Genomic DNA, 70,319 nt, shown 5'->3' on the forward strand with positions numbered 1-70,319 from the left:
AGTGTTGTGTAGGATTGTTGTGACCTAGCATAGCTGGGCCTTTGGGTGCAGATGTATGAAGAAGTGGTTCACAAGCAGACATCTGAAAGAGCACTGAGCACAGGGCAGGAGACACCTCTGAGCCCATATTCAGCTTTCAGGCAGCTCTATCCTGTGGCATCCGACCTTCCTGTGAGCTTAGGCAAGTGTGGAGACAGCAGTGGTGCGCACACTGTGTGACGGCTTTGTGGAAGTGGGGCTGTGAAACGGATGCTCTGCAGCCGCCGTGACCTTAAAACCTATTGCTGGGTCATCCAGCAGAGAATCAGAATTCCTTCCCAACAGCTGAGTGTGGGTGCCCTTCAGGAACTGCTTTTCCGCTTTGGCTAGCCAGAGCTCCTGCCTGCCAGGACTGTCTCACCACACTGTCAGATGAGATTCAGGAATGTGTCTAAGCTACACCTAATACCTCAACCTGTATTTCTCACAGCCTGACACAGTTCTAAACTCCTCTCCATCAGCTACGGCCAGCAGCCCTCAGAGATGAGCAGTGGTTGTAATTGATTCACCAACACTCCTGCTAAGTTGTTTTTGCTCAATTGTTGGGATATATTTCATTCCAAACGATTATGCTCTGGAGTCAAGCTTCTTTCAGGTAATTTACAGTGTAGCCTACGTATGTGTAAAAAATTTATCATGATCATGGTTTTAATTAAAATGCATACAATAATACCAAAAGGAGAGAGGGGGAGGAAGGGAGGGAACCCAGATTAAGTTTTTAATTGTTTTAATAGTGAGATTTGTTTCCGTGAGAACAGGGCATACTGGTTTCCTTGGAAACATCGGCGATGTATTAGCTGTATAAAATCTAGCATAAAAGATATGCGAAAGTGAAGCCTTTAGGTTTTAACTGATATTGTAACTCTCTTCATTTGGAAAATCAGATTCACACGTGGCCCCTAGAGTCCCCAAAAGGTGTCTTTTTTTTGTGGTTTTCTCTTAAGCCTTAGAATTAATGATTTCACAGATAACCAGAATCATTAGAAATCTAAAATTGCAATAACAACAACAAAAAAGCCTTCAACAATTCAATATCCCTCCCTGATTCATATGATTTAATTAGATGTGCCTGTAAGTTCTCTTTGTGGCAAGCAGTACCAGGCTCAGGCAAGACTCCACATGGTTTGAGAAAGAAGTACAAAAATTTGGCGTTTAAACATTCCAATAAAAGTAGAGATTATTGGTAATGGAGCAGTAGGTGATGTTTTATGTACATCCCACGTTATCTTACTGTATGCACCACCACTACCTGGATGTACAATACATAATGCACTCCAGGCAGCTTCAAGTTCAGAGTATTGCTGTAGCTGCTGGTCATGGTCTGACCTCGCACAAAGTCTCTGCTGCCTCTGTTTTTCCTGGCGTCGGTCTTAGGAAAGAGAGAAACCCCTGAGAGCATCATCCCCAGAGCCAGCACGTCAGGTTTGGAGCTCCAACACCCCACGGCACCACAGGAGGTCAAATGTACATTTTAGGGTGGTTCTCATCCGAACTTAAAATTCTTTCTTGTCATTCTCTTTGAAAATCAGGCTCTCAAATTATCAATTTTGTCTCTTTTGTGTTCAAAAAGCCTCGTGAGGGAGGATTCAGCTTTCTGCAGTCAAGTGGGATTGAAACAACCGATTTTAATATCTGTGATTCACCTCTAAGCCCAAACTGTGATGATATAGTGCATCTGGGGATCAAATATTGCAAACACTCTCTTTTAAACCAAAGGGGGGGGGGGGAAGACTGCAGATAAAGTACCAGATGTAGGATTTTGGACTATCAGAGAAAAGAATGGATGGCTTGGTTTTAGCGTGTAAGACTAATCACTCAGTTGAAATCATTTCAGCAGCTGAGTAAATAGACTCACGGAAAGGCATTTATGGGATCGTTTGTGTTCCAGGATCCTCCCTCTTTCCTAGTCCTCCTGTTTGTTTGTTTTTCTGTCTCTTTGGTGTTGAAGCTTCCCAGTTAACAGGTTTATTAGGTAGTGATGACGATGTCAAATGCGCAGCTAGGCAATGCACATCGCCCCGCGGCTGCACCGCGCCTATAGGGCCGAGCAAATGGAGTGCAAGTTCAACAGCCCGTCCATGAACAATGGGCCTCTCTGCAGCACGGGCCTGTTCAGCTGCGTGCTTGGCTCGCTGCCACCCAGAGCCATGGCCACTCGAGCCCGAGCTCAGCTCCACCACGCACGTCTTGTCGCCTTTCCCTTCTGCTCCGGTGTGATCCCCACCAGCAGCACCCTGCTTGCTGCTTTCAAGTCTCCCAGCCCATCCCGGGTGATTTCCTGAGCGTTGTTTCTCAAAGTGTCACTTTGCGGGACATAAAATAACCGGAGTCCAACGGGAGGCGTAGTTCAGGGCACGGCTGGGGCAGCGGGACCCTGCAGGCCGCGCCACTGATGTATGTGCACAGAATGGGCTCGGGCACCGGCGCCTACACATGCAGCGCGACCCCGATGGGCACGGCGGGCGCAGGCCGAGCCCTGGCTGCCGGCCCTCGGCGGGGCTCCTCCGCGGTGCTGGAGCTCCGGCATCCACCGGCGGGCCAGGGCCGCCCTGGGCGGGAGCGCTGCGGGTGCAGCGGACCCGGAGCCGCGTTCCGCCGAGCACCGTGCACTGCCTCTTTAAGGCGGCGGCGCGGGAAGGAGCGAGCCGCGCCTTTGCCACGGCCCCGGGTCACCGCGCGGTCACGGCCCCGCCCCACGTGGAGTTATTGCCCACATGGCCAGGCGCGCCCCGCCCCTCTCCGCTAATTGGTTACCGTGCCCCCCGGCCGCCGGCTGCCTAGCTTCTGATTGGCTGAGCGCGGGCGTCATTTACAGGCGAGGGGCGGAATAACGCGTGTCCGTGACACCGGGCGCCGTCTGGGGCCGCCCCCGCGGCGTCTGGGGGCGATTTAAAAGGGCAGAGCCCCGCCGGCTGCACGGGACGGGGCTCGGATGGGAGCCGTCGGGCGGCCGGTCTGATCCGGGAGGGCAAGGGCTGGGGGGCAAGGGCTGGGGGGCCGCCACCGGCTACAGTCCCTCTGCCCTGCGGCCCTGGCCCCGCAGCCGGCGCGGCGGCAACGATGTGAGCCCGTGGTTGTAATGGTCGGGGCAGAGGCGCCCGGCCCGACCCGTGTTCGCCCGGCGGGGCTGCGCTGCCATAGCCCGAGTGTAGGCAGAGCCGGGGCCGCCTGGTCTCACTTTTCGCGCAAGACACAAAAGGAGCTAAACCCAGAGCAGATGGGTGTTGGCAAACACGAGTATGTTGTGTGTGTGTGTACGTATCTAACCACGTATGTGAGTGCACGAGGGTATGTGGGCATCCTGTGAGGACAGGGCAACCCATGAACTGTTGGCAGCTACTCCTAGGCGACTGCACACGGATTCTGGCAGCAAAGCTGCTGTGAGTGGTTCTGCGCTGGCTTTCAGCGTGACTCAAGTGCTTCCTCCGATGAGCCCAAGTCTTTGCGTGGTTATGTCAGCACTCAGCCAGGGAGTTCAGGGTCACCTTTGCTCTCCAAAGACCCATTCCTCTCTCCAAAATGCCTGTTGTTCCATCAAGAGAAGTCATGGGTTATTTTATGTTTGTGCATCTGAAGCACTTTCCCTAGCGCTAGCACAAGAAACTGAAATGTTGCCAGCTGGGGAGCTGTGAATTCTTAGGGCAATTATTTTTTGTTAGTGAAGTGATACATTTCCTACCAGTGCCTCCAATAGAATGTAAAGGTAGGGTGGAGTCTTTCCAGTGACATCAGCTGGAGTTGTATCAGGCCCCAGATGAGACAGAATGGGTTGGAATAACATTCTGGTGGCTTCAGTGCAAATTTTCATTACAAACAAATACTCATTGACATTTTAGCCCTCCCGGCTGGGAACAAAACCTCCTAAATGGGATCCAACCCAGCGCTGTGCAGAACTGGGAAACAAACACTTGGGAAGAGGCAGCTGCGAACTGTCTGAGTTGGTGACAGCAGCTCCTGTCCCAGGATCATCGTCCTGAGTTAGCTGATGCCGCAGTGGGAAGGAAGGGGAGAAGAGGGCGACTGGGTTCCCAGAGAGGGGTGAGGATTTTGGAGCCTTTTAAGGTGAAATATTGTTTGAGGTTGGTTATTGACACTTTGCAAATGGGTTGAAGTCTCAGAAGGAGAATGCTTCTGCTGTTCGAAACAAGGATGAGGGCTTGTCTAATGAAGACTTAATTCGCAGCATGTGAATTTTTGTACACTTCAGATCATACCTGAGATGTAGCTGTACTGCCTTTCAAAAGCAAACAAGCCTGTAGCTAAAACTGGCGAGCATCTGTGTCCCTGCCCAGCATTGTTCTCCTGTCACAGCAGAGGGCCTGTTCTAGTTGTTCAAGAGAATACTTGAGTTTCTGGTACTGAACAGTTAAAAAAAATAAATTAAGAGGTTAGTCACCGAAAGTGGAAACCATGTCTGGAATTGTTAGAAATAAGGCTTGCTTGAAAATAAATATAGAATTATTCACCATGGTAACTATTGCCCTATTGCGTTAGTGCATATTGATTTAACATTAATCCAAAGACTAATGCTGTGAAGTATTTGGTCTCTTTAATGGACAACTGTTTAGTTAACAAAGCTTTAGGGAGTTGTGGAGTTTTTTGCTTTGTTTTCCCTTAGATCACCTCACCCACTTTCGGAAGAACATGATTTGACTCTAAGGTTACATATTTCTCACATGGATCTCTCTTTCCAATAACATTTTAGGCATTTACCCTTAGTGCTGCACTGTAATGATTATGCGGCATTGCTAATTTAACTAATGCTGAAGTGTTGCAGTGAGGAATAAAGGGACAGATTTAAATGTGACTGCACAGGCAAACGCCTGACTTCTGGTCCGGCAATGAGTGAGATTATATTGTTGTCCAGAGCTAGCCCCTGCAGACTGATGTGTCTGCCCCAGGACCTCAGATACCATTGAAGCTCCCGTGTGTCCCTTTCCATGGCTGAAGAGCCCAGTGAGCAGCTCGGCTCACCCTGAAATTCCCACAACAGTGGGAAGTGAAAGGAGGTCTTGTAGTGCCAGCCTCATCCTGGAGCCGTCAGAAGTGTCTCTAGGGTTAGCACAAAAAGAAACTGAAGAAAACTTATCAGTGACAGAATAGAGAGGCCAAAACCAACAGAAGTGTATTCCAGGAGAGCAGCACTTGCTCTGACAAACAGCAGTGGGCTGGAGGGTGGATAGAGTTATTACAAAGTACAGGGCGAAGCATTTAAATTAGCTGATGTACTTTTAATTTTTACAAGCCCATCTGGGATGACTTGGATTATTTGTTCTTAAATCATGGTGGAAAAACGCTGATTGTTCTTAAAGCCACATTCAGTCGTGCAGATGAAGTCGGGATGGTGGTAAACAGTGCATTTTTAAACCAGCATTGACTTGCAAACAGTTATTTTCTCTGTATTTTTCAAGAAGGTTAGGAAGACGTGTGAACTTGCAGCAGCCTGCATCTGAAACTGGAGCCTTGATCCACCAGAGCCCTGCAAACTTGTAACAACACCCCCTGGAACAAGGCAGCTGATTCACGGGGTGTGGGCAGGCGCCTTTCCCCCTGCAGAGCCGGCTCTTCCACCTCTCATCCAAGCCCGGGCACCGGGTCTTCCCGCCTGCACCGCCTCGGACACTGGTGCTGGTTTGGATCTTGTGAGATGCCTCCACCAAGGCTCCTCTGCCACAGCGCCCATCCCCAGCACATCCTGCCTGGAAACAGGCCTCCGGCCAGGCCCTTCCATGTACCACCCTGTCTCCCATTCCCTGGGCCCATAGGTGATGCTGTGCTGGGTTGTGAAAGGCAAAGCTGTGCTTGAAAAGCAGAGAACGCAGAGGACTCTGTAACCCACCAGGCAAGGATCTGACCTGCCACAGGAGAACAGTCTATTTCTTAAAGCTGCATTTACTTCCTTAAGACCATTTAAGGATATGTCTGGGTCTTAAAATACAATAATTCTGAATCAAACACAAACTATGGCCACATCTACACATCTGGGAGGGCTGGTGCTGGCAGGCTGCTGCTGGCTGGTATCTCACACAACATAAGGAAGCATGTAGTGTTCACCTTGACTTAATTTATGGTGGTGCTACGTATTTTAAGTGTGAAGGACTGTTAGTTGCAAGCTCATGGGCTCAACTTAGTTTACAGCCACCTTTTATGGCCTGTCTAGCAAGGTCCATTGGGAAAGGGTCTCTAATATCCAGCTGCCGAGTGTTTTCAGAAGGAAAAGATGTATTTCCAACTAAATAATAATAGAAGTGGGTTGATCAGTAAAGCTGTCTTAACTGGCATTTGTCTTCAGAGTTTTGACCACGTGTGCATTGCTTTAAGCATTTTTAGACATTTCCCTGGCACAAAAGGAATGGAGACTCCAGGACCTGAAGGAATTTAGCCAAAAGGCAGGTAAGAATTCTCCCTCCTGCATGAGGAGGGAGATGAGGAAACTGAGGCTGGGAACAAAATACAGAAATAGAATTGGAAATGCTTTATTCCCTGTTGGAGCATAGTTTGGGGGGGGGGAGGTAATTGTCCCTCTCTGCCAGGCCTGCACTGAGCCCCATGCTGCTGCACTGCGCTGGGGAACAGCACTCGTATGGTTGTTCATGTCTGCTCAGCATGGGAAAGCACAAACTGCTCACAGCTCGTTTCTATCCGAGCCACAAGATCCCCTTCCGTGTTTCCTTTGGATTAGTAATTGTTGGGAGTTACCATCTGTCGAGTGGCAAAGAGTAAAAGATTAAACAGCCTGGCAATTCCTTGTTCCTTCTCTTCAGGCGTTTTCACAGGACTGGATGGGGAGTGAAGCACCGGCGTGTATTTAGCATTAGTTTGTAAGCAGTCACGTAGGAATGAATTCCATTTTTTTTTGGGGGGGGGGGAATAAAGGTTAAACTGTACTGGTGAGCAGCACCGTGCCTGAAGTGACTGGACACCATCTGCCCTGTACAATCTGCGTAGCTCTGTACTGGGGCTGGGAGCCTGTCCCTTCCTTATTGCATCCCTCGGGAGCACGGGCCCCGTAAGGGCCTCTCCAGGTATTATGAGAAATACTTTCTTACAGAATACCTGAAGCTGTCTTGATCTCCAGTAACAGCATTCACAGAGTATTATAGCAGCTACTTTGCACCACTGTAGTTAAGCTTGGTTCAGCATTTTCATCATAAACCTCTTTTACAGCTTTATTTCCCAGAAAATTAATGACAATCTGTCTTGGTTAAGACTCTGCACACCGAGCCCTCAGGAAAAGGTGATGCTTTTAAGTTTTACCTGTCAAAAAAGTGAATCGGGTCCCTCCATTTTGAAGTGTGAAACAAAAATGGGAGTTTCTGCCTGAAACAGTTTGGTAGAAGGAAGTGAGCGTTATTTCCACACTGGAGCTAACGGCAGAATTTACACCAAGTTCAGATGCTTACAGGTGCCACCCCCCCATTTCTTTTCCTGCCTCTCCCATTTTCTCTTGGAAATGCTGCATGCGGGAGCTGTCTGCGCAAGCCGAGCCCAGGGCTCCGCGCCTCCCGTTCTTGCGTGCGCGCCGTGGGGCCGAGCCTGCCCCGCGGGTGGATGTCCCGCAGCCCGGGTGCTTCTGGGACCCGGCTGCGAAATCCCGGCCCGGCCCGGCCCCAGCGCCGCGGGGAGCTGACGGTGCGGGCGAGAAACGAAACCGACACCCGCGGGCGGCCGCTAACCCCGGACCCCGCGGACACCCCGGGAGCTCCCCGGCCGTCCCTCCGCTGGCTGCCCCTCGGCAGCGCGGGGCCGCGCGCGGCAGCCCGGGGCGCGCTCCCGCCGAGGCGCCCCCCCCTCCCCCCGGCGGCAGCGGCGGCGGCGCGGGGGAAAGGGCAGTCCCCGTCTGGCGCTGACGTCACAGAGCCCGCCCGCGGCTGGCGGCGGCGCGCGGCCGCGTCCCCGTGGCCGTGAATGAGCGCGGGGGGCGGGAGCGGAGCGGGAGCGGGCGGGCAGCGCTCCCACCGCGTCCCAGCGCGTCCCAGCGCGCCGCGGCCACAAAACTGCGGGGCTGCCGCGCACCGGGCCCAGCGCAGCCGCTCCCCGCCGCCGAGGGGGCGCGGAGCAGCCGCCTCTTAGCCCTGTAGAGCCGAGCCGTACCGAGCCGTACCGAGCCGAGCCGAGCCCGGCCGCACAGAGCCGCTGCGGGGGGCGCTGCTCGCTCCGCGCCGCGCCGGGTTTTTCATTTCCAATTTTTGATCGCAGCTGCATTTCCCTCCCCCCGCCCCCCCGCGCCGAGGAGGAGCCCCGGCTTTATGTGGCGCTGCCCGGGGAGCGCTCGGCGGCCGCCAAGTTCTTTGTGTCGCCGTCGCCGTCTTTTTTTTTTTTTTTCCCTTTTTTTTTTTTTTTTGAATTTTAAATGTACAACTTCATGGGGCTGAACAGCACGGCCGTAGCTATTCAGCCCAATGTGTCCTGCACATGCAACTGCAAAAGGTCTTTGTTCCAGAGCATGGAGATCAGTAAGTACTTGTCCTGCTGCGGCTGCCGCGGGGCCGGCCCCGGTTTCCCGTGGGTGCGAGGGGGGGTGCGGTGCGGGTGCGCGTGGGGAAGTTTCCGCTGGGGCTTCCAGCGCTGCGCTTCCGCGGAGTGGTTATTATTATTATTATACACACACCCCCCCCAGTGCTCTCATCTGTTGCGGTGTGCGCGGTGCGGGTGTGACAGGGCGCGGGTGAGCGCTCACACGGGGGCCGGGCTGGCGGGGCACCTCCCGGCTCTTCCCCATCTCCCGCACCTCGCGCGTTGCCCCTCGCCGCAGCCCCGCGATGCTCCGACCGGTGCTTCCGCCTGCCTGCTGGGCAACGGGGGTGCTGCTGACCGGCCCCGAGCCTGCGCCGGGGGTCCTCGCCAGCCCCGGTGTTCATCACCTTCCTCTGGTTACGAGGGGAGCGCTGCGGTCCAGACACCCGAGTGGGGCTTACTTATATTTGGGAACCTGCTCCCCCGCCTCCAGCCCCTGGGGGCTTTTTGTTACGAGGGGCTATTTGCAGGTTTTATTAGTGTTTTGAACCCTCGCAGAGTGGCGGTGAGGACAGTGCCTGACCTAAATACCCACTACTTTTCTGCTTGCTCTTTCCCTCTTGGAGATGAAGTGCACGGAGGTGAGAGAGAAAGAACATTATTGCTGAGGAAGGAGAAGTGAGTTGGTTTCTCTGGCAGTTTAATGCAGACGGTATTTTCTGTGAAGGGAAGGGTTTTGAGGCATCCCAGGCTGGGCGGGTTGTCAGAGTTGTGCCTGCTTAACACCTTGTTCTGTGTTGTGAAATCTAAATCCGACACAGACTAATGCAAAATGGCCCAAAATGAAAACTTGGGAAAGAGTCTTGGTTTTGCATATATTCCTGGCACTGCGATGGGGCAGGCTCACGCTCGGTGCATGCAGGGGAAAGTCAGCTGAGCTCTGCCTGTTTCTTCTAGCACAGGGTTTGCCCCGTTACCTCCAGCGGGGTTGCAGAGCAGTATTTTAGAGCCAGCATCTGTCCCTTGGTATTCTGGGTGGCTTTTGTCCAGTGTCATCTGCCTTTGCCTTCTCCGGTTTCATCGTTGTTTAATTCAGGTGTCTGAGTCCTGGAGAAGGTCTGTAGGCATTTGTATGCTGGGTACTAAAATGTGTTCCTTCTGAATTTTAGCATAAACCATACCCTTTGTACTGTATGCACATTTAATCTTGATTTAATCTCATTCGTGTTCAGACAAAACTAAGCTGGATTTGCCTGATTTTATTAACACTACGGGTACTGAATAGGCCATTATTCTTCCCTGACTTTAACAGGCCGGGCTAGATGTGCATACCAATAGCAGTGTATAAATAATGAAGATACAGTTCTTTTTTGTGTCAGCCAGTTGGTGAACATAAACTGTGTCCCACAGAATTGCAAGGATGAGAGACTTTACTTTGTGTCAGATCAAGGCTCGTAGTTATGATAAAAGTTGTGAATTAAAATATGTAATGTCTTTTGAAGAAAAGGCTTCTCTTCCAGCCTAACTCTTGGTATGAGGCTATGTTGAAACAACTCTGGCTTTGTAATTCCATTCCTTGGCGTTTTAGAAACAGCGTATTTTATATTTTTTTCCTCATTTTTTTCAGCGTGTGCAAGGCTTGGGAGGGGGCAGGTGCCCATTATGGATGTGGGGTGAGAGGCTGGGGACAGTGGAGCGTATGCTGGAGGACACCTTGCCTGGATTTGATGTGTGTCACGGAGCCTGGTGCTGTGCAGCTCTGAGATCCTTCCCACACCCGCGCCTGGTGTCAGCCACTCGGCTCTGGGATCCTGGCACTTGGGCACCGAGTTCCCGTCAGCTCCCGGGAGCCTTGGATTGAGCTCCCTTAATGCTGCCACCCTTACCTCATTTTCGGGTAGGTTTCTGTATCGCCAGTGTTCTTTATTTCTTTCCTGCCGATGGCGGGCAGCATTAGCTCACCTCTGTGCTACAGGAGGGCTTTGGTTGCACTGCAGAGGCTGTTACCTGATCACTCCCTCCACCTGCGATCACTGGAAAGAACAAGGTTGAGCCTCCCTGAGATAAATTCATTATATAGTTTTCCCCCACCTCCAATCACTTGCTTTTATTTCTCTTTCTCATAAGACTTTGAGCAGCTACCACCAGATGCTATTTAATTTTCTAGCCAAAAGTTGCCACGAAGGAATGCTTCAGGAAGGTGGCATAACTGTAAACTCTTTTAATTTACCTCTCTAATTAGGTTAACTGTACAACTGATCCCCAAAACCATTTCTTTGCAGGCTTTATTCCATCTGGCAGGCTGCGGCGCTGCGGTGGAGGAAGCAGCTGGGTTCTGTGTGTGGCGCTCCCAGATTAGGATTAGAAAAGGGCTTTCTGGGGGGCGGGGAGCAGAGTCTCGCCCGCTGGGGCTGTAGTGCCAATACGCCAGGCGGCCTTAAGCAGCCAGACGTCTGTGCCCGTGGTCTCTAATCGCTCTGGCTGGGTGAAAGAGGTCAGGGGTGATAGTCGTGGCGGAAGAGCCTGTAAATAACTAATTATTTGGCACAGGGAACATGCTGCCTTCCCGCCGGCTTCCCCGCTCGCTCCTCCAGGGCAGCTCAGCTCCAGTGCTGTGGCCCTGCAGGGACTTAGCCTGGAGGATAAGGGGATGCTGCCTCCGCGGGCACCGGGGCAGCCGTGTGAAGGGATGACTCGAGGCGCAGGGCATGAGGGCAGGTGGAGGCTTTGCTCGTGCAGTGCCATTCGGGAGGTTAAGGTGTGGTGTTGATCTTCCCAGGAGATGAGGCTGTTCCCCTCGCCTTCCCAAGGTCAGAGCAGTGTGCCTGGCCCGTGGTGGGCTGGGGCAAGCGGGCCGAGAGAGCTGGTTTGTGTTCAAGCAAGGACTTCCAGTTTTTCGCATTCTTTGGTTTAATAACAAACCAAAGGCAGATGGCTCAGCTAGAGATCGCGTCTCCTTTCCACTTCAGACTGCTTTTCTGGCAAATAGGTTTCTTTCCTGATGCTATGTCAGTGGCAGTTACAGCTTCTTCCAGGGCAGAGTGGAAAATAGCCATGTACTTCTTTCTTGCCCCCAAGTTTTGCTTCAGGAGGAGGGATGGGAGAGCTTCTACCAGTGTGTCAGCAAGCCAGAGAGCATTTGCACAGAGTGTGCTCAGCTTGTGGCATCTCAGTTTGACTCCAGCCAACCCGGTCTGTTCCCTGTGTCTGGCTCTGGCCCTGTGTCTGTCTGTGGCAGGCGCTGCTTTTTGCCGAGATCAGCGTCCCCAGGTACAATGCAGGAGGAGTGGAGCAGGGTGGCTTTTGCTTATGGTGGCCTAAGCACTGCCTGTAGTGCCCTTGGCCGTCCCCAGGGACCCTGTCAGTCCGCAGCCCCAGCGCTGCAGGTCCCACCTTTTGTACCCATGGCAGGAGGGAAAGTCCTAATTCCTTGCGCCTGGAGAGCACAGGGGTCTCAAAATTACAGTTAATTTTGTGCCTTCAGGCAGTGATTCTAATCTTAGTGTTTTATAATTGGTGTTGAATGGGGGAGTGAAAATACACAGGGGAGGAAAAGGGGGGAAAATAGTCAAAACTTTTGATTTTCTCCTCTGGGTGAGCACCTGGGCTGTGTGGTACTGCACAGCAGGGCCAGCACACACAGCATCAGAAGTGATCCTGTGTAATCAGAGGTGATGGTATATAATGCAAACTAGAGACAAGACATGGGTAATTCTTCCTTTTCAGTCAGTATCAGGGTATATTCCGAAGAGGATGCTTGATACCAAGCCCTGATGAAGGCATCCTCTACCCCATGAATAAGCCTTTGGCTTGCCTTGGTTTTATTTAGGAGTATGTTTTCAGATCTTGGTTGTGAGAGGAGCGGCACTGAAGGGTGTGTGGGAAACAGCAACCATATTCTGTTCCTTAGAACCTGGAATTCCCAAGGTAAGGTCTGGGATCAGCTCTAAATTTTCAGGGTATTTAATTAGCTAAAGTACCACTGCTTCCTTTGCAGATGAAGAGTACCTACAAATGTTTGTTCTAATTCAGTTTTGCTGTTGCTCACCAAATGCACTAATATTTTTAGATTTCCCAGGCTGAGAGTTGGTGGCATGATAAATCCAGTTTTAGAAAGAATTTGTAAACCTGAATTATAAATGGATAGACGTGAGGAGACCTTTCCAAGGGAAGTACCAAAATATATGGTGTCACTAATAGACAGTAATTACCATCCAGCTTCTTTCCTGAATAACTCACTGTACAGTCATGTCTGTTGGTCTTGTTTCAGGTAATAGCAACCGTCAGAATTTGGTAACCCTAATTAGCTAAAAAAGGACATTTATTTGCAGTGGTGGTTCATGTAAAAGCTGACTGCCTGTTTGCTCCTTGGAAGGAGATCTGGCGTGCGGTTTGTCTTATCAGATCCCTCCAGTTCTCTGATGCACGGTGCATCTGATGTTGGTGTGTTCCATCAAAGTAATAAAGCCTGGCTGGAAGGCTGGTGAGGAGAGAGAGGTACAAGGGCCACTTTGCTGCAGTTAGGTGGAATCTTGGTTCACACCATGAGCACACTCCCAGACGTCCATAAAGCAAAGGAATCATTAATGTTGACAGGGATGTTTTATGCGGTGTTTTCTGTCTGTGGGGCTGAATTGCTGGGTGATTATTTTGCTTTGGCTGGTAGAAGGTAGGTCACTTGGGCAGATCCCCTTTGAGGAGATCCCATGAGGAGACATCAGGAACCTGCTGTGGCTGTGGGCAGCACAGCCAAGTCTGGTCCTGGACCTGCAGCGCAAGGCTCCCATCCGTGCAAGCAGGATATGACCCATCATCTCCATCTGTCAGAGCTGGTTATGTGGCTGCTGCATTGCCACTTCCTTGCTGCACTAAACGTAGTAGTGGTGTTGAGGCTCCTTGAGGAGTGCTGGGCGTAGTAGAGCCGCGTCACAGCAATATTGATGTTAAGCTGGACTGGCTACCTGAGCTGTGAGGACTCAGGTTTGCAGGGTGAGACTGTGCACGTACACACCTCAGAGCTGACAAGTTTTCAATGCTTGAAAAGGTGCCGGGGTACTGCTGGTGTGCGTACACAGGCATAAACACTTCTGTGAAAGTGAATTGGTTTTGTAATACAGGAGAGAACGAACTGGTTGAGAACGAACTGGTAATAGCTGAGAACAAACTGGTTAATGAAGTAGTTGGTAACCAGAGAAAGGAGTTGGGGGTTCAGGTTTTTGTTTGCTTTTTTTTATAAAAGCAGATAAATTTCAGCTGTAGGAGTTTATCATCCAAATCAGAGGATTTGGGGAGCTGTTGAGAGTAAAGAGAGCTTTGATGATTTGGCAAGGAATACAGCTTCTAAGGCAGCACTTTGATCTGCATTTTAAATGCTTCTTTGTAATGACAGTTTCACAATTTCTTTTCTCATTTTAAGTCAGTTTTGCAGAGGTATGTTTTGAGAGAAAATAGTAACAGCACACATTATTCTTGTTGGCTTTGGAGCCAGCTAGAACTTGTAGTTCATCCCAGATCTTTTGGCTACTATGGTAAATTTATGATTACACCAGAAAGGAAATTAGCAGAGATGTTAAATATTATCAAAGCTTTGCAGATCTTTTGAAATAGCTCCAGTGTGAAACCTAAACTTGCATTAGCATTTTTGCTGCGGTTATGTCGTACAGTATTCAAGCATCCACCTAACATTTCAGGTTCCTGATGTAGCTTGCTTTTTTTTTCCCTTCTAAAGGACATCGCTGTTTAGCACGTGCGCCCTTGTAGTCTTGCGTTGCACCTGAAGACCTTGATTCTAGTGACTCAAGCTTTTTAAAGACAACCCGGTGCTTCTGTAGTGGTGCTATCAGGAACCTTTTTGTTCTCCTATCTACAGCACATCCTCAGATAAACTCGTCATTGGAGGAAGAAGGTTGTTGTCGCCTACGTATTCTTATACAAGAGAGCTTGTTGCATTAATTTATGTAGTATGGGTAGAGTGGGAGCAAGGGTAGGAATTTGGAATGTTTATTAAGGTTTTCATTTAGATGTTGCAGAGCATCTCCTCTTCTTGTAGCTGTTTGGGGTGGGGTTTATACCTCTCTTGGGAAAACGGCAACCTTAAGGGTGAGGACAAATAAGCAAATTTTCCCAAATTGATTTAGAGCTCTGTGGTAGCTCCTCTGGTGCTGTTTCTGGCCTCTCCTGAGCTGCGACTCTAGGGTGTACCAGGCCGGCAGTTCTCTGCTTGTGGATCAAATTCAGGCGGCTTGTAAAACAGAGCATACTTTTCATTTGCAAGCTAAGTCAGCCCCTGAAGTTGGGTCTTCAGTTACATGTAAATGGCAGTAAGGCCTTAGACAAAAAGCACTGTCTATACATTTACATCCTTTTCCAAACTGTCAGTACTTTGTTCAGTTGCACGTTACCCTTGTTATTCGTCGTATCTCTCTGGTACAGGATGCGTATTTGGAGCATGTGATGCTGCGTGGTCCTGAAATGTGTAAATTCAGCCGTCACGCTCAGAGATGCTGCAGCCAGTGCACTGGTGCCTGTTGCAGGCTCAGGTTGGCATCAAGTCCACCATCACTTCCAGATTTTTTTTAATACTGTGACACTGCATGCAGCACCTTTCCCCTTTTTCTCCAAGTAGTCTCACTGATACAAGCCCAGTCTTATGCTCTGATGTAGAAGATGGTGTGTTTTCCTGTGTGTGGTGCATGTTAGCATTGTCACAGGCTGGGACATTACATAAAGATCCCTTACACATCTTTTGAAGGTCGTCTCACAAGTTGTCAGTGTTGGTGGAGGTCCACAGCGCTTTCCAGTGGTTCGCACATTAGTGTTCAGTGTAACCAGTCTCGCACACATCTTTAATAAAATGCCTCGGACTGGCTGATTTTTCACTACCAGTATACATTCGAAAACATGCGTTTAGAAAGGCAAGTGCTTTTGCATGTGGCAGTTCTCTGGTCATTCATGAGACCCTGCTCATGCCCGTGGTGCTGAGGAATCGTGCCTGTGGTGCTTTGCTGGTCTGAGGCTTCTGCGCTTCAGCATGTGCAACAGGATTTCCCACATCTGCAAACTTGGCCCAAGCAACCCAGCAGAGCAGAATTTAGCCTTGGAGAATGAAAGCTGATTAACCCCCAGGCTTGGAGCATAGCAAGAATGAAGAGGTTCTTGCACACACATCAGTACTACTTTTCAAGAATACATGCAGGACGTGGTTTGGGGATTTTTTTTTTTCCCCCATCTCTTCATTCTGTCCAATATGTTAAGTAGCTGGTTTGTTACTCTAACCCCCTACAAATGATTGTCAGTAATAGTTCTGTAAAACTATGAATCAACTCTGCATGACTTTGTGCAAATAGACTGAGTAATTTCTTTGTTCTTTTCTTCTTACTTTGTAATTGGAGTCTGTAAAAGCCCAAAGGTTTGGTCTTGTGGAAAGCATGATTCATTTATTGGTGTCTGTGCCGACTAGTTATCTTTCAGTAATTCCAGAGTGCTGCTACAAGCCAAGAGTGATTCATACATGGCTAAGTGCACAAACAAATGGGGTCATGGCCATCTGCAGAAACTTTTCTAATCTATTTATGGTATCAGAGAAAGAAGTGGGTGTATTAAGGATGATGGAATAGGTGTCAATTACATTAGTGAATATAACCGGTTAAGTAATGCTAACCATTACTCAAAGCCACATCTGCTCATTGCTGGAGATCACAACAGTAAGTCCTATTTAAATGTTAACGTAGGTCTGATAGGAGAGATGGATTGAGTGTCTAGCTTGCCTCCTAAGGAGCTCACCATCCTGTGCTGTGATAGTCTCTTTCACCTTGAGGTGTAGACATTAACGTAACAACTTGAGTAGTTGTAGTAGCAAAGTTGGCTCTTTGCTGTTGCAGATCTCGGTCATTATATGCTTTATGTGCAGAATTTGGGCTAATAATTCATTAACTTACTGTCTGTGGTCAGCAGCAGGGTTTCTCTTTTGCACACCAGGCAGAATGGTTGTGCAACATCTTAGCAGAGACAGTGGTGGTCAGGTGAATAGGTTTTCCTTCCAGATGCCTCTTCAGTGCTTTAAAATCTTAGCAGGGAGACAAGCTGCATCTCTACGAGGTAGCCTGCCTCTACTTCTGTCCCATTTCATTGATTGTGAGAATTAACTTTCCCCTTTGTAACGCTGATAACAAAGCAGCCCTGGCTGCAGCCACGTGGGGATTGCTGTGTTCAGTCTGCTCCCACCGTGCTCAGGAGTGGAGGAGCTGGGTGCCAGGGCTGGCACTTGGGTTGATCGTGTGGATGGAGTTAGAGAGTAGTGATAGAAAATACTGGGGGTAAGAAGCACTCCTGTGGTGTATGGATGAGGGCAGCTGGCGGGCTCACTGCAGAGCCCTTCCTGCCAGTGCCTGCCTGCTCCTCAGTCCTGTGCGCGACTGCTGGTTTTGCACCTGAAACACATGTATTCAACAGCATCTTGTGCTTGCAGAGCATGTGGTGGTCTCACAGTGCTTTACAAACATCCTACATCCACAGAATGGATGAGCCTCACTCCAAAGGAGAGCTGGAGGCATGGGTGGACCAGTGCCATGAGGTTTGAAAGCTGCTGTGGCCCTATTTGCTGAGCCCTGGGAGAGCTGTGTGGTCGCTGCTTGGTTGTGTTTGATTTCAGAGGACTTGACTGGAGCACAGAGCTCATGGAGTCAAATTTCTGTAAATTGAATTTAAGCTTCGGCGCTCACCAAAAATCCGGGACGATTTGGCAATGTTGCTGTTGTCCTTTTACTGACGTTTTGAACACGGTGACCATTTCTGCTGCACCCTCACTGCACGTGCCCTCACGGAAGGAGACGGGGCCCTGGCTGACACACCGAGTATGCTGTGGAGGGGGAAGTGACCCAGACTTTTGCCCAAAGGACTAATGAGCCTCTCCTGATGTCTGAGCAGCTTTCGTCTTCTGCCCTTGCTTTATTTAAGTCAACAGATTGTGTAAGCCACATGCTAGATTTACCTGCAGGGCAAGTGGGGATGGAAGCAGTGCCATTTGGATGGGTTCCCAAAAGACATCTAACCGCTCAGCGTTAAGGCTAACATTTCCAAGCCTGAGTCCTTACAACAGTCCTCTGGATTCTGCTCACCGCCTCCTCCATCCGTGTGCTGAGGACTAGTCCTGGGGAAGCTGCGTGCTGCAGGTTGGGCTCTGTGCTGAGCGAGCTTTGAAATCCTCCCCTTTAGTGGTTTCTGTTTAATATTGTCATTAATATTGTTATCAAAAATGCCTCCCAAAGTGAAGCTGTGCCCTGAGCCTCCCGTACCCTCCCATTTCCCACAGTGGTGAGGGGACTGGCTAGCTGTTAGAGCACAGGGATGAAACCCACAGCTCAGCAGCATCGGTGACCCAGCGTTGAGCTTGTTCTTGGTGCCACTTCACACTTGAAACCAGGCTGGATTTCCTTGTGCTCTTCACAAATATCAGTGCAGTGAGACTCAGTTCCTCAAGAGCGGGAGAGTTTCCTCTGTGCTGGCCTGGCTGCAAGGGCTTGGCTCCATTAAGGCGGATGTCTCTGCTGCTTTCCTGGAGCGCAGGTCCTGCTCCTTCCATGTTTGTTTTCATTCTTTCCACCATTATTCCATCTTACCAAGGGTGGACACTTCAGTAACTTAGAACAGCATATATAGGTTAGGCTAATCCCTGAGCTTTGAAGGTTCCTTGGCCTCCTAGATGCTGCTTTTAGGGCATGTAAGGAACAACATGATTTATGGATACTTACTTCACACAATTCTGAGTAAAATTACCTTAAATTGTAATAATTCCCCATATAATAAAAGGGAATCTCAGTTACAGTCATATTATTGCAGTCAGACTCTGCTTGAATTGAAAGATGCATTTTTGAGTTCAGCGTCTCCCCCTCCAGCATGCACAGACACACACACGAGGTGTATAACACTTAATGATGCTGATCCACCAGTGTGTAATGCAAGGAATGTTTTATGTTTCCCTAGCGTGGCTGACTTGTAGCAGCGTATACAAATTGCACCTTTTCCAGCTTTTGCTGTCAATGCAGGGTCTGTCTTGTCAACTGATGTGCCAGAGATGGGTTTAAGAGCAAGGAGAGGGCGCATAGCTCTCAGATGGGGTCCTGCATGCTCTGAGCAAGGCACAGAGCAAACTACAAGGTTACAGACATTTTCTGGCTTGCTGATAGCTTTTACTCCTCATCATTCTCATAGGTTTTCTTGATAAATACTTCTCAACATCCGCTGACTTGCCATCCAGGCCTAAATTTTAAGGAACAATAAATAAAATGGACAGCCTCAATTGAATAGATTTACTGTGAGCTTTTTATTAGTGCAGCTTTATTTTTAAATAAAAAAGGAAGAAAAATGATGACTGCGTTTATTGAATTTAAGTTCAGAAAGCATCACTGTAATCTGGCAGCAGCCTGGCTGAGTGGGCTCAGTTCAGCTCGCTTGGTTCTGCAGCTAGGAAGGATCTGTGCAGCCTGCAGAGCGCTGCCTGATCTCGAGTGAGTTAACAGCCACGTGCAGATGTTGAGGAATTTCTCTTCTGACTTGACCGTGGGGTTTTGCTGCTCTTCAGACCACAAGTGCACTCCAGTCGCAGCAGGTTCATGGGTTTGGAGATGCTTTTCATCCTCTCCTGTTCTTTTGCCTCGGGAAGGGATCACGCTGTATCTTGTAGCCATGTGTCTTCCTTGGTTACGCTTCTAGAGATTTGCAGACCCACATTAAGCATCTATTAAATTAAGCAAAATGGCCTTTAGAAGGCTGCATTTCAAGTGGAAGAAATGCTTTATGTAACTTAGGGGTATGTGAGGGGACTTAAATACAAGCTTAAATTGGCTGTTACGAAAATAGGTATAATTGGTTTTTTGCACAGTGATTTTACGGGTTCTGAGTTTAATGTCCTGATGAAATCCTGCGTCCAGTCCTCACACAGCCGAGGAGATGGGGGTTGAGGAGCCTGAGTAATGGGGCTGGTTTGGGGAACAGCCTTGCCCTCGTTTGCAAAATGGGGCATACCTGTCATTTGCTGAGGCTCTGCTTGGTTGGAAAGGCATCCGGAGCAGTGGTTCCCTCTCGTGTGTTTGCCCTTCGGTGTCCCCCTGCAGCACTCCACTACCCAGTGTCAGGGCTGGGCAGGGGAAGGAGGATCTCTTGCTGTGATTGTAACTACCTGAAGGTGAAAAATGAAGAACGCTTGCAGCTGTGTCCTCCTCGCTGTGCGCGTGCCAAGAGCTCTGCAGCGTGGTTTTCCAGCCTGATCAATGCAGTTACTTTAAGTCATCGGGTAATTTAGTAGCTGGAGGCACTTCTGTGGGCTTGGCTGAGAGTGACTGCTTTGCTTCCTGCCTCGGGGATGGCTGGGGAGGGTTTTCCTCTGAGCTTGGGCTTCCCTGATCGCTTCTGGGGCCAGGAGATGCTGTGGGGCTGTCACAAGCCGTTCTGGGATCAGGAGCCTGAGGAAGTGGAGGATATCACATTTTGACCTCGCATCCTCATATTAATCCAGATAGTCTTTCCTGTTTCTATATTTAAAGCCATTCTGTTGTTCTGTCTGGTGAGACAGAGCGTCAGCTCTCTTGGGTAAAGACTGACCCATCCTCTTCTGAAAAGCTGGTCACCAAGGAGCATTTCTCCATAGAAAACAAGGGTCCTCCAAATCCTATTGTCAGGAATTGGAAGAATATTTTAGTTCCTTTCTCTTAACCAGTTAGGACTTCGGGCTGGTTTCCTTTCTAGCTCACTGAAGGTCTTGCAAGGATGAAAAGAACTGTTGCTTTCCTAAGAGTGTTTTAGCCAACACATGGGAGGAAAGCCTGGCACTGTGAGACAGGGCGGAAAATGCTGAGAGAGATTTGCTGCCTCTTTGAAACTATCCCTTTTTAATTGTCCAAACAGCGTTTTAGAGAAAATCTCTGCTCTTCTCTGTCTTCTTCCAGCATCATAATTGTACATAATCACATTTCTTTCTCAGAAAGAATAAGGCGTGATTTATTTATTTATTTTTTTGCAGAAGGGGGAAGGGATAAATTCCAGATGTTGCTGGGATACACTTTTTGCCTCTGTTTAATGTTTAGTGGCTCTCAGTGAACAGGCTATGAGAGGTGGGGCTGATGTTTTTATTCCAGGACGAATCATCTACAATAAATCCCATCTGCTGATGGGGGACCATATCTTGGGTGTGACTTGGTGCAGTTAGGAGCTAATCCTGGCTTTCTTGCTTTGCCAAAAGGCAGCGAAGGCTGAGGTTGGCCCAAGTCCTCCTTTGGGGTCTTTACCCTTGTCCTTCATGGTATTCACCCTCTTCTCCCCACCTTGCTGCTGAGCTCTGGCTCTCTGAGTGAGGAATGGTGTGGAGGGGTCTGATCCCCTCTCTTGTGTGGACCCTGGCATGGGAATGAGCACCTCTGCTTTGAACTGACTTGCTGCTGTTTGGGAGGGCAGCCCCGGTCAGGCGAGGGCTGCTGTGTCCTGTGTGCTGTCCACATGGGATGCCCAGTTTAGCAGGAGCCTTCAGGCCATGCTGCCATCAAGCCGGGTTTGCTGGGGCTGGGGTTACAGCCCAGCAAAGAGCATCCGTGTGCCCTGCACCACAGTGTGAGGCCGGATGTAGGAGTTGGGCTCTGGGCACAGGCAGACCTCTTCCCCCTCCCACAGTGAATACGTCTCAGTGCATGTGATGCTTTTACCTGCTTTTGGAGCCTTCTTGCAGACAAAACCAAAAATAATGTCCCAGCATGCGTTGCACTTGGGCGTCGTGGAACAACCGCAGCGGCTCCGTTCCCTGTTTTGTGTTTTCACCTGTTTAGACCGAGTCCATCTTTGTTTTGTTGGCAGCCTATTTGGTTGCACAAACAGTGTAAGACAAAACCACCAGCAGGTGTTAGTCCAGCCAGTGTAATTACTGGTTCCTTGCTGCTGCTGCTGGTAGGCAGACAGCGTGAGCCACCCTTCACATGGAGCCGTCTGGCAGGACTGTGGCTGCAGAAGGGCTCCGGGCACTGATCCACAGGGAATACACTCCGACTGTTCAGCCTCTCTGGTATCCCCTTCCCTGCTGCTGACTGCATAAAAGAAAAGTTATGCATGTATGGAGGAAGGGAGGAGAGGTGAGGGTGGCTCTGGTTGAGTTTAAAGTGATGAGTTTAAGCAAAGTTGGCACAATGGCTGAACCTAAAGGCCAAATGAGAGCATGGGAGAGCAGGGCAGGGCGAGCTCAGAGGGTGGTGAGAAGCTGCATCCTCAAATCCCGCCTGACTTGAGAGGGTTCAGGCTCGCTTCTCCCCCACATCCCTGTCATGGCCAAAACACCTTGGGACCAGGCAACAGCCCTGATGTGTGCTCAGAGGGTCAAGGCGCCCTGGGCATTGCTGGAGCCCTGGAGCAGGGAGAGGGGCAGAGCTGCTGCTGGCTGCACCTTTGGGAATTCACCCTGAGAACAGCAGATCCTGATCCAGGCACGGAGCCTCCTCTCAACCTCCAGCTTTCCCATGGAAGCACACACATTTGGGCATCCCGTCCCTTTTTGGCCATCACTTTTTCCGGGCCTCTGCGTACGCTTGGCTGCCCACCCCATTTTAGCCTTGAACCTGGTTTTTGCCTCCACTTATCCATAGAGTCCTGCCCCTGTTTGGCTTTCGGACCCTTTTTGATCTCCATTATTTTTGCCCTCTACTTTTCTACTGACCCTCCACACACTTTCAGTCCAGACTTTTTCTCACCCTCTCCTTTGGCCTCCTGCCTCTTTTTGGCCTCCACTTTTTCCCAGTCTCTGACTTACTTTTGGCCTTGCTCTGCCTTTTCAGCCCTTGTCTTTTCCCAGGCTCCACTTTTCCCCGCCTCTGTTTTTGCTTTGGCTTCCCATGCATTTTTGGCGTCTACAACCTTTGTGGCCTCTGCTTTTCTCTCAGCCTCTAATTTACTTCAGCCTCCCACCCCTCTTTGGTTTCCCATTCCTTTTGGCCTCAACTTATTTTCAGCCTCTCCTTCACCTTTGGCTTCCTGAACCTTTTGAGCCTCATGCTTCTTTTTGGCCTCCACTTCTCAGTGTCTGTTTTTCCCTTTTGTCCTCCTACCCCTTTTTTGTGCTGGTTTTGTTCCATCTCTTCGAGCTCTGTGCATTAAGGTGAGGAAGGAGCAGGGGGAGGAGGAGGTCACACCTTGTTTCCACACGTTGCTGTCTGGCTTGGCTGAGTTCCTTTGTTTCCTATCCCAGCAGGAGCAGTGCAGGTGCCCCTTCCAGCAGGGCAGTGATTACCCGTGTCAGAGGCTCTGTGCTCCCCGTGCGCGCTGCTCCTGCAGCTCTTAGTCTCTTCATCTTTACCAGGGTGAAGAAATCGCTTATCTCCATCCTCCCGGGTTCATGGAAGGCCCCTTTTTAAAGCTGTATTTGGGAGGGATGCTGTGTTAATACAAGCCCTTGACCCTCCCAGCCTGCTCTCCTGCTCTCGTACCGCAGCGATCATGGTGGGAGCAAGAGACAGCAGCAGCGTGAGGTATGCAAGGACCCACGGCGCAGCAGCCTTGGTGTGTCTGGCGGCTGGAGCCTCCCTTGCTCTTGGGTTAGAGAACGCTTTTGTAGGCCAGTAGGACTCCTTTGGCATCAGACTGTGGCAGGCAGTAATTAGTAGCAATTAACCATTACCAGTGACAGTTCTTAAGGGCTTCATAAAAAGGCCCCGTGTACAGGTTTGGTCTGGGGACTGCAGAGCAGCTCCTCAGGCGCTGGGGATGTGCTGGCAGTGCTGGGGGGGGATCCATATCCCATCAGGTTTGCATGCACTGCTCACTGACAGGCCAAAGGGAAGTCATGGGTTGTCTTTTATGCCAAACTTTTTGTTCCTAACTTGAAAATACATCTGCTGGGCGTTGTATCTGGGGTTTTGTGCAGTAATTTGCTGTAGTTCTTCATCTTTAGCACCCCTCCGTGTCTGCAGGCAGCACATGACAATTAGACCTTAGGCAGAAGCTCTTCCCTGTGAGGGTGCTGAGGCGCTGGCACAGGGTGCCCAGAGAAGCTGTGGCTGCCCCATCCCTGGCAGTGTTCAAGGCCAGGTTGGACACAGGGGCTTGGAGCAAGCTGCTCCAGTGGAAGGTGTCCCTGCCTGTGGCAGGGGTTGGAACTGGATGAGCTTAAGGTCCCTTCCAACTGAAACCATTCCATGAATTAGCCAACTGGTGCCTTGGTGTGCACGCTGCTGCCTGAGGCCATGGACCGGTGGTGAGGTGCTGTTGCACATGGTGGGAAGGTCTCTGGGGTGGGCTGAGCGATCCCAAAACCTTTGCAAACCTTTGTAAGGCTCTGGCATATCATCAGGCGAGCTAGCTGCAAACGGTGCTGGGGAAGCCCATGCAATGGCGTGGCTGGAGAGGAGCAGGACCTGGTGCTGCAACTTCTGGTGTGGGAAAAGCATGTGGGGTCATTGCCAGGAGTGGTGGCACCCGGCTTCTAGTGCTGTGGTACTCCTGGCTACCACAGAGGTGGTAGGCTTGGGTGCAGACGCCAACCATGGTTGGCTGTGGGGGAGCTCTTCCAGAATGAGTCCCCAGGAGGGGAGCTGGGGTGTGTGTTGCAGCCGGTCGGAGGTGGCTCCCATCACTGACAGATGCTTTCTGTTTTTCTTTCAAATGTCTCCAGGCACTGAATGTTTAGGTCGCACCTTTCCAGGTAAACTGGGTAAGTGAAGTATTTCAAGAGTTGCCAAGATCTAATTATGAAGGCTGATTGCATGATTGCAGCTGCTGTACTATAAACACCCTGGTTACTCGCTTGACAAAACGGGTGGTACATTGCCTTGCCCTGAGAGCAGCAGGTACCTGCTGTTGGGGTGCAGAGGGGGATGCAGCGGTGTCTTCAAGGCTGAATGCACAAGCTTGCTGTTCATCTATCAATAAGTGCCTGCACTTTGGTAATCCTGGATGTGATTATTTTATTTCTCCTGTTAAATGCAGAAACATCTTCAAAAGCTGAATGAATGTCTTTTTAAGCACGAGTAATGAGGAGCATTACATTGAAGGAAGAAACTTTCACTGTGTTTTGTGAAAGTAATTTGACAGCCTCAATCTGTTTAAGTCATGGCATGCTGGACTTCAGTTGAGTGCGGCAGGAGCTGCCTGTGCTCAGGATAGACAAAACCAGATGCTGGGAGACCTGTTGAGCCAGGCTGCTGGATCTGAGCTGAACCTGTTTGCAAAAGAACCTTTGCTGGTTTAAAAAGACATCATTGAAATCATTTATGGGTCTGTCTCTCAGTTTAGAATTGAGTTTCTGAGAGTACCTCAAAAGTAAGGTGTCTTTGCTCAAATGTGGTGTTCGAAGCCTGCTGGGGAAGAATTGATTAAACAAACAGTTTACAAGTAGATTTTAATAAATGGCTAATCAATTGTTATAGAGCCTGGAAAGTCAATAGAACTTACGACCTTGGCTTATTATCAAGCTCAGATCTTTAACGTGCTTATAATACAAATCATTCATTAGGCTTTTATCAAGCATTATTAAAAGTCATGGTCTAAAATACGACAAAAAGATTGTTGTTTCAGTTTGCTTGATTTCAAGCCTGATGGCACAATTTGGTTGCACAGCAAAATAGTCCTTGCTTACACAAAAAAGCCATAAGACACCACTGGGTCCCACCAGCGGTGTTATCATGGTGCAGACATCAGGCAGGGGAACAGCAAGAGCCTGAGGCTGGGAGCAGCTGGTGCATGGCGGGCAGACAGCCCCAGTGCTGGGACATTCGCACCAGCCCATAGGGGAACTGTCCTGCAGCAGTCAGTGATTCGTTTATATTTGTTTTATATTAATGCCTTGAAGGACAGATTTCAGCAGATAAAGCGGGCGGGTGGAGGGAGCCTGTGTCGTGCTGTGCTCAGCAGCATAGCTCGGGGTGTTTTCAATCTCGCAAAAGGTGTTTGCTGTTGCTTGACTGTTGTAAAACTTGCACCCATTTTCTTGTCCTGTGATTGAGGAAAGTGTGTGAGCAGGGAGCTGTTCTACCTGTGCTGCTCTTCCTGCTTTCCCTGGTCTTCCCTGTCCCATTTTGTGTGGATGTTTGTGCCTCAGGGAGGGAGGCAAAGATGCGAGTGAGAACATGCGGTTTTCTTAGATTATAAATAACAGAAAATTAAATGTATTTTGTTGTTGCTGTAGAGTTGTTCCCTGTAGTTTCCAGTTGCTTGCTCCTTTGACACACTCTTGTATTCTTTGGGGGTTTTTAATCTTACTAAATGGATGCTATTTGGAGTATGGTGTCCGACACTTCAGTGATCTTGCCGCTAGTGTGGTTGCGGGCCAAGCACAGAGCTGTGTTTGCAGACATCAGTTCATGCCCAGAAAGTCTCCCCAGGCTTCTGAAAGCCACAGTCTGCCAGGCATGGCTGCCTCTGCTGCATGGCTTTTTGCCTTGCCTTTGTTGTCTGGGTCCTTGTCTGCAGCTACAACCCGGGCCGGTAGTGTCAGGTGTCCCACCTCCTCCCGGAGCACCCTGGTGCTGTCTGTGGAGCTGGGACCCCCTGGGAGAGATGCCCATCCCTGTGCTTCCTGGGCTAAGACCCTGCACATGGAGGGTCAAAACACAAACCCTGAGCAGGGAGCACCACCTGAGACTGACTCAAGGGAGGTTTGACTTCCATTTGGTGTCTTTTTTGCTGGGTTTTTAAACTGTTCCATCATCTTACGGTAAGATGATGGATGTCATCATCTCACGGATGTCTCTGGTATGGATGCCAGGCTGGAATTTCTATAAATGACTTGTGGAACTCTGTCACCTGCTGAGAGGGGACCCAGTTCCTGAGCCACAGCCAGAGCTGGGTCATGGTCAGTCTCTGCTGTCCTCCCCCTGGGGAGCAAAAAGTGCTGCAATTCCTGCTGGGTTTTGGGGTTGGCTCTCCTGCTTCTCAGAGGATGGCTGGGAATGTGTACAGAGGGTGAAGAGGAGATATGTGCACCAAGGAACCGCTCATCTGATTCTGGAGGAGATGCAGCCCTTGAGCCCTTTAAAATCAAAGGGCAGGGTGGAGAGTTTGCACAGAACAAAATTCATGAGGGAAAATACGTAACGAGATGGAAACGCATGGCCTGCTGCTTTCTGAGAGGTCCGAGTGAATTCTGTCCAAGTGGACATTCAGACTCCCCTGTTTCCCAGCAGCTGGGTCATGCTCTGTGTTCACTGCACTGCTCCCCTGCGAAAACGCCCCTATGCATCGTTCTTCATTTTATTGTTGTGGGTTTGGGAATTTTGTTATATTAATCTAAATGGGTTTGTTTCCATAGCTGCACAGCGCTGCTGAAATCCCCGTGTAGGATCTCGCAGTCTCCCTGTGCATGCGTACCAAAAATAACCCACACGCGGCTGTCAGAATATGAGCTGCTGCCATGGCAGGGGCCGAGCTGCAAACAGGTTTGGGCAGGACCTCCCTGAGGCTGCAGTTATGTGGCATCTCACCCCAATGCATCCTGCTGCAGCTCCCTGCTCTGCAGGCAGCAGTGGTGCCTGGGTGGCTCCAGTGACCTGGAGAAGGAGCTGATGCAGAAGGAGTGATGTTTTGGAAGTAGAATAGGAAGTGGTGGAGATGGAGGGAGAAGAAACTCCCTGTCCCTCACCTATTTGTCAGGTAGAAAGGTAAGGATGGGTAGGGTGTGTTGGTGAAGGATATGCATCAGGTGGCTACCAGGTGCTCTCTTGCTCTGAATTCAGTGTATTCACCAGCAGGTGTTTGTATTCCACTTTTCATCAGGAGGGAGTGGGCTTTTCATGGCTTTATAAACTATCTCAGCTCCTGGGCCTGATTTTGCTTGGCTTCAAGCTGTAACTCCAAGGGTCCAGCCTGGGGTGACAGGATGGAGGGTCTTCTGCAGATGTCTGAAGTGGCTGGTGGTTGCACCCAGGGTTGCAGGTCCTATGTGGGAATGGTGCTTCTGGGCCAGTGAGTGCTGCTGATGCCTAGGGTGGTATCACACTGGTGTCACCATCTCTACACAAGTGGGTCCCTCTGGCTTCACTGTACAGCTGGGTTTGAAGCACATCTTCTGGCAGAAAACCTGGATTCAAAGAAGTCATTATCTTTCCTTTTGCAAGAGCGAAACTGAAGACTTCTGTTTTGCCAGGACTTCTGGTGTGAAGGTTGGCACACTCCAGTGTGGGAGCAGCCCCGTGCTCTGCTGGGAGCACTTGGTGCCCACAGCGGTGTGGCCAGGCCATGGCCAAGGGCATGGCTGGGGCGTGGGAGCACCGCAGGGAACACCTTGTTATGGGAAAACCAGAGGGTGCAGGAGGGCGGCTGGCCGGGAGCGCTTCCCTCGCGGCTCTGCCAGGGGTGTCCTCAAACCCCTGGCTGCTGCTTTCTCTTAATGCATCTTTTGAAGTACCGGGTAATAGGGTTTTCTTTCTGGCAGGGATGAACGAGGGCTTTTAATAGGTTTTTTGTTTTCTCTGTGCAGTTCCCTGGCAGTAACCTGCCATTAGCTCTAGCATTTATTTAGGGTATTTGTATTTTTATATGTGGGGACCTACAATGCTGAGAAGCTGGAGCAGGGAGGGCTTGTCCAGGGTGACACAAGGAGTATGTGGTAGAGCCAGGTTTCGGCTTCAGCTTTTCTGAATGTTGAGTTGGTCTCCAGGCTTGGCAAAGAGGGAACATCTTGGTTTGTCCCCTTTTAACTGGGACAGGCAGGAAAACAGAAAATAAAGGCTCTGTGGAAGGAAGTGTATTTTTTTTCTCTGTCCTGCTGGTGACCCATATGGACCTGGAATTGTGGGATGATTGCATTTGGGAGGGTGGTATGTGTGAAATACATGGAGGCAAAGGGAGACCCAGGCCGAGAGCTGCTGCAGACCCTGTGCTGGTGAGGAAGGGTGTGCTGCTCATGGCCTCCCTCCCTCAGTGAGCTGGAGGGTTTCGGGGCGATGCCTGCAGCTGGGGTTTGCAGCGCTGCTCCCGTCCCGCAGCGCCTGTGTGCCGGCCTTGTCTGAGGCAGCCCCTGTGCACTGGCAGCACAATGCCCGCCTTCATTCCCCGTCAGACTGGAGGTCTAGACGCTCTCCCTGCCTTTTGTTATCAGGGTCACAGGTTAGGGAGCATTCCCAGCTCCTGTTCCTCGCCGGTCAGGAATCCTTCCCAAGAGCCGGGCGCTCCACTCGGTTCTGCGGCAGGGACCCCTCCGGAGGGAGTCGCTTCGCTAACACGCTTGGATTTAAAATGACTGTGGCAGCTCCCAAAAGGAAATGTGCTTTTGAAATGCAGTTGGGATCACCCCCACTCCAGCTCTTGCAGGCACAGATGCTCAGCTGACACCAGCTAAATAGAAACCTTTTAGCCCTTGCCAATAAGTCTAGAGCAAACTGCCAAAAAGCATCAAGGACCAAGGTATAAACGGAGTCAGGCCTCAGCGAAGTACTTAGAAATGAAGGATGGAACCGATGTGCTCTGTCTCTTGGTTTTAGCACATGAGATGTTTCAGTTTCAGGGAGCTGTTAAATACAGTGGTGGAATTTTTAAGGTTTTCAGCAGATACAAAGCAAATAAGTCCCCTAGCAACAAAGGAGAGATTTTTTTTCCCCTTAATGCAGACTTTTTTTGACATGAAGCATTTGTGAAATTTCCTCCCACCCCTTTAAATCAAAGACAAGTTTTTCTGAAGGAGACATTTTTAATGGCTTTTAAACATATTCAGAGATGAGACTTGAGCCCTCAGTGTGCATCTGCTTGTTCCCCAGCCCACCCTCCCTGGCTGAGTGCTCCTCAGCTTCAGCCCTCTCCTGCCCTGGAGGTGCATTTGGGCTGCAGCCCCTTGCATGGGGATAATAAGGGGAAGCAAATACGGGTAAATAAGTTGGTAGCAAGTTTCTTGCATGGTTTCTTAATTCCTGGTTGGGTTTCTTTTCTTCCTGGCAAGAAGACGTAACAAAAAATTGGCACGTTCGTACCTTTTATGATTGAATTAAAATCTATTAAATAATACCAGTGAGCCAAAACCTGAAATCGCTATTAGGCAGTGCTCTTGAAGTGAAATGCTTCTGGATCTGGCTCACTTCTGCATTTTCTGTGTATGTGCATGTGTATTATGTGTGAGGAATGAGTGTATGAAGCTCAAATAGAGGTTTTAAATAGAAATAACACTGGCAGCTCTTTCTCTGTGAGTCCAAGGCTATTATGTGTCCGGCTCTTGCCAACATGAATTTCAGAGGAAGTTCATGTAAACTCCATGGCTGATTTGGCAGCTGCACAGCCGTGGCGGGCTCAAAGCTGGATGCTGTTAAGCAGAAGCGATGACATTTTCCTGTGTCTGGTGACTTACATCTTTGCAGAGGGTGAGGGGCACTGAGGAGCCTGTTTCTCACCTCAGTGCTGGTGTGGGAATGGGCACGAGCTGTTGGGTGGTGGTTGCATTGCCTCCTGCCCCACTGTGGTTTGGTGCTTCCACATCTCACCAAGGGCTTGTGGTTTTGAGTTGCTGAAAGCTGTGACAACAAAAGCATTCAGGGTGGCTGCAGTGTTCATTTGGGACCTTGTTTTATCCTTATGGAAAACCCACCAACTTGTAGTCAAGTCAAGGCTTGAGCTTCCCTATAGCTTTAATGGTGGTCTTGGATGCTTCACTCCTTGGGGAAGAGCATCACTGACTTGCACTGCCTGGGGACCACAGGGGGGACATGGGTCTGGTGGGTTGGGTGGTGTCAGCCCCCTCCAGCACCACGGCTGCAGCCCCTGGAGGCAAACTGTGCGCTGTGTCCCTGTGGAAATCCTGCATGGGGAGCAGAACGCACCTGTACGCACCATTTGGGGTTAATCCCTCTGTGAACCCGCAGTGCACCCAATGATGCTGCTTGTATGGGGCGTGGAGGGAAATAATGCTAAATTAAACCCTCCATAAGGGAGGAAAAGCATCCAGCCCCATTCTTTACTGCTCATTTTAGTAATTTCTTCCAGATAACCTACACATCTGTGTCAGTGCAATTAAAGCAGAAATTCTGTCTAATGAACAGTTGTAGCCCTTAGGCTATTGCGGAATGAACAGTGGAGTTGGAAACACTCTTACTAAAATAATAATTAAGAAACAAGGGTGGGGAGACAGAGGGAGCTGCAAATGAGGTGCTGGTGGGATGCTATAGGGTGAGGAGTGGAGGGGGACTGCAGGGAGCCTGCTTTTGAACCTCTTGTGACACCCTATCAGCATCTGTGGGGTGCAGTTTGCACACCCCGGTTCCCCTCCCTTGCCTTGGGCATCTGCTTGTGCCATGTCACAACTAAACAGTCTTTAAAAGCCAGTCTTGCCCTTCTAACAGGGTGGCTGTAGAAGTGCCAGGCACTTGCTCCATCATGGGCAGTGTTAGCTGTCCTGGAAAGTCAGATCAGCTATTTTGCATGGTTCTGTTTGGTTTTTTTGGGGGGGAGATTTTTGGCTCTCCAACAGCCGATAAAGCTCAGGAAAGGAGGAAAATGTTTCTTCCATTAGACACGATTATTTCTGGGTTTGCTTTTCCCAGAAAACTGTCTTTTCTCAGTAAAATGCCATGAAGTTTCTTACACCGACGGAGGTTATCTTGCCTTCCCTGTCAGTGACTGACCAGGCTGAACTGTGTCACTAAAGGAGGCTGGCCAGTTTCTCTCATGTGAGATGGTTTCTTCTTTTGCTTTCGAGTAAATAAATGAATAAATGAATAAATGAATGCAGTCCGTTCCGATGTTAACCCTTGGAGTTACAATGGTGGCTCTCCATAAGTCGTCATTTCATGTCAATAAATCAATTAATACTTGGAGCTGGCTTTTTCAAACTTAATGTCTTTAGAAATGCGCGTGCTGCAGAAAGCCAGTGACATCTCCGATTAGCCAAAAACCCCCAGATGCCATTTAAAAAAGTCCAAACAAGTCCCACTGGAATGATACGTTGGAGTAATTCAGTGGGATTTATATCTATGAGCTGTGGGGGTTTTGTGGTTTTTTTCCTCTGAAATGGTTGTGAACCAGAGTGATTACTTATCATTTTCATTTTAACTCCATCTGACAAATCGTTTTAGATGGAGAAAGCAATACTGCATCTTTAAATGGCCACTCTGTCAGCGCATCTTGCAGGGCTTTAAATGCCCTTTGTTATCGCAGTCTAGACAGGACGCAGGCGGAATATTTGATATGTTATAAGGCAAAGATGTGACAAGGTTGAATTAATTTACTGGCTTATTTAAAACTGAATTTCAAAACATTCTTACTTACAAACTTGTCTTTCTGTGCTGTCCTCCCCCCCCCCCCCCCTAAGTTAGTACAGTATGGTTCAACTGTTTAGACTGGGAGAGGAGACATTAGCTTACTGCAGCCTGCAGTACTTTAATTGCCCTTTTTATGACTGTCTAGACATCATGCAGATGCATGTTTGTGGTGAGAAGACATTTCCCCCTCTGGTTATACGATAGTCTGAAACCTTTACATTGCCTATCTCCTTACCCCCTCTGTCTTGGAATGTGCTTTACTCCATCCATCTCTGAAAATCACTTGTTCCCGGTTTTATTTTTGTGAAGGGCACTTCAGTCCCCATTTTCCTGTTCTTTTCCACATGCTTATTTGCAAGTGTTAATGTTTTCTGGGGGAATAAAGGTATGTGGAGCAAATGGCTCTTGGAGCCTCCTGTCAGGTCATGCTTCTGCAGCCATAGCTGAGGGATGGCTTTGTGCACTGTTGTTTCTGTGTGATGCCCCACATGTACCTGCAAGTATAGTGATACATATACATGGCTGTGTTTGTTTGGGTTCCTCTCGCCATAAGAGCACAGCCTGGCAGGCCAGGTTTAAGAATGAAAATATCAGCAAGGTTTGAATGGGTTCAGAGTTTTAGTTATGCAAATAGGATGCATTAATTAACCCCGTTGCTATAGCTACTGCTTTATTGTTAAATGCAGTGAAAAGGGGACAGGCTGTGTCCGTGGATAATCCTCCCCTCTGTGCTCTTCCCCCCTTCCCTGTCCTCCCCAGATCACCCTTCATCCTGGTGTGAGGGCAGCTGCTGCTGTGCTTCGGGGCCGGGGTGCCCACCCACTGCCCAGCATCCTCCTCCCCATGGCCTGGAAAGCTGGGTAGGAATCACCTCTGCCACAGGGATGGAGCTGGGGGGATCCTCACCCCGTAACCTCTTCCTTCCAGCCACCCCCTAAAACCTATTGTTGGGACTGACCTCGCTCACCACTGCCCTGTGTTGTCAGTCTGCTGTCTGGGGCTGCATGGGGATGGGTGCCTGGGGACAATGGGGCAGGAGGGACGCAGATGTGCCAGGGGATGGGGATTGGGGTGGGGAGGCTGTGCTCATCCTGCTGCAGCAAGAGATGGGAGAAATGGGAACCTAGCCTCATTCTGTGCTCCAGAAACAGTCTCTGCTGAGCAAACGCCGCTGGGTTTTGCTTTGAGAACAGCTTCTCTTTTTGTGTCTGCTTGAAAATTCGCAAGTGCAAAGCGCTGCAACGGAGCTGAGGCTATGCAGTGTGTCTGCTGTAGGAGTTAAAGCCTTTCCCAGGCTGCTGCTACACCTGAGGTGGAAGTAAATTTATTACCTTTTATTTTGTGAGACTTGGGGCATTTTTACTCCTCACCCGCATTCTCTCTGGGGTGTGTATATACACAGATTTAAAACCATTTGTCACATCTCCGTGTTGAGACTGTGCTTATGCATTTGCTCCCATCTGGTGGTGTTCAGACCAGTTCAAGAACTGAACTTGAATATTGCAGTGACCAGACGCAGTGTGCACACCTGGGCATTTGCATGCGTTTTGCATATATTTTTTCTGCAGTGCATAATTGTGTCTGTTACTTAAGGTTGTCCCAGGCAGTAACTTACCTTGTGAAAGGTCACTCCTTTTGTAAGCAAAAGCTGTGAACTGATAGGGATGATAACAACGCTTAAGAAGAGGCGGAGGAGGGCGAGCCCTGGACAGGGCTGAGGAAATCCGGTTGCAGTCGCAGCCCTGGCGTGACCCGTGTGGCCTTGGCCAACTTGCTCAATGTGTGTTTCGACACCCGTCTGTGAGCCACGTGTTGGGGCAGCCCTGGTGGCACTGCTGCCCGGGGACACGTGTCCCGGGGAGCCCAGGGCAGCTGCAGCACTATGGCCTCAGGATGGGGTCCCCAGCACCGCTCCCAAACACCAATGGGTTCCTTGGGGCTGTGCTGGGTTCTAAAGTGAGGTGGCATGGGGGGAGTAATGTTCATTCACACAGGGAAAATGCTGGAGGTGCAGAGGTCCCCCAGCCACAGCTTGTGGTGTTCCATGTGGTATTTCATGGCTTCTCTGTGCCTCTGCCACATCCCTGAGCTGATGCTGGGTGTGAGTCGATGGGTGCCATGCCTGTGGCAGGGAGACACAGGCATTGCTGCTTGTCTGTGTCCCTCTCAGGGTGCCCCTGCTCGAGCGTGGGTCCCACAAGACTTGCCAGGCACTGTGCTACGTTTGGGTGCTGGTGCTGGGGCAACTGAGCCGCAGCTGGCTATGGCAGGGATGTGGCTGAGTGTGTTGGGTATCAGCCAGTGACTAGTTTTCCCAGGAATTAGTGGAAATGGAAACTAGAGGGCCGCCAGAGTGGAGGGAAGTGGGAAGGAAGACCCAGTAAAACCTGTTACATACAGTGTTAAATGTGGAGAGGCTGTGGTCCGTGCTCCCTCCTGCCGTCAGTCCTGGCTGTTTGGCGGTGGGATGTCACGCACTGAGCAGGAAAGGCTGTGCCGTCTCTGTGCTTTGCAGGCAAGGAGAATGCTTGGCTGCTGCTTTCCTTTCTGTGCAGTGCACTGGATCCTTGTGACCTGCAGAATTCAAGTTAAGTTGTTTTGTTGGGTCTGGTGACTAAGGAAGCGCGTACTTGGTGGTGTATTGGTGGCAGCAGGAGGGAACAAGCTGTGGCATTGCCAGCAGCGGTCGGTGCTGTACACCGGGTATTGCAGTGCCGGTGGCTGTGCCTAACTGCAAAGCTGTGGGTGCCCCGTTGGTGCAAGGCAGCTCTGTGGCAGTGGGAGACAGGGCTCACATGAAGTTGGAATCGGAAACCCAATCCCTGTAATTGCTGTTGGCTTTCTGGGGAGGTGGCAGAGCCCTCCCTGGATGGAGCACTTGCTCTCCTTGGAGCGTCCGCGACTGGCAATTTGTCTGTCGAAACAGATGTGGGCAGCGACAAACATCTATTTCTATAACTAGAAACAAATTTGGTAATTGCCTCTTTCAACAGGACTTGCTCAAGCAGGAAATGAAATTCCTAAATGGCAGTTAGCAGAAGTATTTATAGCTAAGTTCATAAATGAGATGTGCTTTCCTTTGTCATGAGTTTCTGCTGGGTGGAAGGAAAAAAACCTCTACAGTAGCAAGCCACATATTGATTAGGAGTGTTTCCAGGGTATACGAAAACGCTTATTTATTAATGTGTTTATTTTTGCTAGCTGTAGAAATACCCCTGAAAACAAAACCCCTTTGGCCTTTTAGGGTCAGCTGGCAGGGGTTGATCTGGATATTGTGTGCTCTGTTTTTTCACTCAGGTTTTGGTAGGATTTTTTTCAGACTCACGCTATTTCGGGTTGCAGATGGTGAACTCTTGTTCCATGTCCCTCTCTTGATGCTCATGTTCAAGGTGGTGGGTGATGTGCTGCCCTCACCCTTGCCTCAGACATTGTCCAGGCCTGATGCCATCATGCCACATCATGGGGAGCAGGAGATGCTCAGGTTCTCAGTTTGAGGGGAGCCATGAGCCAATCGTTTTCTAGTGAGCAAGCAGGTTGACTTGTCTTTTAACTTCAAAATCACTTTATTCTTTTAGCGCAGTTTAGCTGTCCTTAGCTTTGAGATTTTGTGCATAAAATACATTCTCTCAAAATCCTGGAGAAGGAGAGGGTGAACAAAACAGCACAGAAAGGGGAGAAAAGGGGTTGGCGTATGCAAGGTTTTAGAAAGTCTGAACGTTCTCATTGCCCTGAGGGAGCTGGTTAATATGAAATGGGTCCGTTTCCTTTAAAACAAACAGAAAAAGGGGTGGGGGTGCAGGATGAGGCCATCATTTGCCAGTGACTCAGAGGATGTGGTGCTTGATTACCCAGGGTGACAAATGAAGAAAGCGCACTATATTCAATGCAGTTATGGCCCAGGGGTTGATGCTGTGAACATGACTCTGTGGGGCTCCATCACCCATCTTCCAGTGATGCTTCTCAGACTGGCTCCTTTTCTGAGTCCCACTTGCTCTCTGCTCTCCTTCTTAGCTGGCCATCACTAGCTCGCAGTTATTTCTGCTTGCTGCATCAGAACTGGCTGTGCTGAATCTGGACATGCAATTTAGCTGTACTGGTGATGCATGAAGCAGGACCAAATCCAGTGGGCTCTTCCCAGCTGTCCTGCCTGTTGTCACAGGGCTTGTCCTGCTCTCTTTGATGCTTCAGTGTTGCTGCGGTAAGCTCCAGCTTCAGGGTACTGCTGATTAGTGCCAGCCATGGCAATATCAAGATCATATTCTGTATCTATCTCCAGTACTTCCCATGCTGCCTTGTAAACAAATACAATTGCTGACAATCTGATGGGGCCTTCATAGGTGGTTTTATGGAGGTATTATTTAGAAGATAAATGTAGCAGATGTTAATACACGAATATTGCTTTGCTTGGTCTGATTGTTTCTAAAGATGGCCTAACAGACAAGCAGCAGAGGGTGAGTAATCTGCCATCTGAAGTTCTTTGTTCTTTTATCTCTTCTTCCCTGTCCACGGCCTCTGAGAGGGAGAACACTGGTCTCTTTAACGAGTGGAGCTCAGCATCTGGTGGATGAAATGGTCTCTGGAAGGCAGGAGCACAGTTCAGTGCTGCACCCTCTCTGGCAGCCTTTGGGTTCCAGCTGTTGCCTGGAGCTGTTTTGGTTCTTGCTTAAATGAGAGCAGTTCAAATGTAATATTTAGCATAGCGGGCATGTCCCTTTTGCAAGCAGGGCTGGGAGGGATGAGCCACGGCAGAGCTGCTTGCACCAGGCTGTGCTGCTGCTGTGCCTGGGTGTTTTCCTCCATGCTGTATGAACAGGGGAAGGGTGAGGGGCTGTGGTCAGACATGGTCCCAGCACTGAGCCCGCTGCCTCTCCAGTGGGATGCTGCAGAATCCAAGCCCCAACAGCTGCTTTCTGAGGAGTTGTGAGTTTATTCCCGACTAAAATCCTACCTCAGAACAGTGGCTGGATTCAAATGGCTCTTCTCAAATTCACATTCTTTAGCCTTGAGTAGAAAAAATGAGGTCCACTCTTTGGATACGTTGCTTAACCCACATCCTTTTACTTAGCTTTGATGAGCATCTGGCTTAATGACCACACTTTGCTGGACTTCCAGGGAGCCACATGCTGTGCCAAAGCATGCCCAAATTTTGCTGTAACATCTGTCCCTGTTCTCCAAAAGTGTGCTTGTAGCAGGCAGGCAAAAATGCAAGCTCTTGGGGTGGGCAAGGCTCCAAAATGAGCATGAGGACAAGGTAGACCACAGGCTAGCTCTGGGGGCCCTTCTTTGGTCCAGGCTTGCTGCAGACCACTTCAGTAATGTTAGCTCTGGTCTTCTGGTTCTCTGCTTCCAAAAGATGGCATGTTGTTTTTTATAAGGCAAGGCAGTCCAGGCTATCCTCAGCTTTCACTTTCCAAAAGTGATAAGGACTTGGTTTGTGCCCTCACTATCGGGGCATGCAAGGTAGTGGTAGGCTCTCAGCTGTTCGTGGCAAGGACTGTCCTTGTGTGTCTCCTTGCTCTCAACAGTGCCTCTAGGCACTGCTGAAGCTCTGATGCTCAGAAATGTCAGCAGAGACCAAGGAGGGGAGCGGGCTGGGCTGTCAAGTAACTGACAGAATGGATAAGGGTGTCCCTCCTCCTCTGCAGCCTGCTGGTGCCAAAGCCCCTGCCCTTGCCAATGCCTTCAGCTGGAGATGTGGGTGCTGAGAAAGTCAGACCCATCACTTCTAGTTTAGGGCAGTGTCTCTGCCTACCCACTGGCAGTAAGTTTCGTGCGAAGATGGCAGCCCAGGTTGGAGAAAATGCTGGGTCATATCCTTTTTCTGCCTGTCAAAGGCCCTAGTGGGGAAGCAGGCAGGGATGTCTGGACCAGCAGCAGAGAAAGATGCTTCCTGCAGGATGCTGATGAAGCAGCCCAGGTTTTGGCTGCTGACAGACATTTACTGATGCTGGGAAAGGGGAACCTTGATCTGCCTGGATCCCAAGATTAATTTTTCATTTGCTTCCATTTCTTCCCACTGACTTCTTGATTACTCTTGAATAGCCTCATCTGCACATGCTCACTCAGAAAGTACCTGTACCCTTATTTATGTCTTTTACATGGTTTTTTTTTATGTAACTACAGTGCTGCCATCAAGGGCCACAAAGAGCCTGTTCAAACAGAAGATGCCCAAGGGTGGGGATGGATGAAGAGATGAGAAAATTGGGAGGAGAAGGAGCTGCAGTCAGGGCTGTGCACGTCTTTGCTGTGCCTTGCTCTGAGTCACGCAGCCAGGGCAGCTCTGTGGATATCAGAGGTGTTAATGGAAAATTGGGGATGAAAGTGCTTGCTGCAGATTGTGAACACTCTTCATTAATACATCCCGTTAATTTTGCCATGGCTGGAAAGACTCTGTGTGTGTGTATGTGTGTCTATATGCATAGAGACCTTCCTTCCTGGAGGGTTGGGGTGGGGGGGTGGTGCATGGAGGACAGAACATTGCAGTCGGTTGAATTTACCCTAAATCCCCACGGATTATGGAAGAAGCCGGGGCATGCGGTGTGACATTACAGTGCCACCATATTTAGCTGACCGTAGGCAGCAATTCATGTATGGATTTCATAAGCTTCAGGACCTGACGTGGCCCAACCGTCTCCAGTCCTGGGGGCTGTGCTGGAGGCGCTGCTGCGGGACGGTCCCCACCGAGGTGCCCCATTCCACGTCATTGCAGGCTCCCAAATGGAATCTATTGAATCAGAGCGGTGCTGAGTCACCCGCGTGGACCAGGCACCATAAATAACCATGGGCGCTCCATGAAGCAGCTGTGCACCACGAGGAACGGAAAGTGCAGCTTCATGGTTGGAGCAAGGGCTCTGGGGGCACAAAGCAAGATGCTTTTCTCAGCTCCGCTTTCCCTAAGCATCACCTAGCTCTTTGCATGGTGCTGACAGGTATCCTGCTGCCACCCTACGGGAGGCATGTGTTCTTCCGAGGGCTGATTGCTGGCAGAGGGCTCAGGTGCTCTGTGCTGTGGGTTCCCTGTTCATGCCAATTGATTTGTGCCCAGTGGTTGCATCCTGTTGTTGGTGAGCTCTTTGGCTCCATGCCTGTACTAATGGCCGTTCTCCTCCTGCAGACCCAGGACAGACCTGGTTCCTTAGTGAGGCTGAGTCTCATTCTTGGGCTGAGTGACTCAGGAAAAGACTTTGTCCCTCATCAGTGGATGGGCTGGGAGCCTGGGCTCACCACTTGGCAACTGATGTAGGTGCTCAGAGTTAGAGTGAGCACTCCTCCACCTTGCCATGGTGCATCTCCCATGCCAAGCTTTGCTTCAGCTGCTTGTCCTCTTTGGCTTCCCAGGAACCCAAATTCCTTACCACCAACTGCCTATATCTCTGCATTGATTTCATCCATACGCTATGTCTCTGCTGCCTGAGTGGAAGGGAGGCTGTGCTGTGCCCACTGCTGTGGGAAAAGCCTGGCTCTAAAACCCTTCCTGGGTGCCTGCAGGCTCTGCTGGGGTGGTCAGGGGGGCTGCAGGGGCAGGGTAGGGCCAGGGAGCTCAAGCTGCCTGCCATTAGAATTCATCCTTAGCCTGTATCTTTTGGAGGCTAGACATGCTGCCAGGTTTGTGCAAGACCTCATTGCATCCATCTGTACTTCAGCTGGAAAGTTAAAAATGTCCTAGTCTGTTTCTGGCTGTTTTATTGAGCTGGTTTTATTTTAGTGTTTATTATACTGTTTTATTTATCCCTCCTGTTTGGCAGCAGGAGGGATCTCTGTACAAAACTATCCCATTCTGCCTTAGTATGGAAGTTAAAGATCTCTGTACAAAACTATCCCATTCTGCCTTAGTATGGAAGTTAAAATGTGTGGAAGAAAGCAAAGACCAGAGGTAAAGGCACAGTACGTGGCAGGGTTCCTTGGCTCTTGCTTTAGGCACTTACAGGATGTTTCTCTATGAACATAAGTGATAGTTAATTAGAACTAGTCCCTATGTACAGTGGCAAATGGCCAGTCTGGAAATTTCCATACAGCTGTGTTGCAGGGCAGTGTCCCCAGCAGACAAGGACTCGGTTATTGTGGATTGCAGGCATTTGTGAAGGGTCTTCAACCAGATGGTCCTTGAGTTGCGGTGGGCTAAAACCCAGGGTTGGGTCAGACTTGCTGCCCAGCAAGGAGCCTGTGTGGCAGTGATGGCCCAGCTGTGGTCCAAGGGAGATGCTGTCTGAGTGTTCTGAAATAGCAAACCCTGCATTGCTGTCAGCCCCTTTTTACTCTCCCTGACTCTTCCTTCCTTCTGGATTTTTTCTCAGATTCACATCAGTTTCCAGATCAGGGGAAACCACTGGACTTAAGCTTTCATTTTAAACCCATGTTTTTGCCTTTTCTGTGATCCGCGCTATTGCAGATGCTGGGGCAGTGTTGGAGGTTTCTCCGTAGTGATGGTGCTGTGCCCAACACTCCCAAAGTGTGATGGAGGCTTTGCCTGCCTCTCCTCTGTCAGGCACATGGAGCAACCTCGAAACAGTTTTGGATGTATTTCCCAAAGAAAGCTGGTAAGATGAGTGACAATGGGCCTGTGATGCTGAGGGACTGTCACGGGAACTTCCAGAAGCTGAGGTGCATTATCCTATCAGTCCTGGGTAAAAATTACCCAAGAGCTCATTAACTCTGAACAGCATGGCTTGCTCAGGAGGTGCCTGATCCTGCCTGGCACGGAGCAGGGTGTTGGTGCCTCACACGAGGCTGATGTCCACCAGAAGATGAAGTCAGCAGCAGGAGGGTTTTGCCAAACCCTTGAAAGCATGTTTGTGAGAGCTTGTGATCGGACTCATGGTGCTTGAACTGTCCCAGCAGTGTTTCAGGTTGGAACTAAGGGGATTTTAGTGATAAAAATAGTCAGAGGAAGTGAAAGTCACCATAGGAGAAGTGAACTGTTTTGTGGGGGATTCTCTGCTTCCTTTAATGTGCCTCAGCAAAACAGACTTGGGTTTTAGCACTCTGCACCACAGCATTGATGACGACTGGCTTATTCTTTTAAACTTTTCTTCTTAGGAATTGTGACTAGAGCAGCTACATTTAAGCTTAGCCATTACCTCCTGAGTAATTTCACTTATCATCACTTACCATGTGATACGCAATCCCAATGTATATAGAAAATGTAACTGAAGCTTATAGATAACTGTTTTGACCTGCAGATGTACATTATACCCAGCTGAAAGCAGAGGTCATCTTGGCTGAGACCCTGTGTGAAAGCTGTTCTGTCCACTTGCAAATGATAGCTGGAGGACTCGTAATTGCAGCAAAATGCAGGTGTAATTTCTTTTTCTCTGCTCCTCTTTATGTTTGCTAGGGCTTTGGAGCATTTGTCTTCAGCAGTGATACTCTGTGGAAGGAAGAGCATTAACAAAGTTTATAGTAAGCGTTTTATGAACTGTAGTGCAGCTGTAAAAGTAAGGAAACGCATTTAAAGTGTATCACAGCCTCACCTCCCCTGCGGCTGTTGTGAGCCATGAGTGCATGCAGAGGCTTGGTGCTCCCCATGTCACCATTGACTCAAATAGCTCTCCTTCCTTGCAAAAATACTGATGAATTTTAAACCTGTGCATGCCAAGTACTTTGTTCATTGCTGCTTGAGGAAGCTCTGAGATGCAGCTGATTCTGCTGAGCCCTGAGCGTGATCTTTGGTGGGAGGTGTGTGGCCAAGTACCTTGGCAGCCGTGCCAGTGAAGTGCCTCCACATCGGCATCCGTTGCCACTTCCATAGATTTCAGGCACTCAGGAGCCTTATCTTGGTGGCCAGACAGCAGCCCAGTGCAGGCAGCAAGGGCATGTGCTGCCTTCCTCTGAAATGCTGGAGAGCGGCCACAGGCTGCACATTGCGGAGGCAGCAGCGGGGTCTCCTGTCATTCATCAATGTAATGCTATGGTCCACTGCGAAACCCTTATTCAAGGCCATGTGTGGTTTAAAGTGGCAAGCGAGCGATGAACTTGAAGGATGGGATGTGACAAGTGATTTTACTCAATCACGAATATCCAGTTTCAGGATTGTGAGAATCTGGGGGAAAAATGCTTAGTTGCAGAACAGTCGCACGCGTGCTGACCGCCTGCCAGGGCTGCGGTGTCTAGACAGAGAATACAGAGAAGCAGGTTGTGTCACTTCAATGTGATGTCTGAACCTGTTAGTTTGAAACATATTCTGGAATAAAAATTATGCAGAATTAAATTAGTGTGACCTTACTTTGCATTTGGAGGCTGAATATGCCCATCTTGTAAAGCCTCATGCGTTTATAACACTTCCCTTGGGGAAAATTACAGAGAGGAATGGAATGAGGTCTCTTCTAATTGAAAAGTGACAATGATTAGGAAGCCAAATACAAAATGTGTTGAGTACTTTTTGTCTTGTTTTGTTGTGTGTGTGTTTTTAAGAATACCAGTAGAATTGTAAATTATGTGCTCTGCAGTTTGGCTTGGTTTTCATTCCCCCAAAGGCTTTTTATTAGCATAGCAGCTGAATTGCACTTGTATAATAATGTATCAACTCCAAGTTTGGGGTTTTAATGATGTTTCTTCATTAGTTTGACTGGGCTGATTGGCTAAAATCTCAGCAAGTATATCCAGCTTTCTAGTGTGTTGGGTTTTCCCCCCTCCTTCTGCAAATGAAGCCCATAAAGGCAAAGACAAGTTAAAACAGAGGGAGAGTTGGCAGAAACTTTGGTTCCTCAAGTGGGTATGAGTCTTGAAACTTGAAAAGCACAAATTGAGTATGTGGGACTTCTTTCTTTGGTTTGACTTTTATTTTTTCCAAAGGCCAGATTGGGCAACACGATCATTCTTGGGATTAAAGCTCATCTTGCCATACCTGATGTTTGCTCCATGGCGCTGTGAGGCTGTGCTGCTCCTCACAGGCTAGGCTTGGGTAGAGTGAAACTCAGTGCACTGTGTGTCCTCTGATCTTCCCTGAGCTCCTGTGGGTTCAGAGAGCAGTTTCCTGGGGGGTTTGACCTCCTTGTGTACATGAAGCATTGGGAAGAAATCCTAATTTTCTCTCCAAAGGAGACATGGGTGCAGACGCATTTCTTGTGTATGATACTGAAACATTGAGCCCTCGTCTGTTGCAGGACGAGGGTAGATGTGCTCTGCTGCAGTGACTGAGTTGTTTGCTTCCTTGTGCTGGTGATGGAGAAGGGAGAAGAACATGGCCATTGGCATGAAAAGGGCAAAGTCCAAGCAGGGGGAGCTGATCAGGTTTTATCATTCTGACATGTTTCACCAAACCCATTTACAGAACATTAATTTGGAGCTTCATTGTTCTCATTCCTCCCACAAAGTGGGATATTAAAATCGCTCTGCTGTTGTTAACACCAGCATGATTGCTGTAACGTTAGACTGGATTCCCCGTTGAAATAACCAAATGTAGAGTTTGAAGAGCAAGGCCAAACGCTGCCTGCACCCCCTGGCCATGCCGTGTGGCTCCTGGGGCAGTCCAGCCCACCCAGATGACCAGCTCCAAGGAGAACATGGGAGAGAAAGATGGGGCAGGAGGAGTGTCCCTGATGGAAATCAGCATCGCCTTTGTTCTGGTAATCATACTGTGCCTTGCTCTTGGCAACTCTTTGTAATACTCCAATTACAGGAGTCCCAGAGCCAGAACAAACAGCATTTGGAGCTGGATGGGGATGGTTGAGATGCTGGTGTGCTGTCCCAGATACTGATGGAATTCCCACCCTTTATTCTGCTTCAGGCTCTGCTTGTTACACGGCTGTATGCGTGTGAAGGAAGCTTGGCTTAGGTTGTTTGTAAATTACAACATGTCTTGTGTATGTTCCTTCCTAGGAAGGAATTGGGGCAGTGCTTACTGATGGCCAAACTTTACCTGTGTCACCGAAGTACTGTGACCAGTATAGCAAGGTTTGGTTCATTTAAGGGACTTTTTGTCCTAGGAAAGGAACTTTCCCTTGTAACTGCCTTGGTCTTGTTTTTCTTCAGAAATATAACCTCTTTTACCAGAAAAGGATGTTTTCCATCACTGGCCCCATTTATGTATTTTTTTTCTTGTGTTTTCTTACTGTGGCCAAAGCACATGCTGCATTTTGAGGCTAAATTGACTCATCTTCCTAAAAACATTGCTTGGTGTTTGTTTTGTTCTTTTCAGTAATGAAAAAGAAAACGGGTGCAGCAGTACCAGGGCATGCCTTCGGGCTGTGTGGGGACATTCTCTTACATGGGGGTGCCATGGGAAGAGGCAACTTGCTTTTTGTTTTTAATGGTTTTGCATCATCCTCTTTTCCCAACGCTTTGAGTTCTGGTGTCTTTGTGTGTCTGGTTAATCTGACTGGAACCTCCTGTTCCAGCCCATTCCTCCAGCACAGGGCACCCATGGCTGTTCTCAGGTCCCATCACTCATCATTCCCATGGGTGAGCTGTGCTGCTGCTTTGGGGCTGGATCATGAATTGTTGGGAATGTGTTTTTTCCAGGCTCTTCCCCTCACAGTGGCATTCAGGCACCTCACTGGGGTTGCTGTGAACGACCCAGAGCTTCTCTTTAAGAAGATGCCTTTAACTAAAAGGCATTTTTAAGGCAAAACTCCTTTGCAGTGTTTGGCTTTTAATCCCTCTCTTCCCACCCCATGTACAATCTTCTGGTGTAGAGGCAGCTGCTTTTTAAGGGTGCCATAAGTATATGGGCTTCAAGTCACTCATACATCTAACTTCAAGTGACAGATAAAGCTCCTGCTTTCAAGGCATAATTCTGCTTTTTGAAGGTGGTGGGCAGAGCTGGTTAAGCATTTTGGGCAGAAATAGCGCTGTTTAGCAGAATGAGCTCCAAGGTAACTGGCAGCACTCACCACCTGGACTGTTTTCTTGACATTTATTTGCTTTTACTGGCACTTAAATGCCACCTGCCAGGAGAAAACTTTCCATAAAAAAAGGTGAAATTCAATTTGCCTGACTCAGCAGAAGCCACCCCAGCTGGTGCGAGTGGTGTGATGCTGCCCTTTGAAGGCATGGTGGCTCTTCTTGTGTATCTACAGATACATACTATACGTGTGTGTGTCTGTATATAATACACAGATGGCAGTGTCTGTGATAGCTCTGGGCACAGCTTTCTAAAACTGGAGTTTATAGCTGTCCCTGCTCAGAAGCAAACAAAGTGTAAATCCTCAGAACCATTGAATGTTGCTGGTCTGGCCCCTCCTTTACGGTGAGCATTGGAGCTGCTGCTGCCCTGTTCTGTGCATAGGGAGTCCTGGGTGCTGCTGGCACAAGGGGGCATATGGGGAGCAACTGAGCAGTTTGGACATGGTGTCTGCTCTCTGGGTGCCTGATGCATGACCCCAGTGCTGCATTTGCCTCCCGTACTCAGTTTTCCCAAGGCTGAGAGTGGTGAGGAATTACTTCCTTAGGAAATTTTAGGAGCGGCTTCTTACTGCCTGCTGCCAAGTGTCTCTGGAGTTGACCGGATAGTTTGTTGTTTGCTTATTCGTGTTTGTTTGGAGGATGTTTCTTCAGCCTTCCTTTATGCCAGTTCAAGCCACTCAAGCTGCTGCTGTCAGCTGGCCGAACCCTGAGCCAAGGGATGCTTGGAGCTGCGGGATGTGGCCCCCATGGGCAGCCGCATCGCATCCATCTGGTGTCTCACTGAGAAGCAGGAGGGCTCCCCGACTGTGCCCTATGGTGGAGGGGCCAGCATTGGGAAAAGGGGGTCTGCCTGCTCTGCTGTGCCACGGGCACCCCACACCACTGTGTGACCCCTGTGACAAAGGGGACATGTGCCTGATGCAAGGGCATGCCCCAAGGGGGACTTGTTCTCCGGGGAGGACTGGACTGGGTGATGGGAAGGGAATTTCAGAAATTTAGCTTGCATTTAGCTAAAGTGTTTTGTTAGGATGGTTTTTTAAGATTTAATAAATAAATAATAATATAAAGAAATAATTATAATAATTAATACAGTTACGCTGGTTCTTGGCTCCATGGCGCGAAGCAAGGCATGCTCAGCACTGAGATGCTGCTGGTTTTGTACTGGTGGAGGAGGTATCCAGCACACTGCAGCTGGGGGGGGGCTTTGGGAAGTCCTGTCTGCATTGCAGCTTGGAAATGCTCTAGATCGTTTTCAAAGATCTCTCTTAGAGACTCTTCTGTGGCACTAAATACGTGAATTCATGAGCTTCATTAAACAGGTAGCTGGGCTCAAAGCATGTAGAGCCCAGTTAGGCACATGTGAGAGCTTTATGGGGGAAGGATGCAGCGGTGTCACTGAGGTCTCATCCACGTTAGCAGTTTTTGTGCTCGGTTACATCCTGCTTTTTCTGGTGCCTTAAGGTCTGTCTGTCTCTCTTGCAGCGGAGTTGGAGTTTGTACAGATAATCATAATCGTGGTGGTGATGATGGTGATGGTGGTGGTGATCACGTGTCTGCTGAACCACTACAAACTCTCTGCGCGATCCTTCATCAGCCGGCACAGCCAGGGGAGGCGGAGGGACGAGAACCTCTCATCAGTAAGTCATGCCCTGCTCTTCCAATGTGCTTCATCCTGCGCTGGTTGCCAAATGACGTGACACTGGGGACGCATTAGAGCCAAAGGCATTCATGTGGGTAATGTTTGCCCATGTGCCACTTGGCACTGCATGAAGAGGCACTGTCCAGGTTGGATCTTGGCATCATCTTCTGTCCCTGTTACTGGGGGGAAGCTGTTATGGGTGCCTCTGGCTCTGTATGTTGTAATATATGGACAGCTGTAGCCTTTGCCTCTGCCCTCAGCTTTGCAGTTCAGACTTTACATCAGTGAAGTAATGGTATGAGACTATTCTTGATGATGGTTTTTCAGGAACAAGACACAAGTTGCCCTCAGCTGTTTGGGGTGCATATGTCTTGCCTTTAACAGCTCCAAACTATCGGGTCCATTGGCAGCTCCAGTTGCAGTGTCTCGGATGATTATATAAGTACTTATTGCCTGCCTTGAAGAGAATAGGAAATCCTGAGAGACTTTCTCCAGTTTTCACCAGTGGTGCTGCCCTTACTGTGGTGCAGGGGTCAGAAAACACTTGTCAGCCAGCCAGGCATCTTTCCAAGGGGATGCTTGAGAGATTCCCTGTGTAGCCCAGGCCCTGCGCTTCATAAAAGCCTGAGGAGAAACTTGTTAATTGTACCTCTGACAGTGACTCGAGGGGGAGCCTCTCCAGCCTCGAGGCAGATGTTGGTTTACGTAGTTTCCTCAAATGCAGCAGCTCAGAGAGACAAGAACCCAAAGAGAAAAACCATCACCTCTCCTTGGAGGCTGAGCATGCACCATTCACCGCGGGCTCTGTCTTCAGCACAGGGATATCACGGACTGCTGCTATTTTATTTTTCTTAGTATTTGCCCTGAAGGATCTTAAAGCTCCTTAAACTATAGGGCTTCCTCAAGGTCACTGCTCCCTGCTGCAGGTTTCCAGGGCAGGCTGAGCACACTAGTGCTGCCTTGTGGTGGTCTGTGTGGGGCCTTGTATTGAATCCAGGCTTGCTGCTGGAAAAAGATCAAATACTGGGATTGCTTTCTTTTTTCTTCCGTTTCCTTCTATTTTTTTTCCTTTCTATTTTTTGAGAGAGAGAGCGGGCGCACAAGACAGCTATCTAACATCTTCTATTTCATAAGTCTTCAGTACAGTGCTGTTGAATGCTGTCCAGCCAGCAGATGCTCAGGGCACAGCCTGTCCCTCTGCTCCATCTCTGCTCTTTGTCGCATGAAGATGAAGGTCCCTTAGACACTCAGTACTGAAGTGAGGAGGGCAGCCCTTGGGAAGGAGAGCTGTGCAAACCCCAGGCTCAACTAAACCACTTGAGTGCTGTGGGCTGTGGAGCGTGTCTTCAGAGGGCATGGCAGTGAGCTCAGCTCACGGACCTGTATCAGTGCTGTGCAACAAGATCAAAGTGCTGGGAGTCTGTGATCCCGTGTTACACCAGCCACCGGTGACCGCTCAAGCACCTGCCTGCTTTGGGGTCGGAGCTAAACTTCCCTGCACATATCCCAGCTCCTTACGGAGTTACAGAAATCCTATGTCTCTTGTCACCATTCCGTGTACCCGCTTCCAACAGCAGCAGAATGTGAGCATCCGAGCATGTGAATTATTAAAGATAGCAGAAAGGTGGTTTTCCCATTTTCATTTTTTTACTGTTTTTTCATGTCCAGAATGATTCCTGATTTACTTGAGCAATACCAAAATGTTTAATTTTACATTTCCTAAGGAAATCTCAGATCAGGCATGTTTTTATTTTAAACTACTAATCTCCATTTCTGAAAGCGGCCTTTCTCTCTCTTTTAAAAGAGGAAAGAAGGCTGACATGGAGTAAATCACATGGAGATTGAACAGAAATTTAGGTTGAATCAAAAATTATTGACTATTTAAATATTTATTGGCTTTTTTTTTGCCTTTTCTCTTTTCAAACTTCACCAGGCCAGAATTTCCAGCCAGTTTTTGGCCCAGTCCCCACACGAAACCAGCTCTGTCATTTATTCAGCCTTCAGACACATCAGTGATTAAATCACTTTTCAGCAAAGGTTTACTTGTGTGCCTCTGTTAAACCTCCCTGAGGATACAGGCACTTCAAAACCGTTCTCAGAGCTACAGGGAGAAAAAGCTGATGTACCCCTGTTGGGTGTGTTTTGGGGGCTTTTTCCCCCTCTTTATAATTCTTCTCTTTCTTCATGCCCTGCCTCTCTGTCTATACTGTGCTGTGAGTGCATGGTTCTGCATTGGTGGAGTGGCAGCCAAGCTTCCCTGTGGCCTGAGCTCCTGACAGGACAGAGAAGCCCCTCATGCACTAAGTGGGAAGCTCATTACAGTAGGATCAATTGTAATAAAGATCATAGAATCGTAGAACAGTTAGGGATGGAAAGGACCTTAAGATCATCCAGTTCCAACCCCCTGCCATGGGCAGGGTTGCCTCACACTAGACCATGTTGCCCAAGGCTCTCTTCAACCCAGCCTTGAACACTGCCAGGGATGGAGCATTCACCAGTTCTCTGGGCAGCCTGTTCCAGTGCCTCACCACCCTCACAGGGAAGAACTCTTCCTTGTGTCTAACCTGAACTTCCCCTGTTTTAAGTTTAAACCCATTCACCCCTTGTCCTATCACTACAGCTCTTAAAGGGAGCTCCTGTTGAATATCAGCACAGCATGTCTTTCCAGTAGAAAACAGCTGCAGTTTGAATGAGTGCTTGAAGGCTGGCAGACAGAGGCTATGCTGAACTGGAGACTGTTTTATGTTATCCATTAAACTTGTGCTGACCTGGTGTTGGGCTTTCTAAATCCCAAACTTCATTTTGCTGTCGTGACTGCAGATGGGCACCGGAGCTGCATGCGTGCTTTTCATCTTTTGAAATATTAAAGTAGTTCATCCCATGGTTGGGATGCTGCTGGGTCTGCCAGGGTTGTCCTTTCTTGTTGTTATAGCTTGAAAATTACCACCGAAGGAGAAACTAATTTCCCTAAGGGCTTTTTTAAATGCAGTTCTTGGTAGCAAGGAATTCTTATGTCATGTATTTCTCCATCCCCATTCTTGCTATACTTACACTCTGTGTCATTATAACAAGTACCTTCATTTTTCCAGAACTAAGATTACTTAAGAAATGCTACTAAAACTTACACAGTAAGAAAGGTTCCTGCACCTTTGGAGCAGAGATATCCCAGTCCCCCAAGAAAAAGGGGTTTAAATGCCATTTCAAAGCATACCTTTGTCCCCCAAAATGGAAAATACAGGTCTTCCTGCAGGCTCAGAGGCTTAATCTGCACCATGCAGCCTTACAGAGAAAATTCTCTGATACCGCTAAAACAAGCGGCTCTATAAAAGTCGAGGTTTGATCTCTAAAAAGAAATTAAAAAGTAATTTTAGGTTCTGCAGTGAGTCCTGGAATACTTGCGGAGGCTTTTACAGCCGTATTGCTCATCAGACAGCAGGATCTCAGCTTTCATTTCAGAAAGCCATAGCTTTCTAGCCTCAGCCATTGTTGAGATGAATTCAAGTCCTAAACATTCTGAAATGGAGAGGTGAGTAAGGAGAGCCCTGAGGTTGGGGATTTACAGCAGTGATGCTCCCTCATGGGTCAAGTGCAGTGTTGTGTGGCTTACTGGGGCTGCGTAGCCATCCCATGGCCAAAGCATGAAGGCTAAAAGTGTGTATGTTTCCTGTCTCTGAGGCTTTGCCCTCTTCTTGCTACTGATTTTCAGCAATTTTATTCTCACTGCTGGGTTTTTAGGAGAGATGAGGCTCCATGGGCTTCCTGATGGTGTGTGAGGCACAGGGTCAGTGTCGGTAAGCGTGCTTGTGATCAGTCAGCCATGGGCACAGAAGTGTGTCCAGGTCAAAGCCCTGGAGTCCTGACAGAGGTGGTTAATAACAGCTGAGAGATCCAGCTCCTACAAAAGGTCTTCTGTCTGCTCTTTGTCTCCTTGACAATCCCATGGTGTTTCTACTCATTTGCTATTCTTGCATCACATGTTGCCAGGAGCATCACTCCTGGACCTCATCTGTACAAACGGAGTTAATGTGAGAGCCAGGGCTTTTGTTCTGAACGCCTGGGTGGGATATTGAGTGCAGGCTTTGGGTGAGCGACACTGAGGGCTCATGAGTGGTTTGGGTGGAGCGACTCAACATAAGGGTGCGTACATGGTCTCCTCATTGCCTGCCGCAGCAGGAAGTCCCAGCTGAGCACAGTGATGCTCCTCACGCCGGGATGCTCCGGGATGCAGCCACCCTCGTAGGAGCTGGCTGACATCACTCCCAGGAAAGGGGGAAGCAGATGGGATATTGCCATGGCACTGCCCACTGCCAAGTTAAATATAAAACATCTAGCAGAAGGCAGCGGGGTACTCACTGCTCAGGAAGTCTGCCATGGGGGCATGGCAAAGTAAACACAATATTCAAAGTGCTTCCCACTCCTGCCTTCTGCTTTGGCGTCCTTCAGGATGAAGTGAAGGGCTGGCAACGCATGTGGCAGCACTGGAAACCCTCCCCATACCCTTTGGTCTCACCACCCTGGCGGAGTGGGGGGTTAGAGGCACGGATTTGGTCTGTGGCAGATGCAGTTCGTCTTGGTTCTTTTGGCTTCTGGGCGAATTTGACTGTAGACTGTCCCTGCAGGCAATAAATACATGTAAAATGGACCAGACTAAACAGTTGATGCCTTTGTAAACAGTTGCATACTGAAGGCTCAAGGTCTGTATAAAATGTGGTGATGCATTGTTCAGGAAGGGCTATGTGCTCGATGAGCGTGTTCATTAGCCGGGATGGATTAGCAGAGGAGGGTGCTGGTATTGCAGCACTTAACCTCTGCTCCAAAGAGACACTTCCTAAAGAACACCTAGAAATTGGAAGAATCTGGGCCATCTCATTTGCATATAAATCGCTGTTTTCCTTGCGCTGACAACAGGACCACTTTGAGGTTTATGTGCAGAACTGAGCTTCAGAAATGGGAATCTAATGGGATTCTCTCCATATCTGATGCTACGTGCGATGCCACAAGAGAAAATATATTCCAAACTTGGAGAAAATAAAGAAGAAAAAAGCAGGGGGTGGGATATTATGATGGGTGGCTTCTCTGGAGATATTAACACAGTGCTGATGCTGTGTTTTGGGCAGTTGGATGTATGTTGTGGATGCTCAGGTGAGGAGGCTCCTGCTGCAGGGCTTGGGGCTGGCTCTGCCTGCAGGGGCACCCCTGCTCTGTCTGCTCTCTGGGGTGCTGCTGTGGAGAGTGGAGATGCTGCTCAGCTGCTCGCTGGGATAGCTGCAGAAGCGTGCAGCAGTGTTTCACCCTTGTATACTGCATCCTGCTATAAGGCCAGATGTGCCTTGCAGCTGGGTGAGGTCCAGGGAGCACCACCAGACACTAATTTTATCAGTGAAGGTGTCCATGGTGCTGCAGAACCACTGCAGCTTTTTACAGGCTTCCAGAGCTTCAGGCTGGTTGGACCACCACCGGAGCTATTAGAGAACTAGGTGGTTTTATAGCAGGAAAGCTTATGGTCTGCTCATCTGGGGAGCCCTGCGGGGCTGGGTCCAAGAATGGCTTTTGGATCAGACAGATTAAAGGGAAAAAGTGGGAGAAAACAACCCTTGGCATTTTTTTCCCACTGGTGTAAACACTTGTGCTTGTGCCTGGCTTGCTGGTGCCAGAACTGGAGATTCACCTGCAAGGAGCTGAGAAGTGCCAGCTATTCCAGGTTATAATTATGAGCCTTCTGGCCTTTTTTCCCTCAGCCCTGCCTGCTGGAGGGGTGTTGCTATGTGTGAATATTAGCAATATTTAAATACTTCAGTGCTCACGGCAAAAGTGTCCCGGGTGAGCTGTGCATGCTCAGAGCATCACCAGCAAATGGGAAGAACCTTTGTTTGTTTGTTTGTTTTGATCATGAACTGTAAGCTAATCTCATGGTTTGGGGGAAATTGGCTTGTGGCTTTATCACGCCTGGGGTTGTTGGCACCTGGGTTGGGATCACAGGATCAGGATGATGCTTGCAGTATAGGGAAGCCTCTAGATCGCAGTTCCTCAGGCTGTTTAAGCCAAGGACCACTTATTTTTTGGGGAAAAACACTCTAGAACCACCCTGTTGCTACAGATTGCTTTTTATTAGTAGGTTTTTTCCTAGCCAAATCAAAATTAGGCTTAACATTTGGTTATTCACTTACTATCTTTATTTTTCCATTATTTCCTTGATTGTGTGCATCATAATGTGGTTATGTGGGTGTGAGGTGGGTTTGGGGTTGAGTTTTAGGGGGTTTTGTTGTGTTTTGTTTTTTATTGGTGTTTTGTTGGGTTATTTTGCATGTATAAATAATATATATATAATCTTGTCATTATTTCATGGAGCAATTTGTGATGTCTTGTGAATCACCCACGGCTCATGGATCACAAATTGGCATGTTGGAACCAGGGAGGGAAACATGTTGGGTGGGTGTGGGTGAGAGGGGGGGAAGTCTGCAAATGGGAGAGTGTTGTTTGCTGGTGTCGTCTCATCATTCATTCTGCGAGTGATCTATTTCATGTAAATGGAGGTGAAAATGGAGGGAAATATTAGTCAAAGTGTTGTTTTCAGTGGTAATAGACCCATATGATACCCAGCATATATAATAGCTTATACCCCCACCAGAGGTAGTTGCCCATTTAGAAAGGGTGCATGCCATATGTCGCTGCAGCAGGGTTAGGGATGTGCTGATGGCAGCAGCAGCATCTTACCTGGGCTCTGGTGCAGGATGAAACCTGGCATGAGAGCCGCTTGCAGGAGCTTAACCACTGCTGGCAGTCAGACTCACTCTGCACTCTCTTCTTTCCAATGCAGGAGGGAAGCCTGTGGCCTTCAGAAAGCACCGTGTCAGGGAATGGAATAACAGAGGTGAGGGCAATGTGACTGCGGGTGCTGCTGCTTCCCCTGCTGTCCCAGGCTGCAGTGTCTCACGCTTCTCTCACCCTCTTTCTCTCTCTTTTTCTCCCTTTCAGCAGCAAATCTACACCCCGAGACCCAGCGACCGCCTGGCAGTGCCATCCTTCCTGCAGAGGGACCGCTTTAACCGATTCCAGCCAACCTACCCCTACATGCAGCACGAGATTGACCTGCCTCCCACCATCTCGCTGTCGGACGGCGAAGAGCCCCCCCCGTACCAGGGACCCTGCACGCTGCAGCTGCGGGACCCCGAGCAGCAAATGGAGCTCAACAGAGAGTCAGTCCGGGCCCCCCCCAACAGAACCATCTTTGACAGTGACTTGATAGATAACTCTGTGTATGGGGGGCCGTGCCCCCCCAGCAGTAACTCTGGCATCAGCGCGACCTGCTATGGGAGCAATGGTAGGATGGAGGGACCGCCGCCGACGTACAGCGAGGTGATAGGGCACTACCCAGGGTCGACGTTTTACCAGCACCAGCAGAACAACAACGGGATGCCTTCCATCTTGGAGGGCAGCAGACTCCATCATTCACAACTCAATGGCCTTGAGAGCACAACTGCGTGGAACAAAGAGAAAGAGAAACAAAAAGGGCACCCCTTTTAAAAAAAATAAAGAAAAAAGGAGAAAAAAAAAAAGGCAAGAAAGTAAATGAAAACACTCTGCACTTCTCATAGAAAAAGGAGAGAGAGAGTTGAGGAAGATGAGCAAAGAAAAAAGCCCTTCCCCATCTCTCCATGTATAAATATTTACTTGTTATGTCTGGTCTGAATGCACAAGCCTCCCAAGCTTGCAAAAACATTTCTTTATTGAGCTGTGTCTAGACCTTTAAAAAGGAAAAAAAAAATCAACTGTAGTCCTTTTTTTTTCTAGTTGAGCTGTGTGTGAATGCTTTTTATTTTGATTATTTCACTTATCTTTAAAGACAAAATATTTGCACAAAAAAAACCATTTTGTTTAAAGATCTGCAATATAAATATATAAATATATATTAAAAAGAAGAGAAAGTGTATGTGTACGGAGCAGGAGTATTTTTGTATTAGAAGAGGCCTATTCAAAAAAAGAAAAACAAAAAAAAAAGTTGTTTTCTGAACTAGAAGAAAAATGGCAATTTTTTGAGTGCCAACTCAAAAAGCGTGTATTACATTGTAAAAAAAACAAAAAACCACAAAAAAAATCAAAAGCAGGGGTTTAGAGTTATTTATATAAATGTTGAAATTTTGCACTATTTTTTAATATAAATATGTCAGTGCTTGTGTTGGTCAAAGCCTCTATCATGTCTACCATGAACCTGTTAAGGGATCTGTCCAAGTGAAGAACAAAGTAGCTGGAAGGGGGTGGAGAGGCGCTGAAGTGGAGCTGCCAGCCCCGGGCGGAGCGGTGAGCGAGACTGCATCTTATGCAAATCCTTAATTTCCAGAGTCCCTGCGCGTGGCCGCACGGCTTTACACATTCCCTACAAAGCAAGAGGAGTTGGTGTGTGTCTGTATGTCATCCCGTAGGATTATTGGAGTGGAAAGGTAAAAGCAAACCTCCCTGCTTCTGAGTCAGTAACGGCTGGAGCAGCAGAAATTACTTGATATCTATTTTCATTTTTTATTTGGACAACCTCTAAGTTTTGGGGGGGGGAGGGATGAGAATAAACTTCTGTGTCTGAAGGATCAAAGTGGTTCTCGGTTTATTTCTTTCAATGTCCAAGTGAAGGGCTTGATTCAGAGCTGAAAGCGGTGATGAGGGAGGTTACTGTGAGTAAATGGTAACGTGCCCACTGGTGCCTTTCAGCTGGACTTTAAATGACAGTAACAGTCTGAGCTGAAAAGCGTGGTGGTGGTGAAAGTCATCTTCATTTTGTATTAACTTCCCAAGCTTCTATTTGGGATAAACAGGCTCAGCCGTGTCAGCTGTTTTTTACTGTATTATCCTAGCTAAAAGGGTGTCAGATACAGTAGATGGAAATGAATCTGCTCCTGTGATGTAGTAATTAAAGGCTGAAGAAATATGCTAATGCTTTAGAAGCAAAATCCCTTTACCTCTTCTGAAGATGTCCTCACCCACAGCAGCACGGTCCCGCTGCCCGCCCGCCCGCCCGCCGGGTGTTGCGCGTCTTTAGTTTACCTTGGTTCCAGAAGCATTTTGTCACTATGCTATTGTTTACATGTGTATATTGCGCAGGCGTCTGGTAGGTGTTTGACCCTCGTGGTGAATCTGTATGTGATGGAGCGAGCGAGTGAGAAACCTGAGAGCAAAGAGAGAGAAAGCAAAAGGGAATAAACCGCGGTCCCGGTCCCATCCCTAAGGCCAGGGGAGCATCTCCCTGAGCATGAGGAGGGATGGGTCAGGAATCACAGAGAGTGAAGCTTTTACAAGGGGTTGTGCTTACATTTTCTGCAGGATGCTATCTAGTAGAGTGACATAAATGAAAGATATAAAGGCAATAACTATTGTTTTTAAGCAACTTTTCTATTACTTGAAGAAAAAGAAAACAAAAAGAACCATGCAAAAGGTTTTGAAGTTCTGACCATTTGAACAATATTTATATATATTTTAAAGATGATGAATAGCTGAACTTGAAGTTTGATCCTTATTTTTTGCCCTTTTTGTTGAATTTTTGCCTAGAACTAGTCCTGTACCTTCTCGATATTTCAGACTGCTTTTCCACAGCTCTTGAAATCTTCATAGCTTTACAGTCCTGTAACCTAAATTCTGATGACCTAAAACAAAAAGCCACAAAAAAGCAAGTCCAGCAAAGGAATAAATCTAGTTTGTTATGAAAGGTACAAACCTGATGAATTCATAGGAGTTTTTAAATTGTATCTTTCCTTTATGTAACATGTCTATTTAGTGCCTTATTAAAGAAACAGTAACCCTCCCTTTTTAAGAGAGGGGGAAACAAAATCATCGTTAGCATCACAAGTAACCAGCGTCTGGTCTCTTGCTCCTTTGGACCTTGCATTTGGTTTTCCAGTCCCTCCTTTCCTGGCAGTGCTGCCTGCTCTCTGGAGCAGCCCCATGGGCCTAGCCCCGTGAGCTGCTGCCGCTGCTCTTCTCCAGCTGTTTGTAAGGGAACTTGAATACATTTATGCACATTATCCTACCCGGGGAGGTAGGAAATCTGTGGTGGATATTGTAAATGAGATACCAACCAAAAGAGAAACCGAAATATAATATCTACTGCCCTCTTGAGCCAAAATGCGTGAATAGTGTTGTTGGGGTTGCTTTCATTTTAGGGGGGAGGGAGGGGATGTGGGTCTGTGATCTGAATTAGTTTGTTTGCTACAAAAAAATGGTTACCTCAGCAGGTTTTGGGTGGAATATGCATCACACGTTTAGAAGTGAGCAGTGAATGAGGAGGTGTTGTGGGGACCGGAGGTTGTTAAGTAACGGGATTGTCTTGTCGGGTGGTGTCACTTGGCCACCAAACCCCACAGAGAGGTCAGGGAGGTGGGCAGGGTCTGGAGAGGTGTGGAAGGGTAGCGGGAGAGGGTCTAAAAATGCAGTGCAATTAAACCCAGCTCTTGTGCTTTGGAGTCCTCAAAATTTCAACCAATTCTCTTTTTTTTCCCCCTTTTTATCTCTTTCCCCAATCCACTCCCTGCATAACCTTTCTTTTCTCAAGCATCAGCCCAAGCATCTGCAGTTGAGTGATCAGTTTGAGTTTCTGGGTCCAGTTTCAGTTACCTCTTTCTCTACTTTGAGTGTGAAAAGGGGCAGCTCGTCAGCACCAAATTGCTATTGCAAGCGCTGCCTTTCAGTCCATGCCATGCACAAGCAAAACCCAAGCTGCCAGTGCAGGTTCCTGGGGAGCGGCTGCAGCCCTGGTGGGGGGAGCCCTGGGACCCAGGCAGTGGGTGGCACTCGAGTCCACCTCAGTGGAGCCTTTTGTCTTTGTCCTGTCCATCCCTCTGCTTTGCAGTCCCAAGAACTGTGTATTTCAAGTGCAGATGCCAGATCTGGGGTAACTCCAAGTTCTGAATGGGTGTTTAGAAATAATGGTCTGTCCTTTTTTATTATTGTTGTTATTGTTGTTATTATTACTATTTAATATTACTTTTTGCCTCGGGGTCCATTTTTCCCCAATTCCCACATCCCATATTGCCACCAAGGCAGAGAATTTGCTTTGCACACCCTTGCTAATGTCTCTACTCATTTCCTTCTGGCCTTCATGCAGCTCAGGAGGGAACTGTAGTACAAGCTGGGCTGCAGTCCTGCTCCGTAGGAGTTTCTAGCATCTTGCAGCTGCCAGCAGAGAGATTCAGGCCCCTCAAGAATGATTTCTTTTTAAACAAATATAGAAGAAACAAGGCATTGCTGATGCTTAGCAACCTCTTGTCCTAGCCTGCCTTTTTGCTTGAAGTTTTAAGTCACGTTAGCTTTAAAAGGGGTTGTTAATCTCACAGAGTTTCTTAGCTTACAGTACGGCAAACAGCATCCTTAAAGTGCCCCCAAATCTTTATGGCTTTGTCGATCAGGATGGTGAGGAAGGATGGGTTTCATTTGGGGCTGACACTGGTACAAGTTGTGTTCCCTTCACAACCCTTGATTTCACCAGTTGGAAAATTCAGCTTTACTAATCTAGTGCGTTGTTTCCATAAAGTGTTACAAAATTCATTCTGTCTTAAGTGGGGGTATAAGGAAATTCAGTTGCGTTCTGGAGACTCACCCTTTTGTACTTGTATTGAACTCCGAATTGCACTAACTGCTATCTTACACAATAAACGAAAGCCCAACATATTTTACTAAGGATTGGGAACAGACTGAGCCCAGATGTGTAGCATTAACAGCGCTAGGTGAGAGCAGAATGAATTTGTGATGTCTCTGTGTCGCTCAGAGATTTTCTATGTACCACACGAAGCTACAAACACAAGTTTTCCAGAAACTGCGCTTCAGATTCTTGCTGTACTATAGAAGCTCATGAAGGACAACAGTAAAGTCCTAATTTGCCTGCCTTATAGACACATTTCATTGTATTAATATTTTCTTAAACTTCCAGTTGCATTGCGTTGGCTTTGGAGTTTGTTATAGGCAGTCCTGTATCCTGAGTTCTGTTCAAGTTTAAACTTATGTAAACTATTGACAGCACATGCAATGCAGTACTTATCTATATTTTGCTGGTTTAGTATGAATATGTACTCTGATGCCAATTTACAAAAACCTGTTGTAAACGCTTATTGTGTAACAGTAACCGATAGTGGCAATTATATGTCATTCTAAAAGCTGCAATACTTATACAATAAATTTTACAATACTTTGGAAAATTTGCCTTCACCTTTTGCTTTGTTACCCAAAACTCAGAGTTTGCCAACACAATGTAATTTCAAACGCTCTTCCTGTTTTCAAATTGGAAAATGAATATTCTCAGTTCTTTCTATCTGTGTGGTTCCTTGCCCCCTTCCTTGTTAAGGAGCCTTCTGAATAACAGGCCAACCTCTGTATTGCCACAACGCGTGTTTTCCCGTGAAGCTGTAGCTGGTTCCTGGTGTATTTGCATGCTCGGTCCTTGTGTGCGTGTACAATTCTGTTTTCTTTTGAGTAGATCAGGTGTCACAGCTTTAATCCCAGAAGCATTCCTGGTTTGCACCAATATGTCCAACACTTGCGATCCTGCCTTTCAGCCAAGAACATCACTGATGGTCAGAAGGTCTTAACTTGAATAACCGTCAATCAACAAGAACTGCGTAGATTGACTCAAATCCTAAGCACAGATAATTTGTGTTTTTCCTTTCCGAGACTGTGGTCAAGTTGCAGTGATCACATTAAAATGATTGAAAACTTAACTGTTTGCAGGGGGTTTTCTTTTTGTGTTTCTGAAGGATGTCCTATAGATTCACCCAGATCTTGGCTTCCCTCTTGGGGCTAAGGAGTGTTTAGTGATTAATCCCTAGGCTTTACCTGAAGGCTGTCAGCTCTGCCTAAACCCTCAGTCTCCCCAGCCCTTCTCTCTCTCTCTGATTGGAAGGCTCTGTTAAAGTCTTGGCCCCTGGCTTTTACAAGCAGTCCCTCCAGCTGATTTGGTTGGGCAAGTGATGGACGCTTGGCTTTCATATGGGGGAGCTGTGAGCACAAGGAGCTCCTGTGGACTTCAGTGGGATGCCTGGATGCTCTGCCTGGCTGGTTACTTGCAAGACAGCCCCGAGCTGATGGCCAGTTGGGAAAATATCACTAGTAATGACTGAAAGCAGCTTAGGTGCCGCACAAGGAGGAGGACCCCAAATCCCACACGCCAGGTCTGATCCTGGAGCTGTGCCACTTGCCTCCTGTTTTGCTGGTGTCCTCTGTGTATAGTTCAGGGGGATACAGTATTGAAAAGCAGTTGTGTTGGGTTAGAGCACTACAGTTTTTCCCCAAGGGGAGCACTGGTGCATGGCCCATTGGTAAGGCTCTCCTGGCTTCAGGGAACACTCACCAGCAACTGACCACAGGCTCTGATGAGCCACATACCCAACCAAGTCCAGTTTTGAGCCTTTCTACCTTTAGACTCAAATGACTCAACATACCCCAGTGTCAGCAGCTGGAATGTAGCTGGGGTTGTCTGCCAGGGGCCTGTCCCCACCTGCTCTCAGGGCCATGGTGAGTGGTGGGGCTTCAGGCCTGGTGCCATCCCCATGTCCCAAGAGAGCCAGAGGTTCCCAAAGAGCTGAGGAACCACTTGGAGGAGGAGTGTGTTGCTGGGCAGGCTTGGTTCATGAGCAGCGCTATGAGTACATTCCTCTCATTGCCATCTTAGAGCAGAGGACACTGGCCCCAGCTGGTTGGGCTCATAGGTGAATCGGTGAGTGATGATTTGGAGGTGCAAGTGGGCTTCTTGAGGCATCACAGAGCATTTGAGGTGATGTATTGGAGGTACCAGCAGTGTGCTATATGCAGTACTGCTCTATGCTGCTAGCACTTGGTGCCTTCCAGTCCATTTACAAACCACGAGCCATTGGCCAGTGGCCTGTTTTTCCTCTAAATCATGTTGTAAATGAGCAGAACCTGCTCACTCCATTTCAGCGACTGACCAACTTTCATATGAGTGTTTGGGGCAATCAAGAATTGATGCTCTGTCCCAAACCTGAGCACTTCAGGGACAGTACCCTAGCAGCCTAGGCAGGCTCGAGAGGAGGCTGGTGGCAGCTCCCAGGGAGGCTATGCAATGGGGTAGCATTTAGGAAGCAAAATCTGCCTTTCAGCCTAAGGGCATGGACCAAAACAGGCAACGGCCCATTGCATGTGTTCAAACAGGTAATGGAGACTTGACCTTTGTCTTCACTGCAATCCACACTGGCCCTGCTCCTGCCCCAGCTGCCGTGCATGTGCAAGCATGGTTGGGATTAACCCACGATATGGTGGGGGCTCTGCAGGACTGACATGGCTTACGGAAACTGAGGCCCTCATCCTGAAAAGACACAGATGTCTCATTTTATGCACTGTGAATAGCAGATAATTCAAACGGCTTACTCAGTGCGTAACACTGCGCACGGGAGTCCTGTGGCATCAGGGCCAGCAGGAAGAACCGGGGCAAAAACCCATGGCAGGGATGACTGGATTTGCTTTGACTGAAAAATGTGACACCGCAGGCTGTGAGGGGCAGCATGGCTGGGGGGGGACAAGGGTCTCAATGACTTTGGTGTGATGGTGATGGCCCCAGCACTTCCTTGAGCAGCTCCAAACCCACTTTCCCATCCCATGTCGCAAAGCAACACCAAAACGCTACATTTCTGAGAGGGGGCAATGCCCCTGCCCCAACCTCAGGATCCCAAGTATCCAAACGGGAAACATCCACCTTGGTGAGGTGGCAGAAAGGACAGGGTTTGGTTTGAGTCACTGCATGGAAATGACATTTCTCACTTTCAGATTCGCAGCTGAAACCAACAATCTTCCCACAGAAAAAAAACGGGAATTCAGCTGAAACCACATTTTCCAAAGGGGAATTTTTTTAAATGAAGAAAAAATTCCCAAACCCCAACCCAGCCAAGTTCAACCAGCGCAGTGCGTGGGAATGGGCAGAGAAATGTTGTTACTAAGCTACCTTTCCACGGCTAATGAGGTGAGCTGGGGACACTGCGGCACGCCTGGCTGGCAAAAGAGTATTTTTAAACCTTTTTTTTCTCCTTTGCAACTCAGTTGAAGAAACAATTTTGTGACTTCTGGAAACCACAAGGGGCAAAGCCTTTGATTTTGAACAGATTTCTGTGCTGCAGATTGAATGGGACTTGAGAAACCAGATTCAGCTTTCCCCCGAGCTCCCAGCATCGGAGCCCTTTCTGCAGCGCTCCTGGCCCTCCTGCCTGCGCTCACTGGAAGGTGCAAATTCCAGCTTCAAAGTACCTGAACTTCACAGCGGCTCTTTCCCCCCACCACCATTTTTGTCTCCATATTTTACCTGCTTGTCCCAACCCCAGCTCTTCCCCTCTGTCTGCCGGCAGCTCCTCTCTGCCGGTACCCACCTCAGGAGCTGTGCTGATCCCTGCTCCTCACCTTAGCTGATAACTCAGTTCCCACATGTCCACACATGCCATGTCAATCCACTCTGTGCCTGGAGGGCACGAGGCAAACACCCCCAGGGCTTGTTCAGCTCCAGGCCTGGTGCTTAGGGATGGTGCCCGCCAGTGATTCCCTCCCAGTAAAGGCAGAGATGGCTTGGGATGCTCTGAGATAGGGAACGTGTGAACCTGGAGTCAGCCTCCTGCTTTTTAACCTGCTTTCCCTCAGGTTTTTACCTCCAAGCTGCTGGTTCCAAATCTCGTGCGCAGGCTGAGACCTGCCCCACTGTCAGGAGAGGGGAAGCATTGACCAGGGACAGAACCCCCCCAAGTAGGGGAGCTGGAAACATGAATCCCCCTCATGGTGGGTGTTGCAGTGATGGGTTACACTGAGAAAGCAACCTGCTCTCACAGGAATCCTTGCTGTTGACTATCCTGACTGTAATGGCAATTTACTCCAAACACTTGGTGCTGTTCAAGACTCAAAATTCCCACTGCTTTGGCATCAAACAGGACCTTGTAACAGTGTTAGCAGCAGAAGCAGAGCACTGGCCAGGAGAAGAGGACATAATGCCTGCCTTATGCTCCTGGACATGATCAGGCTGGAAAAGTACAGATCAAGGTTCGTTTAATTTAAGGTCTGGTGGGATCAAAGATGCTTCCCACTCCCTCTTTGCCCTTCTCAAGAGCCCTGCAGACAGCTCAACCCCTCCTTTGAGCCCCGTGCAGGGAAACCCATGGGTTTTCCTTGGTGAGCAGGCAGGGTGCTTTGACCCAGGTGGGCACAATCCTGCCTTGGCCCAGGAGGCAGATTTAAGCAGCTCCGAGGAGGTTGTGGGGTTTTTCTGCTCCTGTGCTGAGTAGGAGCTGGAGGAGGTTTTGAAGAGGGTGTTTCAAGCCACCCTTTGCAGCTGTGTGAGGTGGGGCTGGGCTGTGGTGCGGCGATGCCCCAGGTTTCTGGAGCTGTTGGGGTGATGTGAAGGAAGAAGCAGGCACTTCAGAGCTTGTTCTTTTTGAAGGGAGATTGGGATTCAGGCATTTTTTAAGCTACCTAGAGCTGGGCTCCAGGGTGTCCTGGAGCCACGTGCTGCAGGAGCTGTAGGTGTGCTTTGCCATCCTCTGTGGATGGAGGTGCATCCATCACTGCAGCTCTGGGGCTTCCTCCCTGGCTGCCTTCCCTCCAGGGGAACATGAGCTGCTGCTCCCATGCAAGCAGGGCTTGCTGCCTGCTGGAGAGCATCCCTGTCTGCTGGGGGTGTCATTGGCTGTGCTGCTCCCCAGCTTCCTCCTTGGCTCTGCATATGGAGAGCCTGTTGTCAGGGAAGATTAAAAGGTTTATAAACTGAATTGAAAGCTCTGGACTAGGCAGAGGAAAGGTGACATAAACTGCTCTATGCAGTGTGCTTGGAGTGGGATTTGCAATGCACAAATGTGGGAGAGTGCTGACTGCTGGTCTGGATTCATTCACTATTTGTCAGCTCCTGGGGGGTACTTGTTCCTCCCCCTCATGCAGTCCTGACCCTCAGTTCAAATGCACGCAATTACCTTGAGATTGATTGTTAGCAGCAGCAATAAATCACAATCCCAGCAGCCAGGGGTGAGTTTTGGATGCCAGTCAAAATGCAGCTCCTCAGAGTATTTATCCCTTGTGAAGGCAGGGAACCTGGACATTGAACAGTTAGAGCAGGGTGGCTCTGTGAAGTTGCATTTGATTAAGATAGTAACTCTGATGTACAAAGCTATTGCTTTGGGGCTGATGTGCATGGCTAATAAGCAGCTTGCTTTGTAAGGAAGAGACTGGAGACTTAAGTATAAGGCACCTTCACTACATTGCTCACCGAGCAGCATACTGCATAAGGCAGGTGGCATTGCACCAAGCTCCTACCTTCTCTTGTCTGCTGTGGCTTTGCTATTGTCAAGGCATAAATGGAGAGAAAAAGGTGGCTTTTACTATATTGGAAGCTTGGCACTGATGTTATATATAGTTTCCCAATACCAAAGAAGCTATGAGGCCACTTCAAAAGACCTTTAAGATGGACATTGTGCAGTGTTCAAGGCCAGGCTGGACAGGGCCTTGGATGACATGGCCTCACGTGAGGTGTCCATGCCCATGGCAGGGGATTGGAACTGGATGATCTTAACGTTCTTTCCAATCCAAAGCATTCTGTGATTCTACGATGTACCTGGCCCAGGGAGGGGAATGGCTCTGCTGCCCTGGGGACCACAGTTGTGGCCATAGCTCCTTTGCTGACACCATAGTGTTCAGTTAACATTGTCAGTACCAAAGGCTACCTTTTTGCAAGAGGTGTTTGCAGTGTTTTAGTACTTGGGCCCATTAAAATGAATAAGAATTAGGCATCCAAAACATGTAAGAGAGCTTTAAAACAGTCATGCATTCATACAGCCATGTAAAACCAACCCCTTTGGGGTGCTTGGTGGTGTTTTGAGGAGAGTTTGTGTAGGTCTGGAGTAGTCAGCATTGCTGATGTCAGTGCAAGGAGGGAGCTGGGTTGGATTTTAACTCAAGGTGAGTGCACACCAATGGCTTTCTCAGGAAAGATTATGTGCTATAAGCACATGTTCACTCCAGACAACTTATTAATGTACTTGTCTGTCACAGTGCACACAGATGGGTTTTTTCCTTTAATCCCAAACCAAGGCTCTGCAAGGTTCAGATGAGCATAATCAGGTTAAAAAGCAAATGATGCACAAACCTGATGGGCCCCAATGCTTTCTTATTCTCATCTCCAGTCTTCTCCTGCAAGAGCTGATGTGCTGCAAAGCTGCTCTCTTGATTTCCTGTTCCAAGGAGGAAAGCTTGAGGTTCCCCAAGAGCCTGGCTCCCTGCTCCCAGGGCAGCCCTCCCATGGGAACGGAGGGGCTGGGACTAAATATGAACGGGGGAGGTAAAAAGGGGGAGTGGGGAGGAGGAGTAAGAGGATCTGTTTGTTTTCCTTCTGATCTCTGAGCCCTGTTATGTTTTACTGCTTTGCAAACAGGAGGTCTGAAAAGCTTCCTCCTGCGCCAGTGCAAGGTCAGCTGGGTGCATAATTCCTGCACTTGAAGGAAAAAATACTGAATATGACCAGATTTACAGTAATGCCATAACAGTGGCATGGAACTGGAACTCTATTTACCCTCTCCAGGCCAGACTTGATGTAAATGTTTAAATAATCTACTTATATAAGCAATTTCTGCAAACTTGCACAGTGCCTGGATGCGCTTGCACCTTGCTGCTGAGAACTGAGATCTGATGAGTAACCTGTGGCAGAAGAGCAACTTTACTGCAGAAAACCCCTACACAAGGTGATGCAGGCATGTGCTTTTCATGCAACACATCTCGAGGAAGATGAGGCACCTCCAGCACACTTGCTCTTTACCAGTGCGTAAAGATGTGGTTGCTGCTCTCTATAGCTTGGCAATGCTTCAAAGGAAGCTCTTCCGTTTTGGGGAGTGTGGTGTTTGAGTAGCTGTGCTGGAGAACAAAGGGACAGTTTCAAGGAATGTAATTGAGACTTCTTGCTGTGTAGAGAAGCATAGGATGAAGAAGGCTTTAAGGAAGTAGGCTAACTTTAAACGGATTATTCAAGTTTACTCAGTTCTTCAAGTTCGTCAGAAGATGCCCAACTTCTTGCTGAGGTTTCAGTCCTGAATCGAGGTCTTCTCAGAATGAGTCATAAGCAAATGTAAAGAGCTGTGAGTAATAGCTGGAGCCAAATGTGAGTTTGGAAATGGGCTTTGCCTTTTCTTTTAAAGTTTTGGTTTATGGGAAAAGGCATCGGTTTCATTTTCCTGCTCTGGCTTTCAGTACCACACGTGGGTAAAAGGGCAGCCATGCGTTGCTGCTTCTGCGTGTGCTGCCTGTGTGTGTGGGTTTCTGACACCCCCCAGGAGACTATGCCCACTGCTCACTTTCTGTCTCGGTTTTCAGCTTCTGGACCGATTTTAGGATTTGGGCAAACAGCACCAATCTAATCCAGCATAGGGATGTGCTGCTCTTAAATTCTCCATTATCGATCTTATGCAAAAAAAAAACCCCAAGCCCTCGGTGACTGCATCCTGTTCTCCTCCATCCCCATGTGCCACCTGTGTGTGCTGTCTTCCTCTCTGCCTCTGGGTTCCTGTTAACCCAGGACTTCCTCATAGCTTGAGAAACAAGGTTCAGCTGCATGAATAGCCCAGTTCCCTGGTCCTGTCCTTCAAATCATCTCAGTGTCCTCACAGCAAACTGATGGGTGTCACTTCCTATCGCTGTGACCCCTGATCTGTCTGTCCTGGAGACTTGTTTCCTCTCCAGAGCTGGCTGAGATACACGGTGGCAGCGCAGGACTTGAGTGGAATCAAAACTGCGTTTTAATTGTAAACATTTGTCCAGAAATTAATGTTTCTGAACTAATGTTTCTCTCCAACCAATGTGTTCAGAAACAAATGACTCTTGCTAATTGATCTTCCCCATATAATGGGGGATGTACATGGAGAAAATCAACCCTGTGTAACTGAAAAGGCCCTTCTTTCAGCAGGTACCTGCAGAACTGCTCAGCTGCTGTGTGTGTTTGTCCTCTGGCAGTTAGCACCTGCCTGTCCAGAGGGGGTTAATTCTTGTAATTTTTGTTTCCTGAGCTGGATTAAGCATTAAAAATCACCATAAACAGGCTTCCAAGTCTACTGAGTTTCCTTATAGCCCCAGGTAAGGGTACCCGGAGGAGGAATGTTACTGATGGCTCCCTCCCTTGGTCGGAACGGTGTATTTAATGTCCTCACACCTCTGAGATCAGCAGTTCCACCATTTGTCCCAATATGTAGAACAGTCTTGAGCAACATCGAAGGGCCTTTTAGCAGCTGACTGATGGCTCCTCCACAGTGAAAGCGCTTTGCTCCAAAGCCCTCATCTCTGCTATGCCAAACCAATGGCCTCAAAACCCTGGAAACTGAGTAGCGACCTGATAGTCTGAGTGGGAGCAGAGTATAAAAACAAGTGTAAAATAAGTTGTAAAACTGAAAAGCTGTGATTCATTGCTTCTTGTATAAGGCAGGTGAGATCTTGCTCTGGTGCAAACCAGCTCCCAAAGGTGACAACAGATTTCAGTCGCTTTAGGAGGGTAAAAGCAAGTCCTGCACATCACTGGTTGGTAGATCAGTGCGTAAAGGAGACCTGCAGGGTCAGTCCCACCCAGGAGCATCCATCACCTCCCTTTGCTCTTTTGGGTGCCTAAGCCCAGCCGTGCATGGAGCTCTCCTGCCAGCAGACAGGGGGACAGGGGGTTCCTCCAGGAAGTGTAGGAAATGGTCAAAATGCAATGGCTGTGTTTCATTTGGCAGCCTATGGATGCTGAGGGGAAGGCAGGGAAGCCCAGCTGGGGAGGGAGCTGAATCAAAAGGAGCTTCAAACATCTGCCTGCATGAAAGGGAACTGCGTGAGTGGCTTGGCCCTTCCAAAGGGGCTTGTGGCAAAAGAGGTGCTATCAGAAGGGCATGTGAGCAAGTGCAATGTGGAATGCAGGGTTTGCATGTGGTGAAGTCAGCTGTCTTAACACCTCAGGTGATGGAAAAGGTTAAAATGTGTTTGAGGCTCCTTGTGAAAGGTGCTGTGAAACCTGGGAATTAAGAGCTTGCTGACAGCACAGTGAGACGGGATGGAGCATTGGATGACATGGTTATATTTACTGGCTGCTTGAGGGTCAGATTCTACCCATGTGAGATTTGTAAGTGGCCACGAGATCACCACTCTCAGCTTGCACCAGGAGTGGCTACACAAATGTAGGGTTTGGCACCTTTGAAAGGTGGGGATTACATGGAGCAACTTCCCAGCCATTTATTGCTCACTGGAGTCTGAACCTTGGAAATCCTGAAATCCAGGAGCACGGAGGAAAGACAGACCACAGCCTGGGGCAGCTCAGGGTGAGCGTCCCAGCTATCTGGTGGCCACATGCAGGGAGAGCTCACAAGCTGGGCTGCACATTGTCCTGACAGCTGCTCAGTATCCCAGTCTATACATGAAATGGACATACCTATTGCCAGTGTATGGCAGTGGCTCACTGTGTCCTTGATGGTGTCACCTTTGCTTCCTACAACTTTCTCACTGCACACCTTCAGTATCAGCCCATGATGGGTCCTATCAGTTATTTAGCATTTTACAGCAGTTTCCTTGTGTTGCTTTGACATCTTTTACTATCAGCCTGAACAGGTAAAAGTAATCAAGGTTTGTTCAAAAGTAATTCTGCATGAGGGCTTCTCTTGAGGAGCAGATAATCTGTTTTTATTTAATTTGTTTGTTAATAAAGCTGCATAACAAAGGATTTAATTATTCCAGTGATACTGAATGTAATGTGCTTGCCATAATTAATGCCACTACTAATGGCTGATTGGATTTTTTTCCTTAATTGTATCATTAAGATACATTTCATGTATTAATTGTTTTTGTAAAATGACAGCTAAGCTCTCCTGCCTCACATCTCCCACTTCCCAATTCTATTACTTCACATGCAAGGCCCTTCACAGCTTTTCCTTTCCAGGGGAAATCAAGTGGGTTTTGGTTAGATATGCCAATAGATTCCAGGTTAGCAAAGCTTTTCTGTGCTCCTCGTCGATGTTAGTGGTGAACAGATGCACTGAACTCTCCCCTTCTCCTTGCTGGCCTGGAGTTCATGAAAAACAGAGGTGTGGGAAGTGTCACAACAGGCCTGGGAGGAACAAGAAGATTAAAAACCAATGTGCAGGTGTTATCGCATGCCCTGCTGCATGAACGGGAGGTTAAGGTTGGGTAAAACTTGCCATGTCTGGCCAAAAGGCAGGAGTCTTGGGATCAGGGACTCCAGCCTCAGAGGGGGTGATGTGTTGATCCAGGGATTCAGCGGCAAAAGCTCCCAGATGTTGATCACACGAACTCCAGCTGCTGGAGAAGAGTTGGAAGCTCCCAACGGGCCCATGCCCTGCTACAGGGAACAGAGCTGAGCTGTGAGAAACAGGATAGGATCTTCTGTGTGTCTCAGGGCTTCCCTCCCGGACGTGTGCAAGGTTTCCTGCTTGCTCTTTGAAACTAAGTCAGCTTGTCTTTGCAAGGCTACAGCCAGTCACCCACAGCAAGTCCAGTCTTCTGGCAAGGCATCTAGGAGGTGTATGAATCAGTGTGGTCCATTGTGGTCCAAAATAGGACCTAGAGCCCTTGGCAATGTGGATTTGTTTTGGATGAGTAAATACAGTTTTCACTGGATGAGAATTTGTAGTTATGTTTGCAATTCCCAGCTGCTCAGAAGGATGGGAGTGGTGTGGACTCTGGTTTGTGCCTTTTCTGACTGCAGCTCCCTCCCAGATCTGGATTCGTTGTTACATGACTACACAAAGGCAAAATTCAGAGGAGGGTGCTTAGGAAAAAGGGGAATCTCTGGCTGGAATAATGACTACAGAAAATACTGTTAAGTTGCCTTGAGGGGTAGGTAGTTTTCACTTGTCTTTAGCATCACCACTGGATTTTGCACTATCTGAGAACAGTCAAAACTGCTTCAAAGCCGACCAGATTGCTACTGCTGTTTGCATTGCAAAGCCAGAAGCCCAGTGTTGTACATGCTAACGAATGAAAAGCAGGTAATGCAAGTGGATTTGTGCAGCCAACAGAGTGGGAACTTCCATGCCAGGCTATAAACACAGCAACTAGCAAATACTTTGAAAGCGTTTCAAGATGTTACTGCAACATTGACCGCGGGAAGCATTTGGGAGCAGGCTTTTGTTCTCAGTACTACAACCATGCTGCTGACTCAACGAGTCCTTGACCTCAATTAGTTGCATTTGTCATTTGGAGTCCAGTGGGGATGAAGTCAATTGCCTCTCTCTTTCTCTTCTTCCCGTCCTTTTTTGCTCAATGTATGACAGAGCTGAAAGTTGGCTAAGGCATAAATTCCATCCAGCACTTGACAGGTTTTGCCCTAACTGTGTCCTGGGGGATCCACAGAAGAAGCAGAGGAACCCTTTGGACTCTGTAAAGCTACAGCCAACAGAGGGAAGTCCTACATTAGAAATGTCCTGCTGGATAGGCTGCACATCTGCTTTGCTACTGACCTGCTAAAAGCCCTGAGCAGGAAACTTCATGGTCTCTTCTTGTATGGTCTCTTCTTTTGAAAGTGATGGAAGACATTCACTTACAACATCCTAGTCACATGAAGCTCACTAGGGATAGCTTGGTTACCCTCTATAACAAGTGTTGTCAACTCTGAATGGTTTCAAGCCACTGGAACACTAGTACAGCATGACCTGTATCTGCTGGAACAGGGTCTATCTGTGTTGTACTGTCAAACTCTGGAAGTCAATAACCTTCATGTTGTCTCACAGGTAAAACAGATGCCACAGTTTGTACATCAAAACAGAGGGCTTTAGGGGCTGCTTGTTGGAAATACAATGCAGAAGGATGTCAATTCTCATGTTACGCAAACTGCAGAGGAAGAGTTTTGACTTCTGATCAAACACAAAGCAGTCAGGTATCGTTCTGAGATGTATTTTTGTGTTACACTGGGTGTTGGGTAATGCTTCAAAGAACTTTACCCTTTTGGTTATTGATACTTTCAATTAGCCAGCAAAAAGTTCTCTTTGGGTTAGAGGCCACTGACTACTCTTCAATTTTCTGATGCTTTTTTTGAGTTACTGATGCTAATGGTTATTGTTGGTTTTATCTTTAACCTTTATGGTCAGGAGGGGGGAGGCTGGCTCTGAGCTGCCTGTGCTGTGACAGTGAAGAAGGCAGCGGATAAAAGAGATGGAAAACTCACT

The 70,319-nt window shown here is 48.6% G+C and overlaps 1 protein-coding gene across 3 annotated transcripts; it reads left to right on the top strand.

Annotated features, from left to right (window-relative positions):
• The first annotated feature begins 8,182 nt into the window (after positions 1–8,182).
• On the top strand, positions 8,183–55,823 carry PMEPA1 (prostate transmembrane protein, androgen induced 1). 3 transcript variants are annotated; one of them, XM_061375488.1, is made up of 5 exons: positions 8,183–8,495; positions 24,137–24,175; positions 46,026–46,180; positions 53,000–53,053; positions 53,161–55,823. In XM_061375488.1, the coding sequence occupies exons 1-5, from the start codon at positions 8,393–8,395 to the stop codon at positions 53,704–53,706; spliced, it is 897 nt and encodes a 298-aa protein (XP_061231472.1). In that variant the 5' UTR covers positions 8,183–8,392; the 3' UTR covers positions 53,707–55,823. The 3 variants fall into 3 exon arrangements, with proteins under 3 accessions (XP_061231472.1, XP_061231471.1, XP_061231473.1); XM_061375487.1 differs by having other exon boundaries at positions 8,184–8,495; positions 53,158–55,823; XM_061375489.1 differs by lacking the exon at positions 24,137–24,175 and having other exon boundaries at positions 8,191–8,495; positions 53,158–55,823.
• The last annotated feature ends 14,496 nt before the right edge of the window (positions 55,824–70,319 follow it).

Source organism: Neopsephotus bourkii, unplaced genomic scaffold (assembly GCF_033783945.1).
Source record: "Neopsephotus bourkii isolate Nb327-2 ecotype Australia unplaced genomic scaffold, CSIRO-AGI_Nbou_v1 NB_1663, whole genome shotgun sequence".
Taxonomy (NCBI): Eukaryota; Metazoa; Chordata; class Aves; order Psittaciformes; family Psittacidae; genus Neopsephotus; species Neopsephotus bourkii.

Bases quoted from the DNA above. Each gene is read 5' to 3' on its own strand.
- PMEPA1 (XM_061375487.1), top strand. From the start codon at position 8,393: ATGTACAACTTCATGGGGCTGAACAGCACGGCCGTAGCTATTCAGCCC. The intron at 8,496-24,136 runs GTAAGTACTTGT...AAATGTCTCCAG, and splicing joins GTTCCAGAGCATGGAGATCA to GCACTGAATGTTTAGGTCGC. The intron at 46,181-52,999 runs GTAAGTCATGCC...TTTCCAATGCAG, and splicing joins GGGACGAGAACCTCTCATCA to GAGGGAAGCCTGTGGCCTTC.